The sequence below is a fragment of the Chenopodium quinoa genome, unplaced genomic scaffold, assembly GCF_001683475.1.
Source record: "Chenopodium quinoa cultivar QQ74 unplaced genomic scaffold, ASM168347v1, whole genome shotgun sequence".
NCBI classification, from domain to species: domain Eukaryota; kingdom Viridiplantae; phylum Streptophyta; class Magnoliopsida; order Caryophyllales; family Amaranthaceae; genus Chenopodium; species Chenopodium quinoa.
Window position 1 is genome coordinate 5,603,165 of NW_018744080.1, and position 72,089 is coordinate 5,675,253.

The following is a 72,089-nucleotide window of genomic DNA, read 5'->3' on the forward strand; positions in this document are numbered from 1 at the left end:
TAGCGAGATCAGCCGGTTATTACTGTGTGTAATTAATGTGTTTTTTCCGTTCTCCCCCCTTAATGAGGATTAAGGGAGGTATTTATAACCTTGGGAAACGTGCCCATCCTAGGTTTAGGTTAACCTAGGGCCGGTTGGGCTTCCCTCGGAAATTGGGCCTGGGTGGCCGGTTTCTCCATTAGGCATGGAGTATGCCACATGTCATGACATAACAGGTCCAAGGTGGATGAATAAGCGCGTGCCACGTGGCAAGCCCTGACAGATCCAACTGGGGGACACTTGGCAGGACCTGATTGGTCCACGTGGCGCATTCCGATTGGAGGCGCAAAATCTCCTAATCAGAAAGTATTATTATATTACATAAAATGAGGGCAAGATGGTACAAACATTAGTGTATGTAAGTAATGTAACAGTGGGGCAAGTGGATACATGAAGTGTAAGAAAAATAATAAAGTTGTGTCCTATCCGTAGTTGGAATTAATGCAATTATTAAGAAATGGCTAGGAGGAGAGAGTGAGAGGGAGAGAGAATATAGCCTACTAGTTTCTGATTGGCTGAAGGAGTCCATATATAGATGATTCAAGTTTTGCTCAATCTATTTGATAGTGGTACAATTGTGTAACAGTTTCTAAAATATTTTGTAGTTCCTCTCTATAGTGATTAAATGAAAAAAGGATTGAATAAGAATTTCAACATATGATCACTATGAGTCTGTGATTTCGTGTAGAACAAAGTGGATTCATAAACTACCACTAAACATATCTTCAAGTAAACTTATATAAGGTCCAGTGTTTCTACTACAATGGGCCATATCAACACATACCTAGTAATATGTGAATAATACTTGTAAATGGAATTGAGATTCTTCTGCTGATGTATCAATCTACATATTTCATTACTTTAGACGGTAGACCTTTTGGCTCAGACTTTTACACTCATCTATACTATAGTTTTTTATTACGTATATTAACATGCCTTCAGTCTTGTCTGTATTTTTTTTTACTATACATGCTTTTACGTCTAAACTGATGTAACATTGACAATATAGTTGTTACTTTATCATTCATATATTGCAAAATATATTGTGGTGTTGTTGCTGTGAAGCACATATGATTGTTGTCCATGAATTTTCTAGACTCTTCCTTGTGTGAAGTCATTACAAGTTGTACTTACATTCAATGTTGACTTGTTTACAATGTGTTGGTGACAGATGAGATGGAAGAACGAATTATTGTATCATGAGAAGACAATTGGTTCTCTTTTGGGTTGGTGCTTGTAACCCGAGCAAAAAGGATTTCTTATTATCTCAGTCCTGAGACTAACTGGATTTCGTTGTTTGTGGAATGTGCAGGTATTAATGTGGGGCATCAGTTTTATTCTCGAGCTGAGATGACTACAGAAGGATTTCATAGTCATTGGCTGAATGGGATTGATTATATTGGACAATCTAAAGGAAAAAAGGTGAGTTAGTTAAGATGAGATTTAATGGATAGATTGGTCATAATTTTATTGAATCTGTTCATTTGCAGCTGCTGTTTTCAGCTGTATTTTGCTTTGATGGATTGTCATGGTTTGTATTTAAGTCTTACTTTAAATAAGAAGTGGAAAATTTCACTAAATTGTGACTAAAAATGCTTATTACTTTCTCTAATTTGTAATATTTCAGGAAATTGAATTTATTTCCTAGAGGAGAGGCTAAAGATAGTAAATGCCTCTCATTATTTCTGCACCAAGACAATAGTTTTGGGCTAACTGATGGTAACAAACTGTATGTTGAATTTATTCTTTACTTGAAGAATCAACGCCAAGGAAAAGACGACTATCACAGTAAGATAACTTCTAAGTTTTAACACGTGACATCTTATTTCTTATTTTTAAAAATTAGCTAGTGTCCTATGGAATTTATAATTTTATTTATTTATTCAAGCTCAAACGATTGGGGCGGGCTACCCATTCTTTCATTCTCTCAGTGACCTACATGATACTTCAAAAAACTACCTAGTAGACGATACCATAATTATTAAAGTTCGTATTCAGAAGATGATTTTGGTGAAAGATAATATGGCTTCTGTCTAGCAGAATTGATGTATGTCCAATAAAAAACAATTATGTGATTCAATGTACAAAGAAATTGATGCAAGCATGTCACATGTACAACATTCCAGGCCATGAAACTTGACGTATGCATTTAGATTATTGTTTTGAATTCATTCATATAAAGTTAATCTTCTCGTACTAGCTAAGTAGTTTCAACATTTTCGGGTTTATTGTTGATGAGGTGCATCAAGACGTGAACATGATGACCTATGATCACTTTATTTATTTCAAGCTAATATATCGTATACTTCCTTGTTAATACTAGAAATATCCAAAAACGAGTGGTTGCTTTCATTAACCAAAACAACCTGTTTTAATTTTAAATAGTGTGCCTCATGTCCACTCTTTGCATCTAGACTCGAGCTCCCCAATCGCCTTATTGTGCCATGTGTATGTCTTTTCAAACAAGGCCATAGCATGCAAAGATTGGCATTGATATGATTGCCAAATTAGCTGATCGTGCCAAAGTTGTTGATACTCTCAAAGACCTTGCATATAAGGTTATGCTCAATTTGTACTTTCTTCCTATTTGATAAGAGAATGATCTGTGTTTTTGTTTACAGGTGGTTCTTATCTGGACCTTGGCCACTTTCTCTTCTGCATCAATTTTGTGATTGAATTGTTTTCCTCATGCATTTTAGGTAGTGTAAAAGAGTTCTTCATGATATAGCTTAAACATGTATACATGTGCATTGCTATGATTTGGGCAAATATATTATGTTGGGCTGGTTAAAAATTGCAGAAAATGGTTAAGTGGTCTGGCACTGCTTGTTGGCATATTTGCATAACTATAAAGTTATGCAGTTACAAGCATTTGGCATAATACCTTGACTGTTTTTATTTAATACTGTTTGTCCTCTAGCTAAATTACCATATTAGTGAATTTAATAAAAAGTAGCCTGCAATTTCCCCAAGACCGTTGCTGCTAATGGTAATGTTTGTGTGTTGCCATGTGTTGTTTGTTGTTTCTGTCCTCTTCTCCTGCGGTATGTCAGAATGTGTGGAGGCGGTGGTGAGTGTATTGCAGAATTAAGATCTAAAGTTCAGAACTGAAAATTAGATGTAAAATAATAGCTGAAATTTAAAATGCTTGTGTGTGTGTGTGAAATTAGAGCTTGTGTGTATGTGTATAAGCGTCGATTATCCTTTTTATTAGCTTTTTCGTTGTTTATCTTTACTTATATACTTGTTGAACCTCATTTAAATTGTTTTATCTTATTCTTTGATATTTATCATGGTATAATCATGGTGCTTCATTATACTTGGTTTATACAAAGACTTTTTTTAGTTTCTATTGTGGACTAGTTCTTAATATGCTCTAAATGTTATAGTTTACTCAGCATGGTTTAAATACATTGGTCTTTTCATTGTTGTTTAAATACAACATGTTGAATGTTGAGCCTATATTGTGTAATCTGTGAGGCCGAGGAGGAATCTGTGATCCACGCAGCTTTTGATTGCTCTACAGCAAAGGATATTTGGGTAGCCAGTCCTTTTTTTGCTCAAATTCAGTAGGTCCTGGCTTTCAGCTTTATTGAGAGGCTGCTATGGCTCTTAGAAAATGTTTCAAGACCTTAACTAGTTACGATTGCCACGCTAGCTTGGCTTAATATGTCCACCTTTGAGTAGAATTCATTTATTGACGTTGAGGTTGCCAGGAGGTTCGTGAGTATGGTGCGTGAAAGTAATGAGTATGCTAGAAATGTTGCTAGCAGACCCAGCCAAATCTGCCCACCAGTCAGTTCGTGGAGCTGCCCAATTCAGGGAAGGGTTAAGGTAAATTGTGATGCCCTTTGGGTGTTAAAACTGTCTTGGGGGCTGTGATCAGAAATGATCAAGAGACTATTGTTGTGCTGCAGTGAGGCAGGAGGGTGGGAGGGATGTAGAGTGTGCAAAAGCTGCCTGTCAATATGGTCTGCTTGTGGCGAAGAGGTTGGGATACTCTGATGTTCATCTTGAAAGTGATGCCTTGAATGTGGTGAATGTTGTCCGAAACAATGCCAAAGGATTTTCCCTTGTGTTTCTCCTATATGATGATATTTGAAGGTGTTGACACCCATTTGTGTCTCCCCAAAACCAAACCCGGTGATGAGTACCTTTCACGTCGAATCGTAATCGAATAAAGTGAAAGTGTGGAAAGTCTAGTGTTGTAGATAGTGTGAATAAAAGATTGTTTTTGAGGAAAATACAATTTTATCCTCCTCTACGGCTAAATTTTATCTGAATTTAGAAAACGCGTAAGAAAACTTATTAGCGCTTAACGCCAGCATTAGCGCCAGGCGCTAAGCGGTAGCATTAGCGTCTGGCGCTAATTTCGTTTTTTCACGTCAGAACTTTGGTTTATTTTTCTATCTTTTTTGCTGATTTTCTCTATAAATAGCCTCTTAAAATCTCCGTTTTCAACCATCTACAATCTACAATCATCAACTCTCTAGTTTTCTAATTCACTCTAAGGCTAAAGCTTTCTTTCTCACTTTTTTAAACCAACCTTCATACAAAATTCCGCATTCACAAGACCTGGAAACACCTAACATAGTTCGAAGTTGCCTTCGACCTAGACGTGAAAGGTTTTAATTTCAGAGGGTTTTGTCCCAAATCTCTATTTCAATTATTTAATTTAATTGTTTGATTATTATTTTTCTTGAAGTTACTAACGTGTGTATTTTGTTATTAGAAAAAGGTACGAGACATCTAAGTAAGTGTTTTAATTGATTTTATTGTTATTATGATGTAGAAATCATGCTTAGGTTGTTATTATGATTCCAAGCGTCATGTTAGGGCATTTTGATCTTCATAGTATCATGTTTAGGGTAACAACTAAAAAATCCTAATATCAAGTATGATTAAAAGTAAGATGCATTTTATATTCTTCCAAATATTTATGATTGTTAGTATCATGTTAGGGTTAAAACTTTGATTTTAAATGTTTAGTGACATGCTAGGGTTTGTTATTAATCTTGTTAGTATCATGCCCTAATATCTTGCTATTATTATTATGCTTTAACATGATTATGATTATTTTTATGATTTATGATTATAATTGTCATAATTATTGTTATGATGATTATTATACTTATTATTATTATTATTATTATTATTATTATTATTATTATTATTATTTTAATTATTATGATTATGATTATGGTTATTTTTATTATTATGATTATTATGTTGCTTGATATTTATTGTTATTGCTTGATCATATCTTTTATGAATATTTAAAGGGATTTGGTACTTGTAATCACGCTTAATAAGATAATTAATAATTTTATTTAGGGTTAATACGATTATAATTCAAGTTATCGCCAATAATAGTTTTTCTGCGCATTAATATTAAACCAACATAGAAAAATAGGTTTAGGGGTAATCCTATTGATTGTATGTTAGTCAGAAAGCGCTCATGAATACGATCTAAATAAAGTAGAGGCCTATTATTAGGGCATGTTCAATATCTTTTAGGTTGGATTTGTACCTTCATCCCCGAACTACCAGTCATGGTTCCAGACCTATTGGAGTTGACGATCTCCTGGAACGTTAAGGGGTGTAACCTTCACCCTGTGAACGGTTTACAAGTTCCTAAAACTTTTTGGCGACTCTTTTGCTCTATCTTCCTTCACTTTGGACGCCACCGTACTTTAGTGTATGATCACAGTGGGGTTCAAGCTAGGTATAATGTTTGAAATATTCCCTACAGTTATTGGCGACTCCGCTGGGGACGATTTCTATATTAATTCCTAAAATTTATTTTGGCAATGATTTAAAATGAGTGGATGAGACTCGAAAAGTTATAAGTATTTCATGTGCGTAATTTTGATTAACATTATTGTCATATGCATAAAAAAAAAGATCTTATTGAAAAGACCATCCGTATTGAGTTAAAACATAGGATTTTTACACGTAGGAAATTTGAGGAATATCTTTCACAACTAGGATCGAAATAATGCTGCGCAAAACTAGAAAATTTTATCGAGCACAGAAAGCTACTGAGGCATGTAGGAACTAGCGTCAGCGAACAAAGATTAGCGCCAACATTTTGACGTTAGCGCAAGGCGACAGCTTCTGTCGCTAGGAGCTAAAGCCAAAAGAAGGCACTGGACTCTGTTTGCTGGCGCCAAGTTCTTCCAATACCGAGCCAGAAATATGCGTTATAATTTTGACCAATTTTTAGCACTATTTGCTCGATCCTACTTCCTGATTGAGTTTTTCTCACTTTTCTGAAACCCATATGTGTTCTATATATGGACATAACCCTCTGGGAATTCATGCTCCATCTACCTGATTGAACGCTCTGAGCAACAAAGGGTACATCCGAGAATGTTGAATTTACCAAACCATAGAAGCGAGTTTTTCTAAACTCGCGGTGTCCCAACCACTCGCGCCAACCCTTCACGGTTGGGCTTCTGCGCGGTGCATCGGACACCATGGACCCTTTATTAACTAACCCATATCCCAAATTTTAGAGAACTAGGGCCATGGTTAGGTTGAAAACTCATTGCATCATGTTGTGCCTACTTGACTAATTGTGTATTATTTGTTGTGCATACTTTATGTGCTTTTCTCAACCGTTTGCTTGACTTGTGCTAAGATTAAATAAACTGATTTATGACTAAAAATAACTTTGCCTAACTAATTAATTAATTTATTTGACTAAATAAAGTTTAATATTTAATCAGAGTTGACTTAGTACGACTTTAGGCATACACTGTAAAGTAATTATACCGGAAATAGTTTTAGATTGACGCTCCAGCAATGGCCCCAAAATTTGAACTGTAGCGCCACTCTGTGGAGTGTAGCGCCTGGCGACAGTCCTGTCGTCTGGCGCTACACTACAAAGGAGGCGCCAGTCCTGTTGTTTTGGCGACAGTTCAGTTTATCGCTCGAGTCATAAATTTATGTCTAATTGAGCAGTTTTCTAGTCGATTCGGTTAATTTTTATTGATAATTATACCTTGTTAAGTCATTAATCGAGTCTAAGAATTATGTCCCATGGTCTTACACAAGAGTCAAAGCTTGTCACTTACATTCACCATATAAAGCACACACTAATGTACACTTTGACCATGTCTAAGGGAGTCTTGTATGCGCATATTTCCCGTCATTTTTTTAGAAGGTTAAGTCGGATATTAATCCTCCAAATATATAACTTTTTTGAACCCTATACTTAACTCCCAAAAATATATACCTTATTCTCTGCCAAAAATATGCACTTATTTTTTGCTTTTTCTCTTTCAAACCGTAAAGTCAAGGTCAATTTGAGTCAAATAATTAAAACAAAAATGGTTTAATTTACAGCGCGTGGTCAAGAAAGGAAGGGCGTTTAATCAAAGACAACCTCTTTATCCAAGTCCAACTTTTCGACAAACCCATCGATCGTAAGAGGAAATCTAAGACAATAATGGCAACTCAAGAGGAAGTCAATGAGCTCAGGAACCAACTGATTACTGTTACTGAGGCGTTAAAGGTTCTGACCCTCAAGATTGATGATCCTGTGAAACAAGAACAGATGGACCTCATGCAAGAGAGTCTGAGCAAACTGTCTAGTGACTACAAGTTTCAAGGGATTAGCTCACAAGGGGTCTCGGTGGACAAGGATCTTCTTCCACAGAAGTTCAATGATAACGACATCGCGAAATTCAAAGCAACTGACAACCCTTACTTTCATTTAAGAGCTTTCGAAACAATAATGAGTATTAAGGGTATTGACAAGAAGGTGTTTCCCTCTCTGTTCTCACTATCTCTCGAAACCATTTGTCAGCAAAGGTTCTTTTTTCTTGAGAAAGAAAGAACCTCTACTTGTGAGTCCATAGTAAAAGCTTTCATTGATAGATAAAAATGCAATATTCAAGTTGAGACTGACTATAAGGAACTTGAAATCCTCAAGCAAAAAGAGAATGAAGGTTTCACCTCTTTCTTTAACAAATGGAGTGAAACCTCAGCTAAGATAATTGAGGTGCCAAGTGAAAAGAGTCTGTAATTTTATTCATTAAAAACCTTCAATAGAAGTACTCCAAGCATCTCAAATACCAGAATAATCTCCATACCTTCAAGGTTGTCTACGACATTGGAATTAATATTGAAGACGACCTGGCTAAGTTGAAAGCTTCTAATAATAACTCCAACAATTGCTGGAAAGGCAAGAAGAACGACAATCCTTCTTCTTCTAAAACCACCCACTCAAATAATGTTGGTACCTTTGACTTAAGTGAAGTCCTTGCTATGAATAATCAAGGACAAAAGAAACCATTTAGGAGGAACTTTACACTTATTGGTATGAGTTATGACACCACATTTGACCGATTAAATGCAAAAGGTCTTATAACTCCTATTGAACCATTTGGGGACCCACCAGTCGAAAATAGAATGGCTAATTGGAACCCCAATGCACAATGGAAGTATCACCAAGGTAGGGGCCATCTTACCGAGAACAGTTGGAAGCTTAAGGAAGCTAGCCAAGACTTAATCGACAATAAGAAGCTACCATTGCCCCCTGCTAGTAAGAAGCCAAGTATTGATAATTCACCTCTTGCTCACTCCTTGGCCATCTCTATGAGGAAAATGATGTTGATCCCTCATCTCTCATCAAACCTGTCAAAGAAATCTATGCTATCGAAGAAGAGGAGGAGATCTTTTTCGATGCCATGGATAACCTTCCAAAATTAGCAAGTAAAGAGGACATACAATTGCTTACACTGTCCATGTTGGAAGGATCAAACTTGCTACGTGAAGCCCTCGAAGTTGTGAAGGAACTTCAGAAGATATATGACGAGGTTCCACCATCGAAAAATAAACCTAGGAAAGAGTTCACACCCATGGGAATGACCTATGAAGCGAAACACTTTCCTTTGCAAGTAATCGATAAACCCAAGAAGAGTAATACACTCCACACTCCAATTGGGATTCCATATGCACAAATGTTCAAAATGCTCTCCGAGAGTGACGAGATCAAACCTCTCGAACCGAGACCATTTGAATCGTTAAAAAGGACAGATAGATTTTATTGTCAATATCATCAATCAGGGGGTCACACTATTGAAAACTGTTTTAAATTTAAGGATTTAATTCAGAAAATGATTGATGATAAGAGGCTAGTTCAAGTTCCACAAGAAGAAGACATAAATATTAATGGAGTTTGGGACACCGACGAAGAAGACGTTTACTTGAAAGACATGGTAGGACCTCCACCTTCGGTGTCATATGCCATGGATGACTTCTGGGGATTCATCCATAGACGTCCTCACAAGATCCGGGAGGATGCAACCTCCTGTTTCGACACAACCTATGCCATCCACACAACAAGTTCCCATAGCTATCATAGAAGACAATGAAATTGTCAAACAGTTCAAGAAAACAAAGGTTGAAATGAACGTATGGAAGCTTTTGGCAACATCTCTAGAGCATAGGTTGGTTGTAATGAATGCCTTAGATAAGATAGGGATAGATTCTAACACCACTCCTGAGGGGTTGGCTAACTTCCTTACGAGTGATCTCCCTAGTCCTATCAACTAGATCACCTTTTCCGACAAGGATTTACCTCCAGATGGTGACAAGCATTAGAAGGCGTTAAACCTCACAGTGGTTTGCAAGAGAATGAATGTCCCTATGACTCTTGTAGACAACGGATCGACCATTAATGTATGTCCACATAGAACTACGAGAATGCTAGGCATAAGGGATGAAGACCTAACCCCGTCAACGCAAGGAAATTACTATGAACATAACGGAGGGAGCAATAGAACACGCTACTACGTTCCAAGTAGTAGATATTAAGGCTTCCTTCAATCTATTGTTGGGACGCCCTTGGCTTCATGACCTAAAGGTCGTCCTTTCATCACTCCACCAGCAGGTAAAAGACATAGTAGGAGGAATTCCCATTACAATCGATGCTTCACCCATGAGGATTAAAGATATAGAGAATCCAATAATTAATGTGGAGCACGATGAAGACGATGAAGATTTGTGGGGCTTTAACAAAGAGGTTTCCTTAATCGAGGAGGATGAAAGGACCCCTCTTTGCCACGACCCCCACTCCAATATGATCGTGAACGCTATTCTAAAGAAGCAAGGACATTTTCCTGGGATGACCCTAGGAAACAAGAAAGGAATAGCATAACCACTGGAATCACCTAGCCTTCCTAAATTAGACACTTTCGGACTTGGTTTCGAACCAACTCGGGAAGATCAGAAGCGAGCCCAGGGAAAGTCAAAGGCACGTAGGGACGCTCGCATAAAAAAGAAAGCAATCCCAATGGATCAGTATCCTCTTACCCTCAATGGAAAATTTATAAAAGAAGGAGAGGACTATCCATGCTATGAATTTCCCAAACCATGTGTCGTAAATGGCATAAGGCAACCGGGACTCGAGATTTTCTTAGATTGCTACTTCATAGAAGAAATCCCAACTCCTGTCCACAAGGAGAAAGCACCCCCATGCTTTGACTTTAATGTCATGGGACTACAATTCGGGCAAGAAAAAATGAGCCAACATACAAAGAGGATAACTCCTCGCTCATCCAAACAGTCCTACAAAGCGAAAGCTTTGATCTCTCAAAGCTCATCACTCCAGCGGAAGGATCACTACAAGGGTGGCACAAGACCGTCAAGGTGACTACTCCAAGCGGAAGGAAAATCTCCATTTCAACGGGGCAAGGACCGATGTTCGAAGAGTCGTCTGAGTCAGAGCCAGAGTCAGAGTCAGAGTCTCCCTATAAAGTCATCTAAGTCTTTAGTTGTAGCGCCCCCTCCTTCTACCTCTTCCCCTAGGATAGTTAGTGATCAAGTCCCTGAGGACATATCCCTCTTTGATGTAATGATCTCAGAATTTAATAATATGTCTTCTTCCCCTTACTCCTTATGTTCTTCTTTAACCAAAGATGATGAGCATTGCTTAACTAACAATGAAAATGACAAAGAACTTATTAAAGCAATGGAAACACTTGAAAAGAAAACACCGATAATTGAGGAAACTGAGACAGTTGACAGCTCAAATGATTCAACCAATAAAAGTGAAGTTGCAATACATAAGCAAATTCATATCAAAATTGACAACAATATGTGAACCAATTTTCAAGAAGCTTAAAAAGAATGTACCAGTGATATTGGATGACGGGTGTCAAAAAGCCTTCGAAAAGATCAAATCCCATCTCGCAAATCCTCCCGTATTAGCACCAGCACTTCCAGGAATACCTCTTAGACTGTATTTAACAGTCACCAAAGAGACAATGGGAGCCATGCTAGCGCAAGAAGTAGAAGGCAAAGAAAATGCGATCCACTACCTAAGCAAAAAGATGCTCGAGTATGAAGCATGCTATACATCATTTGAGAAATTGTGCCTCGCATTTGTGTGGGCCACAACCAAGTTAAGACATTACATGCTCGTACACACAGTCTTTGTAGTTTCCCGATTAGATCCACTCAAGTATCTATTCGAGAAATCTACACTCAATGGGCGAATATCGAGATGGATAGTCAACTTAGCCCAGTTCTATGTAAGGTTCATGCCACACAAAGCTATCAAAGGATCTGTGGTTTCGGATTTTCTAGCGGACTTTCCAATAGAAGACTTGACGCCAGTACACGACAATGAATTTCAAGACGAAGATTTGATGGTCACGGAAGACGATAATTGGACCTTGTACTTCGATGGAGCCTTAAACCAAAAGGGATGTGGTGTTGGAGTGTTACTAGTATCACCTAAAGAAGAGCATGTTCCAATCGCCATAAAGCTTGATTTCGACGTTACCAACAACGCTGCTGAATACGAAGCATGCGTGGTAAGCCTTGAAACAGCTTTGGCATTGGGAGTGAAAAAGTTACGGATATTCGGAGACTCTTCATTGATCATCAATAAAATCTCCAAAAGATGGAAAGTAAGGAGCGAAAGCCTAGCCCCTGACCAAACTTATTTGGAAACCCTCACTAATTAGTTAGAGAAGGTGGAATACACATATCTATCTAGAGAAGAAAATCAATTTGCTGATGCCTTGGCAGGACTAGCCTCAATGGTTAGGATTCCTACGAAAATCAAGCAAATGCCTCCAACTATAGAAAAAAGGCATAAACCGGCTTACATTCAAGTTATAGAAGATGATGAAGTGACCCATGAAGAAGAAGAAGAAGAACCATGGTATACGGATATGCTCAACTATGTCACCAAAGGAGAATACCCTCCCCACACTGACAAAATAGTAAAACGAGCATTAGGCATCTTGGCTTCCTAATACGTACTCATAGACAACGAGTTACACAAAAGGGTACCTAAGGGTAGAGCTCTCTTATGTGTAGGAAAAAAGGATAATATTGGACTATAGTGAATAGGGATTGCCATCAATACGTAAAAAGATGCCCTAAGTGCCAAATCTACGCTAATTTACAACATGTTCCTCCATCTTTACTCTACACCTACACGTCGCTATGGCCATTCTCTACCTGGGGAATTGACATCATCGGCAAAATACTCCCCCAGGAACAGGAGGTCACGAATATATCTTAGTGGCAATTGATTACTTCACAAAGTGTGTCAAAGCACAATCATACGCCAAACTCACTGCAAAACATGTAGCACTCTTTATCAGAAGAAATATTATTTGTCGATATGGAGTCCCACATGATATGATAAGTGACAATGGAACTAACTTTCAAGCCGAGTGTGAAGAATTGCTACAAAAATATGGTATTCAACATAATCATTCTTCTCCTTATAGATCTCGGGCAAATGGAGCAGTCGAAGCAGCTAATAAAAATTTAAAGACTATCATCGAGAAAATGACGGAAAATTACAAGGATTGGCCTGATAAACTTCACTTTGCATTGTGGGTTTATCGCACGTCAATTCGCACGTCAACAGGAAATACGCCATTTTCCTTGGTTTATGGAATGGATGTCGTACAACCTGTAGAGCTAGAGATTCCATCTCTACGCATCACATTAGAGAGTAGACTCAATGAAGTTGAATGGACTAGGGCAAGATATGAGGAGCTAATTCTACTTGATGAAAAACGACTAGAAGCTCTACATCACACTCAATGTAACCAAACTCGTATGGCTTGACATTTTAATTAGAAGGTCAAGACAAGAAACATCAAGGTAGGAGATTTGGTGTTAAAAGCATTAAGGAAAAATGTTTTAGATCCAAGGGGAAAATTTAGACCTAATTGGTCTGGACCCTACATTGTCAAAACAATCCTGTCAAGAGGTGCAGCAAAATTAACTGACATGGATGGCAATGAGTTCTCGAACATGACAAATCTTGACCAACTTAAAAAATACTACCCATAATCACTTGAGTAGGACACTCAAGAGAGCTACGTTTGGCCTGATTCCTTAAGAAATGATACGTAGGCAACCCTTTACGGGTGCGGCCACTTTATTTTTTTGAAACCTCGCATCTTAGACCTAATAAAAAATTCAACAGAAGATCGACGAAACATCGGCGTCATAAAAAAATTCTAGCGCCAGCCGATGAATCTTAGAGCCAGACGACAGCCTCTGCCGCAGTTGGCGTTAGTCGTAAAATCGCGGCGCCAAATTTTTGTAAAATACCTGGGAATATTTCGGTGTTTTTTGGAAATTTTTTTACTTCCGTACTCGGAAAAATTTCTGGAAAATTAAATTTTCGGTTTTCATTGCTTTAATAAATTAAATTTAAAGGAGATAATTTAATTAAAAAGCTGGAATCTCATTAATAAAATATGTTACATTATTAATGGAATCTAAATAAAGCTTAATAAATTAACTTTGAATTTAAAAGCAATGCTTTTAATCTTTTTTCTCGTTCTTTGCCCTCTCCAATTCTTATCTGCGTCTTCTTCCTCATCCATAACTTTAGCTAGTAGGCATCCTTTAGAGAACCTACATTCAATTTTGGTGTAAATAGTTTCTCCTTTAGCTAGGACCCCATATTTCTTTTCTACCCAAGCCTTTTTTTCTGTAGTGTCATCTTTCCTTTTTCCTTTATCCTTCGCAGAGCTTTTCTTCTTAGGCATTGTAGGTGTTTTGAACTCAACTCTTTCACCCAAGCGTTCCTTAACAAGAATCACTTTGTCACCTAGACGACTCTTCACATCAGTTTTACTCTGATTTTTCTTTATGTCCTTTAAAGTTTTCCTCAAAAGCCACTCGTAGAGCGAGACTGTAAAAATGCATGGCCGTGCTCGGATGGATTTTAGAAATCATCTGTTTATTGACAGTCGGACTCGGAATCGAGAAACACTTCTGGACGTAATAAGGATGACTAAATAATCTTACCTTATAATTCATGAAGAGACATGAAGAGACATAGGAAAGGGGCTATACACTAAATGCTCACTTGTCCGGAAGGACAAGTAGGAGATTGAAAGGAATGGTGTCCTTTGAACAAGTGTATTATTTTGATAGCGGGTTCAGAATTATTAGAAAGCTAACATATTTAGTAAGGTCAAGTGATCGGAATGTCTGGGTGGAGGCCGCTTCCGATCAGTAATATTAATGTATAATTAATATTACATCTTAATTTTGACTGAACCCTTCGGGTCACACCCTAGCAAATATATGAACCGACTCAACGAATTAACTCGGAAAAAATAAATTCGTCGCCCGAGTGTTAAATATTTAGACCTCGGAAATTCGAGCATAGAGCATCGAAACCGAGCGTCGGAAGTCGAGTCAAAAATAGTAAAAGACGAGACGGCAAAATTAGTAATAAATCAACAATGACTAAAATACCCCTAACATCGAAATCCCGAGTGCTAGGGGATTAGGCAAGCTAGCAGCCCGCACCATGTGCGAGGCTTGCTAGCGAGCCACGGCCAGCTGCCCGCAAGCATTGCGTGGCTTGCTGGCGCGCGCCACTGCTAGCAGCCCGCACATGTGCGTGGCTTGCTAGCAGCTCCCATCGGCAACATAACCCACTACTAGAAAATTGTCTTTTTTGTAGCGATTATTTTGTAGCGATTATACATTCGCTACAATATGCAAGTATGTTTTTGAAATAATTAAGGAAATCATATCATTTTACAATCGCCACGGTTTTCCCATATAAAGTCGATACGGAAAACATAATAATACATATCCACACTATTTTTGCACATTTATAAAATGATGAGAAATCGTATCATTTACAATCGCCACTAAATCCCAAAAATCGATACAAAAAGCCTTTTCTACGCTAGATCTATAGACATTGTTTGACAGAGAATACATAAATATGTCATAGTTTATTGGTGAAACATTTAATATAAAAGTGTGAGGTTGCATGTTCGAATTTTGTAAAGATCATATGTATGTTTTATTTGGAAGAAAACAGTTCAACATTTATAGCGATTATAATCGCTACAATAATCACCGCGATTGGATGTAGTTTTTCGTATCGATTATTGAGTTCAACCCCAGCAATGTTGAAAACAAGTACTAAAGGCTAAGGCAACGAGGGATATTGTATCGAATGACTATTCGTTGGGAAAGCTTTTTGTTGCAACTACAATCGATACTAAAGGTTAAAATAATCGCTATGAAAAGGTTATTTTCTTGTAGTGACCCCATACATATGTGCGTGGGCGTGCTGGGCCGAGAAGGCTGCAGCTAGCAGCCCGCGTGTGCGGGGCTAGGCTGGGTCGAGTGTTAGGGAGGTTCATTGGGAAAGCATGTAAAGGGAGTGTGTTTGTGTGAGGACAAGTGGCACAGGGAGAGAAAGGAGTGAGGAGCAAGTATGGCCCCCTCCTCTCCAAGTGGTCTTCACTTCTCTTTACATACAACAAAGAAACTTGTTGATTTATTACTTGCTTGCCTATTTAATTTATTTTAGCTTTAAATTAAATTGTGTAATTTCATGATCCCACATTGATAGGATTGAAATTCTCACTCCCACTTTTCTCTATAAATACCCAAGTTGGGTTTTGGAGAAAAGTGCTTGAGTGGGAGTTAAAAAGAGCATTGCATTTTGGCAAAAACTCTTAAACTCCATTAACACTTATGTTTTGGTCGGACCTTGCTAACTCCAAGGTAGTGGACCTAAAAAGTCGGTGTTCGTCCTTTGTGGGTGGATACCTTTGGAGGATCGATATTTTCGGAGCTAAAGCTTTCAAGTAAGAGCCCATTAGGTCGGGCGAACCACGCGTCAAAGGTAAATTTCGATTTTATCCTTTTATGTTTATTTGTTATGCTTTATGATTTTATTAATTGCGAGTGGTTCTTTGGGTCAGGGACGTTTCCGCAGTAAGTTGGACTTACCAAAACCCAACACATATTGCTGACGCGCTAGAGGGTTTCGGACAGGCACATGAGTCTCTACTTGATATGTTTGAGCCAGTAAGCTTTTTGAGACAGTATTCATCTTTATTAATACCGCTTGTTACTGATTTTTCTTTGCTTTTTTATCAGCCTATGCACCCGAAGATGATGGGATTCATGAATTTTCGTTACACTTTGAAGTACTGCATCATCAAGCTTCGACGTGGTGCGAGTTGTCTGGGCGGTTCTAGCGATGTTCTCGAGGTATATTAACTTTTTTTTTAATATTTACCATTTGTTCTATCTTAAACTATTGACATCTTTTCATTTTGTGTCTTTTAAGAGTGACGGAGGTCTCGCTCGCGCTCGAGGCACAGAGGCTCGGACGAGGGAGAGCCTAGTTGCGGCAGACGATATCCTGAGGTTCGTCGGCATTCTCAGTCTTAGCGGAAGCCTCAGACTTCTCAACCGTTTCATGAGGCTCAGTGGCAGCAGCCTCAGTCTTCTCAGCCATTCCAGAACTTTCAGGGCCATTGACAGCGGCCTGCATCTTCCCAGGCTTTACAGCATGAGTTCAGGCTAGTCATTACTCCTGCGGACCAGAGTTTTATACTCAATTCCATTGTCTGGGGCGCTTCCCCCACCGGTGTAGGGCTTATTTTCAGTTCCATTGTCTAAGACGGTGCCTCCATCGACGCTTCCTACCTCTGTGAGTCAGTCTACACCGTTTGCCAGTTGGATAGGTCCTGCTTTGAGTTTGTGTTCTACTGGAGCTATAGGGACTAGGAGGGATACTACTCTTCATACCCAGATGATGGAGGGACTCTTTGGTCCACCGTTCCCGTATTCAGAGGCTGGAGATGACTCTGATCCTCACACTTCTAGTTCTATAGATTTTTTACCGAGGGTTTTTATTATGTACTTTGGTTGATGACACTTGACACTGTTTATGCATCATAATTCACTTTGTGTATTTTATTCACAGTTTATGCATTTATTAGTGTATATTAGTGTGTGCTTGAGACCTATTGTGTGTGATTGTGTATTTTATTCACTTTGTGGACGGTACTGTAGGCGTCGTTCGAAGTGTGCCTACGTTAAAGCATGTATGAATATGCTTGGCACTCTTAGGAAGTGGAAACTGACGTATACGATTAGGGACAAGGAAAGTAAGGAGCCGCCAACAAGTTTTTAAGGAACTTGTAAACCGTTCACGGATCATAAAAGGCAACCACGAATAAAGGGAGAGCGATAGGCAACAACGATTGAATGTTACACCCCATTCATAATCCATGAGATTACTAACTCCATATGGTTCGGAACCATGAAAGGAGGATCGGGGATGATGGTACAAAGTGAGTCATGGAGTCACATTCTCCCGTATTGGCTTCTACTCGATTCTTATTGTGAAAAGTGATTCCTGCTATCTCAAAGGCATACAAACAAAATATTCAATTTGCTCCAAACTATTATTAGGCTAAATTGGTTGAATATTAATGCAACATATAATTCTAAAATATCGTGATCACTTGATTAAACAATAAGATTAAAAAGGAACCTAAATCGGTTGTCCAAATTATCTTATTAGGCGTGATTTTCAATTACATATTCCCTTTAACATGCAATATGGTGATCAGAAAAATAATAGGATAAACATTAATATTGGAAGAAATTTAACAATAATTCCAACAATATTAAATCGTTACAAAAATAATAGAAATAAAAGGAACATAATTCTTACTTTGATTTTGTTTGCTTGCAACTATAAAATAAGAAACGAGTTAGTCACTTCAAGGAAATAATAATAAAACAATAATTAAATTAAATTTAATAGAATTTATTTGGGGCAAAACCCTCAAGCAGTTCTATATTTCACGCCTTGGCTTAAGGACAGAAACACGAGTAAAGTATGGACTCCTTGGAGTGCTTGAAGAAGAAATTTTGAAAGAAGAAGAGTAGGCTAGTGTTTAGGCTAGAGCATAGAAGAGAGAAAAATAGAGAATTAATTGATGCCCCGTACATCATAAATGAGGGGGGTATTAATATAAAAAATGTGCTGAGGGAACACACGAAACCCTAAAAAGAGAAAAACCCTAAAAATGTATACCGCGACACGACAAAGCGTACCTTGACATGGGAAATCCCACCGTCAGACGGGAAACATTCCCGTGACACGGTGTACAGCTGTGTGACGCGGGAAACAATTAGTGAACGGGGAGAAAACTCGTTAAGGGTTTACGCGGAAAGGATACGGTGCACAAATGCCGTGGCGCGGGAGTCCTGGTCAATTTTTCCATCTAAATTCATTTTTAACCCTAATTTCGTTAAGCATTTTAAGTGCCGATTGATAATTTCAGGCCATTTCTGATTTACTATTATTATTTGGGCTAAAATAAGAAAATAAGTAAATAAAATAAAATGTTTGGGCCAAAATAAAAAATAAAACAATAAAGTAAAAACAAAGGTTTGGGCTGAAATGAAAAAAAAAAACTATGCTTTGACTAAACATCAAGACTGATCCATGGATTATTAAAAAATTGATTTTGATTAAATACGATTTTTTAAGCAATCTCGGGTTTAAATACTGAACTCGACCAATAGTGACGGTGAAAGGTTGTTCATCATCGGGTTTGGTTTTGGGGAGACATTTTTAGGTGTCAAAAGAAGCCCCCACTTTGACTGAGTTTGTAGAAACGTTAGTTTCGAAAACGATAGTCAAAGTAGTCGATAGGGACCGAGAATGATTTGATCCTAAATCACCCTGTATACGCCGATACCTGCAGAAAAATGTTAATTCCTCAGATAAAAGAGCAAAAGGATAGAACATGTATCTGACACCAGTGTATCGGTGACAAATGAGTTTGGCAGCTTCCTATGCTTGAAGGAATCCACCGGATAACGTTCGTTGAAACGCTTTCCATGCCTGAGGAAAGCCGACTGAGGAATTTGGTAGCTTTCTAAGCCTGAAGTAACCTACCGGATGATACTTTCCATGCCTGAGAAATGTCGACGTATGAATTTAGTGTCATTCTATGCTTGAAGAATTCCACCGATAATGCCTTCCATGCTTGAGGAAAGCCGACTTGGCGGTTTTCTATACGTGAAGAAAAATCCACCGATAACACTTTCCCTGCTTGAGGAAAGCCGACTTGGCGGTTTTCTATACTTGAAGAAAAATCCACCGATAACGCTTTCTCTGCTTGAGGAAAGCCGACTTGGCGGTTTTCTATACTTGAAGAAAAAATCCACCGATAACGTTTTCCATTCTTGAGGAAAACCGACAACTGATGTAATCGCTGAAATTTGCAAGTGTATGATGGTTCGATTATCCCCGAACGTGGGCCGCAGATGATTCACACCTTCAAATCGACTATCCGACCATATTAGGTGTTTAAAACGTCGACAAATTGACTTTGATGCTTGCTAGGTGCAAAATAGTAGTTTTGATACCTTTTAAATGTCAGTTAGAATTTTCCGCGTAATTTTACTGAAAAACTAACTGTTTAATTTGTGTGGAAAATCATGCAATTTTGGTCAAAATGCCAGGAATATTCGCTGACAGCTTCAAAGAATGTGCAGGACACGCGCGAGACCACCGTGTCACGAAGAAAAACTCCCGTGAGACGGCAGGTTGTCCCGTCATGCGGAATAAAATCCTGTGACGCGGGATTTTTGTGACTGCAGAAATGGTCAAACGCTCAATTTCAGCGTTTTTGGCCAACTAAAGTACAGCGCGCCACGTCAGAATTTTACCGTTACATGGTAACGGACTCTAAGGCACAGGAAACGGGGATGTAACGGGATGCTTTTGTCTTTAAATTTGAGCTGCTCTTCACCATTTTTGCCATTTCCTTTCTTCTTCTGCTCTTTCTCCTCTCCATTTTGTTTTATTTTATGTTTCTCAGAGTATCGTGCCACGGTTTTGCTGCACCGGCGGATGCCCGTGTTCGCCGTGTCATGATTTTGTTCACCGTGACACGGCGGTTTTGCTGCCCCCTTTTGTTTTTTTTTCTTTCCTCCGCTACTGCTCCTTGCTGCAATTGTTCTCGTGCTAGCCGCTGCTGGCCAGAGCTCCGCTGTTTCCTAGATTCACCGTGATACGGGACCTGAACACCGTGTCACGGCTTTGGCTAATCGTGTCGCGGTGCCCGTTACTGTTGTTTTCACGGGTTTTCGAGCTTTGTAGCTCAAATCCTCATCAATTTTGCTCTAATTTTTTGCTATTTTCTTCATTTTCGATTCTCCACAAGGATCCATGTAAGTTCCTTTGATTTTTGTCTCGAATTTTGCTTTAAGTAAGTAATTTCATGTAAAAACCTTTGAATAATCAATTGAGGGATTTCTGATTTTGAGGTTTTATGTTGAAATTTTTGGCATGAATTAGCTTGTATATGTATTTATGTGTGTCTGTGAGCGATTTGAGACAAAAATTGCGTGATTTGGTGAAGAATTAAGTAAATCACCATTTTTTGGTACTACTTTTGTGAAATGGTGTTCTTGTTGTTCATGTTGTTCATTTGCATTTGAAATGCTGATATATTGTTTTCGTGCAATTTTGAAACATGTTTTGTTTTGCGTATGTACTATATTGTCATGGAGAATATAGTATCACGCAATTTTGAAACATGTTTTGTTTTGTGTATGTACTACATTGTCATGGAGAACATAGTATCATGCAATTAGGAGAACATAGTATTAGTTTGTCATGGAGAAACTAAATACTAGAAATAATTCCATTATTTTGCTAATTTTTAGCTTGAGGTAAAAATTTAGCGTATAATAGAAAATGCAACTTGAAATAACCGTTAAGCTGTTTGGAATAAATAACTAAATAACTTAGGATATGATGCTAAGCATTTAGATTTTTATTTTTGTAATAGCATGCCTAGACAACGGGATCGCGATATTTCCACTCGTGGCCGACGTCAGGCTTTTCGCGAGGACACTCCTACAGTTCCTGAGGGCATGGGCGATGATGCCCAAAAGACGGAGGCTCTTCCTTATTCGAGTAGGGGCAGGTGGGTTCCACCTCAGTGGTCGTCAGATGAGTTGGTGTTCTGCCGTGAGAACCACGTTTCTCACTGTCCACTTTTCGACATAGTCTATGGCACGCTTCGCCATCGCGGTTCTGGAGCTGGAGATTTGTTTCCTCGACTTCATGGGATTATCACGAGGGATCAAGTTACGAACGCCTTGTGGGAATCTGTTGGTTTAGTAGATTTTTATTCGGCGATCGTAGGGTTTCGCAGCCCCCATGGTTATGGCGCGACAGTCGTTCGCGCGTTGTTGGAGTATTTTTGGGATACTACCAACACTTTTCACTTTTCTTGGGGGAGATGACAGTGACCCCTCTGGATTTTAGCATGATCAGTGGTCTACGCTTCACCGACCGGGTTGTACAACAGATGTCTGATCTTTCTTAAGGGGCGGCCGAGGTAGCCGATTTGTTAGTCCGGTTGTTCAGCACATCAGGACTCGGCCGGTGTCTCGAGGTGATCCTAGGAGCGGGCGATCAGAGTTGGCTTCTGTTCTGGCCCTTGGTTTTGACATGGAGGAGAATCACCTGAGCAGCGAGTGCGAATCTTCATTTTGATTCTCATTTCCATGACTCTTTCTCCTGATAGGAGTTCACGTGCGCTTGTTTGCTACCTTCCTTCTTTGCTTAGGATTAGTGAGATAGGATCCTTTAGCTGGGCTTGCCTTGGATATGCCGATCTTCTCTTGTCGTTACGTCATGGTTGTAGGCAGCTGAACGACCAGGCCCCTGTCACTGTCTACGGTTTATGGAGAGTCGTAGAGGTGACGACCTTTCCTCTTCTTGTTTTGTTTTAATTTGTTCAACTCATGTGCTCAAAGATTACTTCTCATTACACCTATGGTTCTATGAGTACTTTCTGGGATTGGCCCCTCGACGGCGTCGTGGAGCGGTCCATGACTTCCCCATCGGAGCATGTTGGCGTGACCGAGGTACCTCTTTTGTTGGTGTAAGAATTACTTTTGTAGCCCGTTATTTTCTACCTTGACGTTATTTTCACCGTTTCATTGCAACTCTTTGTGATTTTCAGGTTGCTGTTGATATCAAGTATCGTCCTTGGGCTAGGATGACTAATCTTCTCGAGGCTTTGAAGCTTTCGGCGAACCGCACTGTTTTTGTTGGTACTGGACGCTTTGTCTAGTATCTGGGGGAGCGTATCGTTTGTCAGCACAGTAGTGATCACTTTGTGGTGCCCTTGTCTCCACCGGAGTCGATGCTGGACTCACGCTTGTTTAGGGAGTTGATACACAGGGGAGAGTGCTACACTTTTCCTTAGCAGGAGCTTGTGCGTATGGAGGGAGATTATGCGCAGGACATGCTTCCCTCCTTGGCTCCTCCACCCCGTCTTCCCGAGGTATGATTTCTTTTGATAAGTTTGTTGCTAGTCTCTATTTAAGCCGTCGAATAATCTGATTATTCAATCGTATTTTCAAACGACTGTTCGCCGTGTGGGGAGGATTGAGATCCCGCCTCAATCCGTCCACTACCTGGGGCTTATCGGTATTACTAAGGACCATAATGCTGAAGCGCCAGAGGGTTTCAGACAGGCGCAGGATTCTTTACCTGATGTTTTTGAGCCGATAATCTTTTGATACATTAATTATCCCTTTTAATACCGCTTGTTACTGATTTTTTCTTTGCTTTGTTCTTAGCCTACCCGCTCGGATATGATGGGATTCATGAAGCTGGTTGACGCTTTGAATTACTGCATCATCAAGCTTCGGCGTGGTGCGAGTTGTCGAGGCTGTTCTGGCGATGTTCTTGAGGTATGTTGACTTTTTTCTCATTTTTACCATTTGTTCTATTTCGCACTGCTCACATCTTTTGATTTTATGTCCTTAAGGAGCGACGGAGGTCCCGCTCGCGCTCGAGGCATAGAGGCTCGGATGAGGGAGAGCCTATTCGTGGCAGACGATCTCCTGAGGTTTATCGGCATTCTTAGTCTCAGCGGCAGCCTCAACTTTCTCATCTCTTTTAGAAGGCTCAGTGGCAGCAGCCTCAGTCTTCCCAGTCGTTCCAACACTTTTAGGGCCAGGGTCAGTGGCAGCAACATTCGTTTTCACAGTCTTCACAGCCTGAGTTCAGGCCAGTTATCACTCCTGTGGATCATGGCTTATACTCAGCTCCATCGTCTTGGGGGGGGGGGGCTTTCTCCAACGATGTCAGGCTTGTTTTCAGTTGCAGTGTATGGGACAATGCCTCCACCGACGCTTCCTACCTCTTGGAGTCCGTCTACACCGTTTGCTAGTTGGACGGGTCCTACTTTGAGTTTGACTGCTACTGGGGTTCTAGGGACTAGTAGGGATACTACTCCTCGTACCCGGATGATGGTGGGACTCTTTGGCTCACCGCTCCCATATTCACAGGCTGGAGAGGACACTGATCCTCACTCTTCTAGTTCTATAGATTTTTGACCGAGGGTCCTTATTTGTACTTTAGTTGGTGACACTTGACACTGCTTATGCGTCACGACTCATTTTGCACATTATTCACAGTTTATGTATTTATTAGTGTGTGTAAGTGCTTGAGACTCATCGTGTGTGATTGTGTATTTATGAATGACGCGAAAAAAAAATACGTAAGTGGAGTAAGTGGAGGGTACTGACTTTTTCCAAAAGAAAAAAGAAATAAAAAGAAAAGAAAAAAGGGAAAAGTTTTGCAACTCCTCCAAAATAAATAAGTATGGAAACGGGACAAGTTTACAACTTCCCCAAAGAAAGAAAACAATAATAATAATAGAAATATGAGTAAATAATAAACTAAAATAATAAATAATGAAGATAAATAGAAACAAGAATAATATAATAAAATAAAATAATAAAGATAAAAATAACATAAAAAATAATAATATAAAAAAATGAGAATTTTATTAGGAATTAAACTCTCGAAAAACAGAATTACAAGATAAAGGGTGAAGATAAAACAATTAAAATCCGGATAAAAATAGGAAAAGGATTTAAAAAGAAAACGCGTGGGCACCGCGACACGACACTATACACCGTGTCACGGCAAAAGCTACTGTGTCGCGGCAAAAATTCCCGTGACACGGTGGTAAATCCCGTGTCACGGTGCGCGTATTCTGCAACGGTGTGGTTTAAGCGTAAAGAAAGATAAATTCTGAGTATTTCCGAGCGTTTTAGATATAAAATAGGACCAGTATAATCGTGATATGCATAATTACGAAACATAAAATAATTAGAATTTCATATTTCAATATGGTGATCAGAAAAATAATAGAATAAACATTAATATTGGAAGCAATTTAACAATAATTCCAACAATATAAAATCGTTAGAAAAATAATAGAAATAAAAGGAACATAATTATTATTTTGATTCTGTTTGCTTGCAACTATAAAATAATAAACGAGTTAGTAACTTCAAGGAAATAATAATAGAAAAATAATTAAATTAAATTAAATAGAATTGATTTGGGGCCAAACCCTCGAACAGTTCTACCTTTCACGCCTTGGCTTAAGGATAGAACCACGAGTAAAGTATGGACTCCTTGGAGTGCTGAAGAAGGAATTTTGAAAGAAGAAGGGTAGGCTAGTGTTTAGGCTGGAGCGTAGAAGAGAGAAAAATAGAGAAATAATTGATGCCCCGTACATAAGAAATGAGGGGGTATTTATAGAAAAAATGTGCTGAGGGAACACACGGAACCCTAAAAAGATAAAAACCCTAAAAAGGAATACCGCGACACGGCAAAGTGTATCGTGACACGGGAAATCCCACTTTCAGACGGAAAACATTCCCGTGACACGATGTCAGCTGTGTGACGCGGGAAATATTTAGTGAATGGGGAGAAAATACGTTAAGGCACTACTACAAAATGAGTGTTTTCTCGGCGCTTTAGCCTCGACGCTTAGTCTAGGGCGTCAGGTGGTAAATACAATATGTGTGTTTTCTCGACGCCTAGATTGATTTTCGACATAAATAAGCGTCGAGAACAACACGTGCAGGGCTCGTGAGTTTAATTGGCTCTACCCACGTACGGTTTTAAAATTTTGGAAATAACAAAACTGCCCACAGTACTAAACTTGAAAACCCTTCTCACTTCTCTGAGCTCTCACTTCTTAACCCTAACTATTCATCTCTCCTATATCTTACGAAATTCTGCAAAGTGATTAAGAAAATCATGGATTTTAATGTCAGATCTTCAATTCGTTCCCTTTGCACTGCTCATTAATAATTTTGCTTGCCTAATTTTCTCTTCCCGCTGGCCTTCAATGGTATTTAATTTCGTCCTCTCTTTGCCGATAAAATTGAGGTACATCCTTTCCTTTTGGTCTTCAGTTTTTCTTTGATTTGAGTCCTATAGCTTGTTTATAGAGTATATTTTACAATAATTTCACGAAAATTTTGTCTGAAATGGGTTTGATTCATGAGAAATTGATATTTTAGGGTTTTTCTATACATATCATTGAGTTCAATTTTGTGCTACTGTTCTGATAAAATTCTGGAAAAATTAGCCTTCTTTTATTTTATGTTTGAGCGAAGCACCATTTTGAGTTGGCTACTCACCTTCTATTACTTAAGAACAATCTGTTTTTTTTTTCTGTTTTTTTTTTTTTTTTAATTTTTTATTGTGCTAAAATATTTTGAGGTTCTTTTTTACAGTTTTAAGGTAAAAATGTAATTTAAAATCTTTTTTCTTTCTAAATTCTAAAAGTCTGCAAATTTATATGAATTTGCATTAATTTTTTCCGATAATAATTTGAAACCAAATCGACAATAATAAAAGGTTTTTAGTATGTTTTTGAATCCTCAGAGGTTAGGGGATGACTTTGAAACAAATGGAAAATATTGCTTAGAAGTTATTTAAGCCGAGTTAGCGGATTATGTTCAAAGTATTATCTTGCTAGAATGCTATGTAGATGTGATGAACAAGGACTCAAGGAAGAAGAATATCATAATTTCAGGCTAGTTTACTGAACCTTTTTAAGTGGAAGTCTTTTTGGTTGAAAAACTTGAGCTTACCGTTTCTTACAAGCCAACCCAAAATTGCAACATATATTGTGAGCCTTCTATTACATTACAGAGTATAAGATAAGGGATTCAAATGTTCTTTCTCGATTAATGTAAGATGGTCTTCTCTTTGACCAGTAAGTGGATTAAGAATTATTAAATATATTTGCAAAGAGACGCATTAGCTTTGTTCTTAACTAGCTCTATGTCTCTTTCTTTCCCTTTTTCTTATTTTATTATCTCAATTCTTAAATTGATGTTGTGTGATTTATGTGTGGGCTACATTGAGGCAACTTTTAAGTAGTATGCAGTTTCTTTGTTATGATAGTTGATGTAATGTTTTAGATTTTTCATTGTGCTATATTGATGTACACTTTCTCTCATAGGTGATGATACCAAGGGGCTGCACCTTAGGTGTCGTTACAGATTTGAAGGTATATAGCTCTGCATTACTCTTTATTTTCCTTGAAATTTGAATTTTCTTTTTTTGTGAAAATTTTGAGTAACAATATTGATAAAGGATAGATGGAAGATATTGTTTATACATTTTTTCCCCTAAAAGTTACATTGTATAGCCTCTGTATCTTAGCTTAGCTTGCATTATTAAACTTTCGTTTATTGGACTTTTGTTTTAGCTAGTTAATATTTTAATAATGTAGCAACTCTATGTAACATTTTATGTAGAATACTATGAGAGGTGATTACTAGTCGGACACAATAATTTTCTTCTTAACGCACTTGTTGGACAGTTTTCTGAGATTGTAGGTGTAGTTCGTCACGGGAATAGATCTCCAATTCTTCTAAAGAAAACACATGAATTCTTAGAAATGTCAAACCATTAGGTAACAAAGTTGCATTTCTCTTTATAACATGTGTTGTTCTTAGATGCTAGAGTCCCTATTTATATTTGATGAAGTATTTCTTTGCATGGTAAGTATTGAATTGTGTAATTGCTTTATTAGTCTGATGAAAAATAGATTGACCTAGAACTAGATTGACTTGGTTTTCTGAAATCTTTGTGGGTTTGCTAAAGTCATAATGAGACATGATATCTTTATAAACATGAGTAATCTCAAACTTGCTTAAGAGACATGATATCTTTGTTCATTGGTAATTTTTTTTTCCGCGTTATAATTTCCTCCACATTCGTTAGAAGCTGGTTTGAGTTGTGTCCTTTTATATATAGACATTTGCTTGTTTTTCTCTTTGGTTGTAAATGTTATTGTAGACTAAAACTGTTATAATTGCATGGCTCATATTGATGGTTCTACTCATTCATTAGAAGCTGGTTTGAGCTGTTTAATTTTATAAACATTTGCTTGCTTTGCTCTATGGTTGAAAACATTATGGAGGACCAAAAGTCTTATAATTGCATGGCTCATACTGATGGTTATATTATCTTGGCCCAAAAGGCTTATTGCTTATGAATTACTTAGGGGGTTTATAATTAATTAATATTGGCTCCATCTTGTTGCCATAGCTTAAGCCGAGTGTAGTGCCTTTATTTTCTAAGCTTTGGACTGAGGTAAGCAGAGGAACCCATGCTTGCCTCGGCTCATTATCTACGTTACCCTTAAACTGAATACTAAGATAAAATCTAGAACTGAATCCAGCTCTGAATTTCGGAACTGAATTAGAGCTGAATTTAAGAACTGAATTCAGATCTGAATTTCAGAACTGAATTCAGAGCTGAATTTCAGAACTGAATTATGAGCTGAATTTTAGAACTGAATTCAGAGCTGAATTTCAGAACTGAATTCAGAGCTGAATTTCAGATCTGAAGTTCAGAACTAAATTTCAAATCTGAAAATCAGATTTGATACATTTATACTTAACTATTAAGTTGTTGCTTATTAGACTAATCTGATTTTAATATGTGTTTGGTCTTTCATGCAATCAAGTTCACTCTTGAGTTCTTGTATGCTTAAAGCTTATTTACAATTGGTGAATGAAATGGCTATTTTAATTTGTTAATAATCTTATAGGATTATTGTGCTTGAAAACAAATTATATCTGATGTGTTAGTATCAGTCATTCTGGTATTAATTCAATTCATGTTGTTAATCAAATTGGTAGAATTTTTGTTCTATCTGATGGGTTTTTGTATCTAGTTGATCTGCAATTGTTATAACCTGTGAAAAAGTTAGGGATTCTGAAGAGTGTTAATGTTGTTGCTAGAAGGGTTTGTAGTACTGAATCTAGAAATTCTAATTGGATTAATGAACAGGGAGTTCGTAGTAGTGGTAGTAGTATAGGTGGGAGGCTTATGAAAAAGTTAGGTGGCGGGGTTAGATCGAATGGGGCGAGGGTTAAGGAATTCAGTTCTAGGGGAGTGGATAATAATGGTGCCTACCTTTTTGTGGTGGCGATGGGGAACAAAGTGGTGTTCATTGAGCTGAATTCAGGCAGTAGTAAGCATGATCGAGAGGTCGATGGGAAACGTGGGTTGTTCGTGGTTTTGAAGGAAATGTCCTGTATTGATGGTGTGAAGAGTATGGCGTGGCTTGATGATTCATTGATTTTAAGGACTGATAATGCTTATAGTTTGATGTCCTGTATTACAGGGCATGTTGATTTGATATTTTCACAGGCGGTAACAATTGCAGATCCATGCTGATCAGTTGCTGAGTTGGTGGTACACTGGTATTTGGTAATTCTGGTATTTGATTGCAGATCAACTAGATACAAAAACCCATCTGGTAATTCTGGTATTTACAATTCATGTTGTTTTGCCTAACACAGCCGCTATTCCTTGTCTCAAATTGTTGTCAAAAAATAAGAAGGTGCTTCTACTAGTTGATAATTCGGGCATTGTAGTGGATAATCATGGACAGCCCGTTAGTGGTACCCTAGTATTTGGTTGTGCTCCTCATTTGATTGCTGATTTATGTTCGTATGTGGTGGTTGCTAGCAATGGAAAGATGGAATTATAAGCTTGTGTGTGTGTGTGTGTGTGTGTGAATAAGTTTATATTGTGTATTGTACTAATTTATACTTTGTATTTTTGTTTTTTGAAGATTGGAAAAGGCAATGTAGGTGCAACAAGAGAATAGGCCAGAACACTTGAGCATCAAAACAAGCGACTACATCTTCTATAACGCCATCATCTATCTATTTTGGTTTTGTCTTAATTATATTAGTGATGTATTTATTTAGGGAGAAGCTACTATAATATGCGACCTTTTATTTTTTATAATTAATTGTGTTGATGTTTTCGTTTATAAATTTGGTAATTTAATTAACTATGTACTATTATTATTGTTGATTAATTATTATTATTATTTTTTTTTTTGTAATCTGATCTAGTTATATAGAATATTTGTTTACTTTAAATTTAATATTCTTAATTTAACTTATGATAAATTTAAATAACTATTGTATGTATGATGGTAATAATTTAATACAAGGAAAAAAAATAAAAAAAAAAAGCTTAAAAATAATTTTGGACATGTAAAAGCGTCACTAAAAAAACTATACAAAGTTGTGAAAATGCGCGAAATTAGTATTTTCTGACACTTCGTATATTAGTTTGTACACAAAAAAGCGTCGAAATTCTCGACGCTTTTTTGTGTCCCTCAAAATTCTCGACTCACGGATTCTGGACGCTTTTTTAGTAGCGTCGAGAAATTTTTTTTCGACGCTTTTTTGCGTCGAAAAAAGACTTAAAAAGCGTCCAAAAAACACGCTTTTTGTAGTATTGAGGGTTTACGCGGAAAGCACACGGAAACCCCCGTGTCACAGCAGGTGGCCCGTGTCATGGGGAATCCCATCGTCAGACGGGACAGTTTCCCGTGACTCGGTGCACAAATGCCATGGTGCGGGAGTCCTGGTCCGTTTTTCTGTCTAAATTCATTTTTAACCCTAATTTCGTTCAGCATTTTAAGTGCCGATTGATAATTTCGGGCCATTTCTGATTTATTATTAGCATTTAGGCTAAAATAAGAAAATAAGTAAATAATATAAAATGTTTGGGCCAAAATAAGTAATAAAACAATAAAACAAAAAAAAGGTTTGGGCTGAAATTAAAAAAAAAAACTATGCTTTGACTAAACATCAAGACTGATCCATGGATTATTTAAATACGATTTTTTAAGCACTCTCGGGATTATATACTGAATCCGGCCAATAGTGACGGTGAAAGGTTGTTCATCATCGGGTTTGGTTTTTGGGAGACAATTTTAGGTGTCTGCAGGTAACGACCTTCCCCAAAAGAAAAAAGAAAATGAAAAATGGGACAAATTTTACGATTTTCCCAAAAGAAAATAGAAATATAAAAGAAAATAAAACAAGTTTTACAAATCCCCAAAATAAAAAGAAAAATAAAAATAAAAATAAACATGAAAATGGGATAAGTTTTATAACTTCCCAAAAAAAAAATAGAAATAAAAAATAAAATAATAATAAAGAATAAAATAAAAAAAAATAAAATAAAACAAAATAAAATAAAAGGAGAATTTATCAGGAATTAAACTCTTGAAAAACAGATAAACGGTGAAGGCAAAAACATAAAAATCCGGAAAAAAATAGGTAAAGGATAAAAATATGAAGACGCGTGGGCACCGCGACACGGCAGTGTACAAAGTGTCACGGCAAAGCATGCCGTGTCGCGGCACTGATTCCCGTGACACGGTGGAATTTCCCGTGCCATGGTCCGCGTATTCTGCAGCGGTGTAGTTTGCGCGCATAGAAAGATAGATTTTGAGTATTTCCAAGCGTTTTGGCTATAAAAGAGGACTAGTTTATTTGTGATATGCATAATTACGTAACATAAAATAATTAGAATTTCATATTTCAATAATAATGTCTCAGAATTTTGATCATACATTGCGCGACTGGTCTTATTCTTTGTCATAATGATGACAAAAGAGAGCTGGAATTGTTTCATGTCAGTGGCTTATTAGCCTTGAGGCATGTAGCAATTGAACATGATTATCTTAGGGCAGTTTTAGATTATTGGAGTCCAGAAAGACATTGTTTCAAATTTAATTATGATAAAATCTGTCCCGGAGGAATTTGGTGCCATATTTGGTTTTCCTGCCAGAAATCTCATTGCAATGCCTACCCTGCGTGAGTATTATTACCAAGACTTCGAACGCCATCAGAATCTGACAGATCCAAATTTAAATAAAATTGTGTGTGGTAATGAAGTAGATTTAGAAAATCTTGCAAACTTGTATTTCAACCGTCCTATCTCTGAGTCTTATCATGTATACCGTAGAAGGGCTTATATTTATTGCATGTTTAGCAAGCTTTTATTTGCAAACGGTAGGGTAGTACATGCTTGTTTAGCGTCAGTGCTTGAACATGTTGAATCAGGGAGATCTCCTACGCCTACTTGCCATGGAGAAACTTTGCGCGGCCTTGACAAAGCAAAAGCTAACCGGAAAGCCATCAGGAAGGGCTCTCTAGTACTGTTACAGGTAAAAATGCGCTCCAATTAGCCCCCGTGACACATTGAAGTCACCGTCTCACGATGTATGTCTATTGTGACACGATGCATTCTGTCGTGTCACGGTGGTTTTCTGCAATTTGTTTTTCGACTGATTTTATATATTTTTTTGCAGATTTGGTTGATGGAGCGTTTAGAACTTTTTGAAGCCCCCGGCGATATTGAAAAATATGGCCCCAATGATCTGGTCCGTAGGAAGAAGAATTACTCTGCAAACATGTCATATGATGATTGGAAGGTCTTCTTTGCAAAGAGAGAATTTTTCATTCGGTGGGTGGTGCCATGGTGGAGGCTTACTACGATGGTCGGCACAAATGATACCCCCGTATTGTCGCGTTCCTAGCATTTCAAAGTTGACTTTTTATTGCCCTTCTCGATTAATGCGACAACATGGACTTGAACAAGTAGTTCCACGCTATAACGATAGTCCTCGTGAAGTACCATTGCATGAAAATAACGTTCATAAGTACGAGACTTATTGGATTAGAAGACCTTAGTTGACCGATTTTGCGAGTAACCAAGCTCCTTCTCCCTTGTCTAGTGCATACAAGGCATGGTTGAATTCTAGAAGTAGAAGGGATCAAGTCAAATCACACACTTTTGATGTGAAGGGACGTCTTGGAAGTAAGAAGGCACCTCCTAAAGAACGTCTAGGTCCAAGAACACAAGGAATTGAGTTTAAGACTTTTATAATGCCTAAAAAGAAGAATTATGTGAAAGGAAAGGGTAAGGAAAAGATGGTTTATAGAGAGAAGCAATCGAAGAATTCTAAGAAAGGTGAAAGGAGTGAAAGCTCAACTAGGGGTGTGATGGTTCGGGCTACAAAAGACACATTAATGGTGAAGGTCGACCTAGTTGAAAAGAGAGGGAGGTTCCTAAAGTGAAGAAGGATTAGATCAATATTGCTTTGCTTTATAATTTTTAATTTTAAAATAAGGCGCATGATGCCAATAACTATAGTCACATTTATTTCAATAATAGTAGCATATTTATTTTCGCCTTAAAATTACAATGACTTTTTATTTTATGTTTTTATTTTATTTTTTATATATTTGAGTCAAGAAGTCAGACACAATGGAAGAATAAAAACTATCGTCGAACAAGTAATAATAACAGAATTCGCAAAGTCCGGTTTTGCCGTGCCACGGAAAAATCCGCCGCGTCATGCTGGAAAATACCGTGACGCAAGGTTTGTTTTTTGTTTTTTTTTTTGCTGGAAATCCACCGTGCCACGATAAAAACTACTGTGACACGATAAACATTCCCGCGGCACGGTGGATGCTGACGTGGCACGACATCAATTTTATTTTTATTTATTTATTTTTTTCCGTGTCACGGGGTGTTTTGCCGTGCAACAGTGGCGGCTGCCGTGGCGTGGTGGATGCTGAACTGGCGCAATGTATGATTTTCTTGATTTAGTTCCATTTTGCTGTTTTGTGTGTTGTATTTGATCGACGGAGAAAAGATTTTATTTTTTTAAAGTGGCCAGGCCCCCTTGAGGGGTTGCCTACGTATCCTTGAAAAGGAATCAGGTTAAACGTAGCTCTATCGGGTGATGAACCCCAACTAGGCATAAAATTTCTTGAGTTGATCAAGTTGGTTAAATTGTGGAAACCGTTGCCATCCATGTTTACCAATTGTGCCGCTCCGCCAGATAAAATGGATTTAAAAATCTACGGACCTGACTAGTTTGGTCTAAATTTTCCTCTTGGATCCAACACATTTTTGCGAAGTGCCTTAAACACCAAGTCACCTTCCTTGATGTTCCTAGTCTTGACTTATTTATTGAAATGTTGCGCCATACGTTGTTGGTAGGTTTGGACATTATGCAAAGCTGCCAAGCGTTTTTCGTCAAGCAAGACTAGTTCATCATATCTTACTCTAATCTAGTCGACTTCATCTAGTTGGCTTTCTAACGCAATTCAGAGAGAAGGGATTTTGAGCTCTATTGGTTGTACAGCTTCAACTTCATAGACCAAAGAGAAAGGGGTATCCCCCATTGATGTACGAATAGAGGTTCGATAACCCCAAAGGGCGAAATGTAGCTTACTTGGCCAATCCTTGTAATTTTCCGTCATCTTTTCGATGATATTTTATACATTCTTGTTGGCCGGTTCGACCGCTCCATTTTTTTTGTTGCCTGTAAGGTGATGATCTGTGATGCTTGATATAATATATCTTTAATAGTTCTGCGCACTCGGCTTGGAAATGCGTCCCATTATTATTGATCATCTCATGAGGTACCCTATAGCGGCATATGATACTTTTCTCAATCAATTGAGCTACATGTTTTGCTATGAGCTTAGCATATGAGGCAGCTTTGACCCATTTAGTGAAGAAGTCGATTGCTACAAGGATGAACTCATGTCCCCCCATGTCCTGGTGGTGTTATCTTTCTAATGATGTCGATACCCCAAGTAGAGAAAGGCCATGAGAAAGTGTATGTGTAGAGAAGCGAAAGTGGAACGTGTTGCAAATATGCGTAGACTTGAAACTTCATACATTTCTTGACGTATTCGTGACAATCTATCTCCATAGTATTTAATTAATAACCTTGTCGTTGAATCTTTTTGACTAACATCGTAGCATTCATATGCATTCCACATATACCGACATAAAGGTCTTCCATGGTTTTGTGTGCTTCTTTCTTAGCTATGCATGAAAGGAATGGTTTCCTTCTAACAAGTGTATTATTCTGATAGCGGGTTCAGAAGTATTAGAAAGCTAATATATTCAGTAAGGTCAAATGATCGGAATGCCTGGGTGGAGGCCGCTTCCGATTAGTAATATTAACGTATAATTAATATTACAGCTTAATCTTTACTGAACCCTTCGGGTCACACCCTAGAAAATATACGAACCGACTCGACGAATTAATTCGGAAGATGAGACGGCAAAATTAGTAATAAATCAACAATGACTAAAATACCCCTAGTATCGAAATCCCGAGTGCTAGGGGATTAGGCAAGCTAGCAGCCCGCTCCATGTGCGAGGGTTGCTAGCGAGCCACGGCCAGCAGCCCGCAAGCATTGCGTGGCTTGCTGGCGCGCGCCGCTGGTAGCAGCCCGAACATGTGCCTGGCTTGCTAGAAGTGCCCATCGGCAGCAGCAACCCGCACATATGTGATGGGCGTGCTGGGCCGAGAAGGCTGTAGCTAGCAACCCGCGTGTGCGGGGCTAGGCTAGGTCGAGTGTTAGGGCGGGTCATTTGGGAAGCATGTGAAGGGAGTTTATTTGTGTGAGGACAAGTTGCACAAGGAGAGGATGGAGTGGGGAGCAAGTATGTTCCCCTCCTCTCCAAGTGGTCCTCACTTCTCTTTACATACAACAAAGACACTTGTTGATTTATTACTTTCTTGCCTATTGAATTTATTCTAGCTTTAAACTAAATTGTGGAATTTAATGATCCGACATTGATGGGATTGAAATTCTCACTCCCACTTTTCTCTATAAATACCCAAGTTGGGTTTACGAGAAAAGTGCTTGAGTGGGAGTTAAAAAGAGCATTGCATTTTGGCAAAAACTCTTAAACTCCATTAACACTGGGTTTTGGTCGGACCTTGCTAACTTCAAGGTAGCGGACCTAAAAATTCGGTGTTCGTCCTTAATGGGTGAATACCGTTGGAGTCTTGGTATTTTCGGAGCTAAAGCTTTCAAGTAAGAGTCCATTAGGTCGGGCAAAGCACGCTTCAAAGATAAATTCCGATTTTATCCTTTTATGTTTATTTGTTATGCTTTGTGGTTTTATTAATTGCAAGTGGTTCTTTGGGTCGGGGTCGTTTTCGCGGTAAGTTGGACTTACCAAACCCCAACAATGCATAAGACATTTCTCCCTAATGCAGTCCTTTTCTGGAGTTCTCCCCTAATTAGCACATACTGTGATTCCAGGAGCCTCAAAGCACGGCGTGCCCTTTTATCAGTGTTAGGAGGATATTCTCCCTTGGTCACATAATTAAGGCTATATGTTTACCATGGCTCTTCATCTTCTTCTTGTGTTTCTTGTTCATCATCAAGTGCGTGCTCATAAGCCGGCTCATAAATTCTTTCTATGGTCAATGGCATTCTAATTGTGTCCGTTGAAATCTGCACCATTGATGCTAATTTAGCCAGTGCGTCGGAAAACTGGTTTTCTTATCTAGGAAAGTACGTATATTCTACTTCATCTAGTTACCCCGTGAGAGTTTCCAGATGAGCTTGATATGTAGCGAGACTTTCACTTCTCACCTTCCATCTCTTTGAGATCTGGTTAATGATTAGTGATGAATCACCGTAGATTCTAAGCTTCTTAATTTCCAAGGCCACAACTCTTTCTAATCCCATGATGCGTACTCTGTGGCACTGTTGGTGGCATCAAAGTCGAGCTTCATGAAAATTGGGATATGCTCTTTATTGGGTGATACGAACAAGACTCCTACACCACAACCCTTTTAGTTTAAAGCTCCGTCGAAATAGAGCGTCCAGCTATTATCTTCGGTCATGAGTAAATCTTGTCAGGGAAATCATACTCATCTTCTTCTTTCTCAACTTCTTCTAGTGGAAAAGCTACTAAGAATTCAGAAACTGCAGAACCTTTGATAGCCTTTTTGTGGTAGAAATTTCAAGTCACACTGAGCAAGTTTAACTATCCACCTTGATAATCTTCCATTGAGTGTTACTTTTTTCGAACAAGTACTTGAGAGGATCCATCTTGGACACGACATGCACTTTGTGAGTGAGCATGTAATGTCTTAATTTCTACGCGGCCCACATGAGTGCAAGACACAACTTTTCAAGTGGTGTGTATTGCGTCTCATATCCTTGTAGCTTCATGCTCAAATAGTAAATTGCATTCTCCTTGATTTCGATCTCTTGTGCTAGCATTGCCCCCATCGTTTCTCTTGTGACCGTAAGATAGAGTCGAAGAGGAAAGTCAGGCATTGTTAGCCCTAGCACGAGTGGGTTTTCAAGGTACTCTTTGATTTTTTCGAAAGCTTTTTGGCAATCATCATCCCATGTGACAGGAAAATTTTTCTTAAGCTTCTTGAATATAGGTTCACATATCGCCGTGAGTTTTGATATGAACCTACTTATATATTGTAGCCTTCCAATGAAGTCTCGAATTTCTTTCTCAGTTTTGGGTGGTGGCTTTTCCATAATTGCTTTGACTTCTGTGGGATCTATTTCAATCCCCCGAGAACTGATCACATATCCAAGTAGTTTGCCTGAGGTAACTCCGAATGCACACTTTGCTGGATTTAATCTCATGTTGTACTTGCGAAGTCTTTCAAGGAACTTCCGAAGTGCAATGATGTGACCTGGGTGATCCTTTGACTTGACGATCATATCATAAACATAGACCTCCACCTCTTTGTGCATCATATCATGTAACAATGATGTGGCTATTCTTTGGTAGGTAGCACCCGCGTTTTTTTAACCCGAATGGCATTACCGTATAGCAATATGTACCCTATTGTGTGCTGAATGTGGTTTTCTCCACGTCTTCCTCGGACATTAATACTTGATTATATCCGGCGTAGCCGTCCATGAATGATAGGAGTGCATGGTTTGCTGTGTTATCAACCAGAATGTTAATGTGATGTAGAGGGAATCCGTCTTTCGGGGTTGCCATATTGAGGTCCCTGTAATCAACACACATTCTGACCCTTCCATCCTTCTTCAAAACTAGAATCACATTAGATATCCATTTTGGATACTTGGATACTTTGATGAAACCTGCAGCCAATTGCTTTATGATTTCTTCCTTGATTTTGAGAGCCACATCGGGTTTTATACGGCGTAGCTTTTGTTTGATAGGCTTCATACCTGGAATGAGTGATATTGTATGCTGAGCTATATCCCTGTCAATTCCTGGCATATCTTGGTATGACCAAGCAAATACATTAACAAATTCACTAAGCAAGTTAACTAGCTCTTTGCGTTCATCTTGACTTGGTGTCAATCCAATTTTTACTTCTTTCATAGTCGTATCATTGGAAATATTAACTGTTTCTGTATCTTTGATGATTGCTGTTTTATTTTCGTGATATTTCATTGCTTTTATTATTTATTTGTCATTTTTATCATTAACAAAGCAATATTGATCAAGGTTAGGGGAATGACACACATCGTAAGCAATGGTACTCATTACATTGAATTCATTGGTCATTACATGAAGGAGGGCAAGGTTAGCTGCGACCTCGCAGGAATTATTTGAGATAGAAAGAGGAGACTTAACAAGATACTCAGCATTAAGGGGAACTACATTAGACTCTATAGCAGAAAGGGGGTCAGCCTCAGATCCTAAAGACTCGTCTATAGACTTAGACTCAGACTCAGAATTAGACGACTCAGACTCATCAAACACAGGACCTTTGCCAGCGGTCACTTCCAACTTCTCTCCACATGGTGTATAGATCTTCACCGTCTTGCGCCATCCTTATGACACATTATCAACCGGGACAATTAACATAGAGGGGTTAAAATCTTTTCTTGATATGACAGCTTAAATGAGCTTAGAATCATCATTGCAGATAGGCTTGGGTTCATTCTTTTCTAGTGAAAAAAGAAGATTAATGTTCATATCATTAGAGCTTGGACTAGCTTGGACTCATCACCTTCATCGACGAATTCACAGGGTCGATGGGATCAACTATTGGTTGTGATTGTGGTGGAGGTGGAGGTGGACTAGGCTGTTGCAACTGTCCATTTCTGGTGAGAACCTTAACCTCTAGGTCTACCCAAATATCTTTACTAGTGCCAAGAGATGAACAAGCTATATCTTTGAGATAGACAGATACAAATACATTCACAGGTTCATTCACAGGTTGAGTGAGTATTGACGGATCAATGGAGACTTCATCTCTCATGATAGCCAAAGCATAAGAAAGGGGACATGTTTGAATATTGGGCTTTTTTCTCCCTGGAGGGACAAAAATTTGATTAGCGTCAATCAGGTCTTGGATTGCATCCTTCAACCTCCAACACTTCTTAGTAGTATGACCTTTGCCTTGATGAAACTTGCAATGAGCATTGGGATCATAGCTAGTAGTTCTATTCTCTAGTCGAGGTTCTGGAAAAGGTCCAATTGGCATAATCAGTCCTTGACTATGCAAGTGATCAAAAGCAGCATCATAAGTCATTCCCAAAGGCGTGTAAACCCTCCTTTGCCTTTGGAATCTCTGAGGGGGGGCATTAAGAGCTAGCACATCATTGACATTGAAATTATTGGTAGCATTATTGAGTTTGGAAGATGAAGAAGAAGGAGTGTCATTCTTCTTGTTTTTCCAAGTGTAGTTATTATTGTTGCACTAGCAGTCTTCATCAGTTCATCTTCGATATTGATCCCTATATCGTACACAGCTTCGAAGGTATTCAAAGGCAGAAACTTCAAGTGTTGCTTGTACTTATAAGTCAGATTTGCAATAAACAGGCGAACCATCTCTTTCTCCTTGGGAGGATCCACTAAGAGTGCAGCTGTTTTCTCCACCTGCTTAGATAAGTAGTGAAGCCTTCATTCTCCTTCTGTTTGAGAATGTAGAGTTCACGTTCAGAAGTCTTGGCTTGGATGTTACACTTGTAGCGGTTCATGAAGATTTAAGTAACATCCTCCCAGGTCACAACATGTTTAGATTCTAGAGTAGACAGGCATGCTCCAAGAAAAGAGGGAACACAGTAGGGAAGAATGTCACATCTAATTCTTTAAGAGCTATCTTCGCAGAAAAAGCCTTCAAGTGGAACAACGGATTATTAATAGGCTTGAACTTGGGAATGTCAGCAGTGGAAAACTTTTCAGGAAGTTTTTCCTTTATGGACGAAGAGGTGATAGGTTGCTCTACATAAGTGAACTCTTCAGAGGTCTTACTCATCTGTTCTTTGATCTTGTCCATAGCAGCGGCAGTGACATTGTTTTGATTGTCTTGCTCTACTGTGTTGACTCTGGTGGTGAGTATTTGCATCATGTTAGAAAACATCTCAATGGTCCTGTTGATGTTCTCAATATCCTCCTTAGCAGCCATTGGTTGAAAGTAGACTGGAGATGGACTTTGAGAAGATGATTGAGGTGGTTTCCTTGTACGCCTCTTTGGTATAAGAGGTTGTTAAAGTATTGACTCGAACCGTAACAATCTACCCCTGCTTCTTGATGACCAAGTTATGTGACATCGAAACAAGAACACCTTTAATGACTAAACTTAACCTTGACCTGTCATAAAAAGAGAGAAAAAAAATCAAAATATGCTTTATTTTCTAAAAATATGTATGGAAGGATACCATCCGACTTACTCCGAAAAAAAAAACGAAAAAAAAAGACGAGACAAGACCACCCTAAAGTACGATCATGAAATGGTGCACGACTAACGGAAAAGTGTGTGAATTTGACACAACATGTGAGTGATAGAGTGAGGTTATGGACACGTGTTATGACTATACAACTAGACATGACATCAAACCAGACATACGGACTACAGAAGCACGCACAAAGACCAAAAAAAGACTGACTGAACAAAACCCTTGGCACCGTGTTACGGTGATGACTGTTGTGACATGGTACAGTGCACTGTCAAATGGCAAACTGCACCGTGTCACGACATTGCACACCGTGGCGCGGCAGATCAGCCGTGACACGATGTACAATTCCACGCCTAAACTTTGCGTAACTTCCAGGTTTTGATCAATTTGTAGTGGAGTCGCCAAATTTTAGGCGTCGCTCAAAGTGCGCCTTCGTTTAAGTATGTTTTAATATGCTTGGAAATCATAGGAAGTGGGAATTGACATAATACAATTAGGAACAAGGAAACTAGGGATCCTCCAACAAGTTTTTAAGGAACTTATAAATCGTTCACGGATTATAAAAGCAAACCTCGAATAAGGGGACAACGATAGGCAACAACGATTGACCCGTGAAGGTTACACCCCATTCATAATCCATGAGATTACTAACTCCATATGGTTTGGAACCACGAAAGGAGGATCGGGCATGATGGTACGAAGTGAGTCATGGAGTTAAATTCGCCCGTATTGGCCTCTACTCGATTCTAATAGTGAAACGTGATTTCTGCAATCTCAAAGGCATGCAAACAAAGATTAAATTTGCTCCAAACTATTATTAAGCTAAATTGGTTTAATATTAATGCAACACATTATTCTAAAATATTAGTGATCAGTTCATTAAACAACAAGATTAAAAAGGAACCTAAACTGGTTGTCCAAATTATCTTATTAGGCGTGATTTTCAATTACATATTCCCTTTGAACATGCAATATGGTGATCAATAATAAAAATTATAGTAAACATTAATATTGGTAGCAATTTAATAATAAATCCAACAATATAAAATCGTTAGAAAAATAATAGAAACAAAAGGAACATAATTCTTACTTTGATTCTGTTTGCTTGCAACTATAAAATAATAAACGAGTTAGTAACTTCAACGAAAAATGATAAACATAATAATTAAATTAAATTAAATTAAATAGAGTTGATTTGGGGCAAAACCCTCAAACAATTCTACCTTTCACGCCTTGGCTTAAGGACAGAACCACGAGTAAAGTATGGACTCCTTTCAGTGCTTGAAGATGGAATTTTGAAAGAAAAAGGGTAGGCTAGTGTTTAGGCTAGAGCATTGAAGAGATAAAAAGAGATTAATTGATGCCCCGTACATCATAAATGAGGGGGTATTTATAGAAAAAATGAATAAAGGGAAAACACGGAACCCTAAAAATGTTAAACCCTAAAAAATAACATCGTGACACGGCAGTGCACACCGTGACATGGTGCCAGGCACAGTCAGATGGGGCACACTCCCGTGACACGGTGGAAAACAGTGTGACACGGAAAAAAAAATCAGGTAACGGGAGATAAAACGCTTGAAGGGTTTACGCGGAAAGGAAACAGAGATGCCCCGTGTCATAGTACAGGCATCGTGTCACGCGAAAGCACACTGTGGCGCGACATTATGCCCCGTGATACGGTGCTTACTTCCGTGCGTGAATCTGTAGTCCATTTTTCCTTCTAAATTCATTTTTGCCCTAATTTCGTTCAGCCTTTTTAAGTGTCGATTGACAATTTTCGGCCATTTCTGATTTATTATTAATTGGGATAAAATAATAAAATAAATAACAAAAATAAATAAAAAGTTTGGGAAAAAATAATAAATAAATAGAAAAAGGTTTCGGCTGAAATTAAAAATGAACTATGCTTTGACTAAACATCAAGACTGATCCATTTACTATTTAAAAACTGAATTTTATTAAATACGATTTTTAAGCACTCTCGAGATTAAATACTAAAACCGTGGTGAAATATTGTTCATCATCGGGTTTGGATTTGGGGAGACATTTTTAGATGTCTACAAAGCTGTAATATTAATTACACATTAATGTTACTGATCGGAAGTGGCCTCCACCCAGGCATTCCAATCACTTAACCTCACTAAATAATTAGCTTTATAATAATTCCAAACCCTCTATCGAAATAATACACTTGTTCGAAGGACACCATTCCTTCAAGTTGAAGAAGACAAGGGTATTGGGGAAGAAAAAAATTTTGAGAAGAAGATTTGCATATGGAAATGAGAGACAAAAGAGGGTGACGGATCATTTGTCTAGGCTTTATTTTGAGAACAAAGATGATGTACAAATCAATGAGGAAATGGGATTTTAAACTCTTACGGCTTTGGCTTCAACATCTAGCCCTTGGTATGCGGATATCGCAAATTATCTTGCTTGTGGAGTTATTCACAAGGGTTTCACTTCTCAACAAAACAAAATGTTTTTCAAAGAAGTAAGAAGGTACTTTTGGAATGACCCAAACTTATTCAAGCAATGTAGAAATGGCCTTTTCCGAAAATGTGTTCTGGATCATGAAATTGAAGGAGTTCTTGAGCATTGCCATTCATTACCATGTAGAGGACATGGGGGAGTTAACAAGACGGTGACAAAGATTTCTCAATCTCTATTGTGGTGGCCGAATATGCATAAGGATGCCCACAAGTTTGTTTCAAGATGTGATAGGTGTCAAAGGAGTTATGGCATAACCAAGAAAGATGAAATGACTCAACAAAGCATTTTAGAGGTTGAACCTTTTTATGTATGGGGGGTTGACCTCATGGGGTCGTTTGTCTATTCTTGTGGGAACTTGTATATCTTGGTAGGGATCGATTATTAGACTAAGTGGATTGAGGATATACCTTCCCCTACCAATGATCATAACGTTTTGCTTAAGCTTCTCAAGAAGATAATCTTTCTTCGATTTGGGGTTCCTAAGGTGCTTATTAGTGATGGAGTCTCTCATTTTTCCAAGAAGCAACTCAAAGCCCTTCTTAAGAAGTATGGATTTTACCACAAGGTTGGCCTACCCTACCATCCTCAAACTCAAGGAAAAGTGGAGGTGTCTAATAGAGAAATCAATAATCTTCATTAGAGAATGGTGAACAAGTCAAGGAAGGATTGGTCTCTCAATCTTGAAGACACGTTATGGGCTCTAAGGACGACATACAAGACTCCATTTGGTACGATCCCCTATAGGTTTGTCTAAAAGAAGGCTTGTCACTTGCCGGTGGAATTGGAACACAAAGCTTGGTGTGCTATCGGAACACGATATGGAATTATCATTGTCGGTGAGAAGAGATAGTTGAAGCTCAATGAACCTAAAGAGCTTATAGATGATGCTTATGAGAGCTCGAGGTTATATAAGGAGAAGACAAAGAAGTGGCACGACCAACAAATTCTAAACAAGAGCTTTAAGGTTGAAGACAAGGTTTTATTATTCAAATCAAGGCTTCGTTTGTTTTCCTAAAAACTTAAGTCCAAGTGGTAGCGGTATTTTGTAATTTCAAAGAATACTCCTTACTCATCATTTAAGTTGGATGCAGGCGATCAAAAGTTTATGGTTAATGGTCATCGTCTGAAACACTATTTCTGCAAAGATGAAATTGGTTTTATTAGGTGTTTAATGCTTGGTCCTTTAATTCCCAAGCCCCCTCCATGATGAATTTTTCTCATGTAAAGATAGTGACCACATAAAGAACCGCTTCTCGAGAGGCAACCTAACTAAGGGAGGAGACTAGGTCATTGGACTAATCTTCCCTAGGCCAAACAAAATTTGTAATCACTCAACACACCCTTATAACTAGCATAAGCGTAAGTCGAGGGTCGAACAATTAGGAATGGGAGGTGAATGCTAATTGTTTCGGGGTTTTTTGATGTCCTGTGGGAGAGTTACAATTCCGAGACTAGAACCGGACGCCTGTACCTGCAAAACAAACGGATGCTCCGGATGATTGGAGATCCGCCTCCGACGGTCAAGTTAGTACTTGATTAAGGAGTAAAAATGCGGAAATTAAAGTGATTGGGTCTCTCTAGGTGAGAGAGTTTAATGTGTGTAATCTGCGTAATCTTCCTTAATGAGGATTAAGGGAGGTATTTATAACCTCGGGAAACGTGCCAATCTAGGTTTAGGTTAACCTTGGGCTGATTGGGCTTCCCTCGGAAGTTGGGCCTGGGTGGCCGAGTTCTCCATTAGGCATGGAGTATGCCACGTGTCATGACATAATAGGTCCAAGGCGGACGAATAAGCGTGTGCCACGTGGCAAGCCCTGAGAGGTCCAACTGGGGAAAACTTGGCAGGACCTGATTGGCCCACGTGGCGCATTCCGATTGGTGGGAGCAAAATCCCCTAATCATTTGCCCCTCACAGGTGGCACGTGACTGTTCACGTGTTACCTGTGAAAGGTATCTCCCTGTAACAGGCGACGGCCTGCTACAGGTGTCACTCGGCGAGAGGCCGAGAGATTCTCCCGCCAAAATTTTGAATTCTGGAAGTGACCCTTCGCCTTCTCACTTTTCCTATATAAAGGAGTGTTGACTTCGGTCATTTTCACACTTGAAAACTTTGTGAGAGAACATTCGGACCCCTGAACTTGCTCTGACATTTTGGACCCTTTCTGCCTACCGCCTGCTCTGACAAGCCGACTGCAAAGGATTTTCAGAACTTCATCAATCGTCACTCGTTCAGGTAACCGTCGGTTCTCTTACTATTAATTTTCTTTTTACTTTATTCTTTTTTGAAATGGCACCACGGAAGCACACGACACGACCTAGGTTAGTGATCAGCCGGTCACCGGGGACGGCTGAATCTAGGACTAGGAGTGCCGCCTGCCCTTTTCTGGACCCATCTTTGCCCTTTATACAAAGTCCGACTGTATTTGTGTCTATGCAGAGCATGATGGCCAGAACAAAAAAGACTGCCAAGATCTCAAACTCAGACGACTCCTCCCACAGGGTGCCGATTAGTGAAACATCTGACCAGGCGCCAGATGTGGAAGTGAAACAAAGCGGCTTGAAAGCCGGCAGTTCTGAGGGAGGAGTCAAAGTGACCCCTTCCCATTTTACAGTTGACAATTCTACATTCTCTCCTGCTCCTTTTAAAGGAGAGGAGGCGGGCCCCTCCGGGAGAGGGGAGGAGTCGTCCTCTTCGGACTCGTTAGAGGACGATTCCGAGTCTAGCTCTTCTTGCCATGCTTCTCTGGACACAGAAGAGAAAAACAGTCGCCTACAAGAGGCGAGGCTTTCTCACGCAGTTGAGAAGAGGGACGATTGGGCGGAGCCATCCGCCTCTCACCGAGAGCAAAATACCCCCTACTACTGCACAGTACCTCGGGGCCGGATCACGGCCATGAAAGAGAAAGTGGAGAGCTTTATCGCAAACCACACAATGGGCCCCGACTTTTTAGTGTTCGTGCCGGATCCAGAAGACACAGTCGTCTGGCCGGCTGGTACCAGTTATGATGGCGCCTGCTTTGGCTGCTACGAGGCGGCCATCAAGGCTGGGTTGCGCTTCCCACTACATCTGGCTGTTCAGCGGATCTTGGATGGGTATGAGTTGGGGTTATGGCAGTTAGCCCAGAACTCCTGGGTCAACGTACTCGGCTATGTGGCCGGGTGCGAACTGCACGGGGTGGAGCCGAACTTCGAGGCTTTCGCCCACATGAACTACCTCAGCCGGACCCCTAAGGCAGGCGGTACCGGCTGGTATCATTTGACGAGCCACAGGTGCTACCTCATGACGAGAGGTAAAGCAAACAAATGGAAGGACTGGCGGAGCACCTTCCTTATCATTGAGAGTTCAGACACAGAGCTGAACAAGCGCTTCAACAGGTGGAACAGGAATCCGCCCCTTCTTGCAGGCAGCCGCATCATGCCGCCTGTTCCCCCCAAGGCTAAGAAAGAGATCCTAGATAAAGGACTCTTCAAAGTAGAGTCAAAGGTGAACTCTACTTCAGGGGTACGAGAGCAAGTACCCCTGCACTGCGTCCCGAGCTTCAAATGGCTCTACGACGAGTACTTTTTGGCCGCCTGTGGCCTCAGCAGTCGGTGCTCAAGAGGTAGCTGGCTTGTGGAATACTCTGTTGTTCCATGCATTTCTTGTTATGACTTTTATTAACTTTGCTATTTGTTTTTGCAGTGGACGCCATGAGCAAAATTACCGCATCCAAGACTGCGGCGGCCATGTTGCGGGCCTCCATCATGCAACAGTCTTCAACCGACTCCCCCAACAAGGGGGCACCCTTGGTGGGATTCAAAACTTTCACCCTCTTTTTGGAGTTGTGTTTATGCATATACTGACTCTTTTCTTCTTTTTTTAGACGGGCGCTCCAAGAGCTTCTTCTTCCCAACAGCCGGACCCCAAGGCCCGGAGGACGACTGTTGCGAGCTCTCCTGGTTCTGCCAGGAAACATGCGGCGGCTGAGAAACAACCGGCCACTTCTTCTAAAACTCCAGCTAGGCCACCTAGAAGTATGAAATTGTCCTTGTAAATTTTAGACTTGCTCCCTCCTTTACTAGGTCTAATCCGCTTGTTTATGCTTGATACAGCCGGCCCTCAGGAGCCTGACTTGGTCGAAGTGGACAAGTCTATGATCAAAGCCGTTCCTCCAGCTGAAAGGGAGGCGGTCAGGGGTGTCGGCACCCTTGACCTAGATGGGATTGCAGGGGTCCTTGCTGAGGTATACTTAGCATATTTTTGAGTATTTGAATTCCAGGACGCCTGTTTTCTTTTTTGTTTGGAAACTGACGCCTGTTCCCCTTTTTACTTAGGCCTTGCTCTGAGTGAACGACCTTCGCAAGCCGCTTGACCGGAAGAACAAAGAGGTAAAGGCTGCAAAAGCTATGGCCGCCTCTGACTGTGATAAGGAAATGTTTCGAATTCCCAAAATGAAGTTCTGACCATTGATATTCTTTATTATCAGGCGCAGGCTACCGCCGCTATCCGGGCTTAGTTAGAGGCGGCCCAGAAGAGGAATAGCGAGCTGGAGGCGACCATCAACAACCTCAAGGCTGAGCTGAGACCTCTTCGCCAAAAGATGTCCTCATACGAAACCTTGGAGAAATCCTTGGCGAGCGTAAAGGTACGCCTGGTGACCTAGGAGAAGAGTCTTACTCAGGAGCTCTCGGAAAAGGCCGAGCAAGAAAAGAAAGAGCTGGTCCGGGAGATGATGGAAGACTCTGCTCAAATCCAGCGCATGACTTGGGGCCGCCTCTTCCCCAATGCCGACTTTGCCTCATGGGAAAAAACGTACCGCCAGTGTTCTGATAGATATAATTAAGAGATCCTGGCGGCTGCTGAGGAAGAGGCGTTGGAGGAGGAGGAGAAGCCGGTAGTGGCGCTTGTGCCGCTTGGGGGTAATGCATCAAAGAAGGATGCAGCTGAAGCCGAGTCCAGCAAGAAGAGTGCTGACCAGGCGGCAGCTGCTAATATTGAAGATCTGCCCCCTTCTTAAGCTTTATGTCTTCTTTCCACGGCCTGCGTGCTGTTTGTTTGTATTTACCCGACCAGGGGGCCGGGGCTCTGAATATTTTGCCGGTCTTTAATGACCGACTTCCTTTTAATGAATATTTTTGTTTTGCTTCAAATTTGTTTAAGTATTGAATATTCTGATATCCAATTGTACACTATACCGACTGTTTTACATGGCCGATAGTTGCATATAGGTACGGATAGTTAGTCACGCCGCCTATGCCCCTGGACGACTGGTTGTCTGTTTCCAGGCTAGACGATCAGTCGGCCATTTATCCAATCGGTATTCGAACCAATTTAAAGACTGGATCCCCTTTAGGCAGGCGGTCCTGTCATTTGTAAAATTAACCAAGAAGGAAAGTTGTTTCCTACTTGTCATGCTTTTAGGCTAGAGACTTTAGGTCGTCTAGGCCAACTGTTTCCCGCCATATTTAATCTAGTGTGAACAGGTGCTGTATGAACACCTTTTTAGTTTCATACTAAATTTTTAAGGAGTGACCAAGTAAACATGATTGTTACCTAGTCGCCAAGTAACTGAGTAGTAGAGGTATCAAGCGGTGGGTACCGGTTGTTCCCCTTTATTCGCCAATGTTTGTTGGCTTTTAACTCATAGGTTGTTAACCTAGCAGGAGTAGTGGTTGAGAGCCCCTGTTTGCTAAAAACAGGCGGACGACTCATACCTTTTAGGCTCCATACTAAGTTTGAGAGAGTGACTACGAGTTAACTTTGGTGTTACTCAGTCGCCGTCACTCCTGCTTGAGTAGTAAAGGTACCAGGCGGCGGGGGCCGGCTGAACTTTTTGATTCTCCAATGTTTGTTGGCTCTTAACTCAAGAGGTACCCCCTGCATTTATCCCAAGTAATACAGGCGGTCATCTGACTCAGATGTCAACTGCTACCACTGGTTTGGTTAGTGATAGAGTTATCCTTGTCTCAAAAACGGCTACGTGGTTGCCCTTGGGGACAGTCGTATAGGTGCCGTGTAATTAGTTTATAAAGCAATGTTCCACCCAAAAGGGAGCCGCTCTCTGCGACGAATTTCATCCGGAGGGATGCCGCCGGACGCCTGCTATGATGTTGGGATAGGTCGTATTAGTTTAAAGATTGGATCAGTTGGCTTGGCGCCTGGACTGATCATTCGGCTTGTGGCCTTGGTTAGTTCTTGGTGAACGTAGGTGCTAAGTAAGAGGAGGGTAGCCGCCTGTTAAGGCACAGGGTCAGCCAGGCCCTGATCATTTTTAGCTAAGTATAAGGGGGGTGGCTGTGTGCTTTGGAACCAGTCGGCCCTCTTCTATGGAGAGTAGCCGACTATATATCCAGACGGCATGCCCCTACGGTGATAGAGTAAAATATTCAATGGAGAGTAGCCGACTGTAAAGGTACAGGCGGCATGCCCCTCTGAAGATAGAGAAAAATACTCAATGGAGAGTAGCCGACTGTAAAGGTACAGACGGCATGCCCCTCTGATGATAAAGTGAAATACTCAATGGAGAGTAGGCGACTGTAAATGTATAGGTGGCCTGCCCCTCTTAAGTAAGAATAAAAATTAAACATGGAGAGTAGCCGACTGTTTGTCAGTAGGCATGCCCCTCTTAAGTAAAAATGAAAACTATGGAGAGTAGCCGACTGTTTGTTAGTAGGCGTGCCCCTCTTAGTAAAAAATTGAATATTAAGTATGCAAACTTTTATTAAGTAGCCCTTGACTATTTATATCATTCAAAAGAAATATTTCTTAAGATTATCTGCATTCCAAGTTCGAGGCAACGGTTGGCCGTCTGGTGTTTCAGACGGTAGGTACCGTCCCTGACCTCTTCACAGATTCGGTAGGGTCCTTCCCAGTTGGGAGTTAGTTTGCTAGACTCATTAGCCCTTCCAACCGCTTCCATTTTTCTAAGTACAAAGTCCCCCACTTTGAGTGGACGCCTGTGTACTTTTTTGTTGTATGATCTAGTCATTCTCAGGCGGTAAATTTCATGGCGCAAGACAACATTGCCCCTTCTTTCAGGAAGTGAGTCTAATGCAAGGCGCATGGCTTCCCAGTTTGCCTCTTCGTCATATAGCATCACTCGAAGAGTCGGCTCGTAGTGTTCTATTGGAAGAACAGCTTCCGTACCATAAGTTAGGAGGAATGGAGTTTCTCCAGTCGCCCCTTTTTCAGTCGTCCTAATGGCCCAGAGAACATGTGGTAATTCATCCGCCCATAGGCCGCCTGCTCGTTCAATCTTTTTCTTGAGACCGTCTGAGATGATTTTATTAAAGGCTTCTACCTGGCCGTTTGCTTGTGGACGGCCGACTGATGCAAAGTGGTGTGCAATTCCTTGGTCACCCAACTAGCTTTTGAGAACAGGCGTCTCAAATTGGGGACCATTATCAAAAACCATAGACATGGGAACCCCGAACCGAGTGATGAATTTTTTCCAGATGAATGAAATTACATCCTTGGTCTTGATTCCCTTTACAGCCTCCGCCTCCACCCATTTAGTGAAGTAGTCGACTGCAACAAGTATGTACCTCCTTCCGCCTGTAGCAGGTGTATAGGGACCCAGAATATCCATGCCCCACTTAGCAAACGGTAGTGGGCTATGAATGGTAGTGAGGTCAGTAGCCGGACGGTGAATTAGTTTGCCAAACCTTTGGCACTTGTCACATTTTTTCACCATCTCCATTGCATCTGCTTCTAAAGTAGGCCAAAAGTAGCCCTGCCGCCTTGTTCGTTGAGCAAGTGACCTACCGCCTATATGGGAAGCGCAGTAACCAGAGTGAAGATCGCCTAGTATCTCTCGTCCCTTTTCTGGAGTAACACACTTTAAGTAGGGTTGAAGGTACCCTGTTTTGTGAAGTTCTCCCTTTATTATTTCAAAACTGGCTGCCCGTTTTTTCAGCGCTGCCGCCTGTTGATGATCATCCGGCAGGGTACCATTTGTCAGATATGCCCTGATTGGATCCATCTAGGTTGAGCTTCTGTCTAAGATTCCAATAGGATCTTCCTCAATGCTTCTCCTCTCCATTACTTCTCAAAAAACAGTTCGAGGAGTATCACAGGAGGCGGATGATGCTAATTTTTAAAGTGCATCCGCCTGGTTGTTTTCTGATCTCGGCACTTGGGTTAGATGGAAATCCTCAAGGGAGCCGACTGCTTGTCGGACCGCCTGTAAATACTTGATCATGGCCGGATGGGTTGCTTTGTATTCGCCATTGTACTGACTCACTATCAATTGTGAATCGGATTAGGCGTCTATTTTTCTTGCCCCTGCCGCCTTGCACATGCGGATTCCGGCTAGTAAAGCTTCATATTCTGCCTCATTGTTTGAGGCTTGAAAACTGAAGCGTAGAGCATATTCGTACCTGTCGCCCTCTGGCGACTGACATATGACGCCTGCTCCACAACCATTTGAAGTAGAGCTTCCATCCACATATACCTTCCAGACTTGGTCTGGAACTTGAGAGTCAGGAGGACGAGTCATCTCAACAATAAAGTCAGCAAAGGCTTGCCCCTTCACTGCTTTTCTAGGCTCGAAGGTAACTTCGAGGCTCTTTATTTCTATGGCCCATTTGATCATTCGGCCTGACGATTCCATGATGGTCAGTGGCCGCTTGATAGGTTGGTCTGTATACATGACGACTGCATGTGCCAAAAAGTAGGGCTTCAATTTTTTAACAGCCATGAAGAGTGAAAGACCAAATTTCTCCACTAAGGGATACCTCAACTCGGCATTTTTCAGTACGTGACTGACAAAGTAGACCGGGAGCTGACAACCGTCTCTTTCAGCAAGGAGAACAGCACTTAACGCATGATCAGAGACGGCCAGGTACATGTAGAGTACTTCTTTGGGCAAAGGGCTGGCCAGCCTCGGCAAGGAATGCAAGTGAACTTTCAATTTCTGGAAGGCCGCCTCAGCATCCGGCCCCCATTCAAACCTTGCCTTTTTCTTAATTGCCTGGAAAAAGTATAGGCATTTGTCGCCTGATCGGCTTAGAAATCTTCCCAAGGCCGCCAGACAACCTGTTAACTTCTGAACCTCTCGGATGGTACGAGGTGACTGCATGTCGATGACCGCCTGCACCTTCTCAGGGTTCGCCTTTATTCCTCTCTGATTGATAAGGAATCTGAGAAATTTCCCAGACTCAACTCCAAAGAAACATTTCCTTGGATTGAGCATGACATGGTGCCGCCTGAGTGTGGCGAAAGTTTCTCGGAGGTCCGACAGATGATCTTTCTGAAGTTTAGACTTGACAATCATATCATCAATATATGCCTCGACATTTCTCCCAATCTGATCAAAGAACACAGTGTTTATCATTCGCTGGAAAGTGGCCGGGGCATTCTTAAGACCAAACGACATGACCGTGTAACATTATAACCCCTGATCAGTGACGAAGGTTGCTTCTCCTGATCATTCTTCCATAAAGGGATTTTATGGAAACCAGAGTAGGCGTCAATAAAGCTCATCAAAGCATGGCTGGCTGTTAAGTCGACCAGGTTATCAATTTTAGGCAGAGGGTAACTGTCTTAGGGGCACGCCTTGTTTAAGTCTGTGTAGTCTACACACATTCGCTAGGTGTCATTCGGCTTTTTAAAAAGCACCACATTTGCAACCCAGTCTGGGAAGTAACATTGCCGAATGAACCCTGCATCAAGTAATTTTTTAACTTCGGTGGCTGCCGCCTTACTTCTTTCTTCACCATGGTCCCGCTTCTTCTGCCGTACCGACTTCTTTTTTGGATCCACGGCCAGTTTATGTACCGCCAGATCAGGACTAATGCCTGGCATTTCACGGACTTCGAATGCAAAGATGTCCTTGTATTCTTTCAATAGTTTGTGCAAGTCGTCACCTAGGCCCCTTAGAGCAGTCGTCCCAACCTTGATTGTTCTGTCAGGACGCGAGTCATCTAAGATCAGGTCCGTATGCTCACCAACTAGCTGAGGGCGGAATTTATCCGACCGCTCCTCTGCCAATGATTGCTATTTTCTGTCTTTTCTTGCGGCCCCTGTCTGGGATGCCTTTCTCTTCTTGCCGCCTGCTTCTTGAACAGGCGCACTCTCCTTGACATTGTCAAGGTCTATTTTTCCACCGCTCAACCCAGTGGCCATAACAATGGGCTTGACATCTGAGAGATAACACTCTCGGGCCATCCTCTGATCTCCCCTTAGGGACCCGACTGTTCCATTATCCCTCTCAAACTTGAGCAACATAAGAGATGGGATTATAACAACCTTGGAATTATTCAGGGTTGGTCGTCCCAGAATCATGTTGTAGGCCGAGAGTTCTTCTACTACCAGGAACCGGACTACCATGTGTCGTCCTTCCCCTTTTTTGCCCAGGCGGATGGGTAAATCCACTCGTCCCACTAGGTGGACGACTCCTCCTCCAAACCCTACTAAAGGGTGGGATGCCGGATGTATGTAATCAGTCTGATATTTTAGTTTCGACAGACATTTGCTACTGATGAGATCTGAGGAGCTTCCGGTATCTATGAGGATTCGGCCAACTCTCTGGTTGGCCACTTTACATTCAATAACAATAGGGTCGTCATGCGGCCCTCTTACCCCTCCTAGATCTTCTTCAGTGATGACAATCTCAGGAAATGAATATTTGGAGGGCCGTTCTTGGTGAACGTAATTTACATCTAACCGTCTGATATTGTCTTTGTTGCCCCTAATAGTGGGGCCGCCTCCTGAGAAGCCTCCTGCAATGGCGTAGACGACTGCATCATCTGTATCGGAGCTGTCGGCCAGTTGATTCTTTTTCGCCGACTGCTTTTTTGAGGAAGTGTTCCCCGTAGATTTCTTGACATAAGTGTCAAGATCACCTTGCTCAGCCAGGCGTAGACTGATGCATTCATTGGTGTGATGACCAACATCTTCATGATAATCACATAATTTTTCTTGGTTCCGGTTGTTTGCAGAACCCTTCATGGGGACCGAATTCTCAATTGAGATCCGTCCCTTGATTTCCTTTAGGATAAATTGGCTATCCTTGTTAAACGCATACTTTGGGGAGTATGGTTTGAATTCTTTTTTCTTCTTCTGGGCCGGCTGTTTAGAGGAATCAGCCGCCCAGACCTCTTTTCTCTTCTCTTCTTTGTTTGACGACTGTTTCTGTCGTCCTTCTCTTTTTTCGGACCTTCTCCCGTCTGACTGTTTTACCGTACTACAAAGATCAGTCGCCTGTATATAAGCTTCCGCTTCAATCAAGGCCTCTTGAAGAGTCGCCACCCTCTTTCGGACCAAATCAAATTTGAAGGTCGACCCGTCTTTGAGACCGCTGAAAAAGTCAGTATAGGCTACTTCATCCGGTAACCCTTGAATCTGTATTCTCATCAGGTTAAACCGCCTGATGTAAGAACGAAGCCCCTCCTTCTCGCCCTGCTGAATTGTTCCTAAATCAAGGGTCGTCTTCTTTGCAGGGATGTTCATGGCGAAGTTGGAGGTGAATAAGTAAGCAAGCGTCTTGAAGTTATTTACACAACCAGTCGGCAGGTTGCCGAACCATTGTTGTGCGATTCCTTTGAGAGTTGCTGGGAAACACTTGCACCAAGTGGGATCATCCAACCCTTGAAGGTACATCAGGTTGGTGAATGCCATCAGATGGTCTTCTGGGTTAGTAGTGCCGTCATAGGCGCCTACTAATACATTTTTCACTTTGGCCGGCTGAGCGGCTTCAGTAATTTCCTTGGAGAAGGCCGACGGCTGTTCACCAAGTCTAAGCAACCGTAGCTGCCAGTCCATAGGTTGGACATTTTTTGCTGCATGTCCACCAAACGGAGGTGGCTGTAAAAAATACTGTTGTTGCGGTACAAACGGTAAGTTTGGTACCTCCTAGTCGCTATGAAAGCCGGACTGACGGGAGGTGCCGCCTGACTGACTCTCATGGTACGACTGAGTATGCCTCATCGAGGTATTTCGCAGACTGTCTTGGAAGTTTGAAGTAGAGGTCGACTCTGACAATCGGTCACTCTTCTTCTGCTCTAGCAGTAGCCGAGCGTCTGTGTATGTTTTCCTCGACCCGTCCGCCTGAATATGACGAACAGGTTTCCTATTTCCTGGAGTAGGAAAACGGTATTTTTTGAAATCAAGGGCAGGTGGCTCCCACTTCCTAGATTTAGGATGAGGGGTCGCCTCTCGCCCTTGAACTGGCTTCCTCTTCCGTGAAGTGGAGGGTTTCTTAGCCGACTGCTCCTTGTCCAGAGCAGGCGGCTTCTTGTTGATCAACTCTTGAATTTCTCCCTTGAAGTCCCTCATGAAGGTCATGAGTTCGTTCCTTGTGATGGGAGCAGACCCATTAGTCGGCTGCTGCCGAACAGGCAGTGCGCCTGCTGGCTCGCTTCCAGTTTGAAGATGTTCCTGTTCCCTCCTTTCGGTATGACGGGTACGTCGGGCCCTTAGGGTCCCGTCTGAAGCTGTGTGAGCTTCATTTTCAAATTCATTCTCAGTATCGTGGTCCGATTGAACTAGAGGGTCGTCCAGGGGACGTCTCTCTTCAGGAGCCGGTACAAACGTGGATGCCATCTCAGAAGTACTCTCCCCACAGACGGCGCCAAAATGTTTCGGGGTTTTCTGATGTCCTGCGGGAGAGTTACAATTCCGAGACTGGAACCGGACGCCTGTACCTGCAAAACAAACGGATGCTCCGGATGATTGGAGATCCGCCTCCGACGGTCAAGTTAGTACTTGATTAAGGAGTAATTAATGCGGAAATTAAAGTGATTGGGTCTCTCTAGGTGAGAGAGTTTAATGTGTGTAATATGCGTAATCTCCCTTAATGAAGATTAAGGGAGGTATTTATAACCTCGGGAAACGTGCCAATCTAGGTTTAGGTTAACCTTGGGCTGATTGGGCTTCCCTCGGAAGTTGGGCCTGGGTGGCCGACTTCTCCATTAGGCATGGAGTATGCCACGTGTCATGACATAATAGGTCCAAGGCAGACGAATAAGCGTGTGCCACGTGGCAAGCCCTGAGAGGTCCAACTGGGGAACACTTGGCAGGACCTGATTGGCCCACGTGGCGCATTCCGATTGGTGGGAGCAAAATCCCCTAATCACTAATGCTAAAGCTAAGTTATTTGACAAGGGTTGAAACTAGCTAGGTCGTCATCTAGTTCTACCTAAGTCAAACTAATTGTAAACGCTTAACAAACCTTATACGAGTATAGAGGCAAGCTAAGGGTTGAACCCAAAGGAATGAATCAAAACCATGTTAGAGTCTAACGTTAAGCTATTTCGGAGAGTAGTTAATGGTTTAGTGTGATAACTATGATAACAAGAATCAAGAATTCAATCAAATTGCTAAACACTAGGGATATAGGTTCCACATGCGAGCTTAACAATCAAACTAATTGATATATAAACTAATTGATTCATACATTGCAAAGGAAAAAAGATAGTTGCAATAAAAGGAATTCAAAGGTCACCTCCTATAAACCAAACTAGGGTTCACTATGAATGATTAACAAGGAGAATGTCAATCAAAATCAATCAATTAAAGCAATTCCTAGATTAAATGTTCGTGCCATTGGAATTCGCAATGAAATCTAGATTAATCTTATAGGTTGATCACTCCTAGTCTAATTAATCACATGTACAACTGTGTCAAAAAATTTAATTGCAACAATAAATCAATCAAGGATCATCAATTAACAATAAATCAATTAATTTCCCTAGCAACTAATCTACTCACTAATCATAGTGAATTCTAAAGCTTAAACAAATTAAATCACAAAAATATTTATTTCAAGCTAAATCAAAAGTAAACTCAATCAATCAACAAATTCTCAAATCTTAACCAGATATTCAAGCATAAAAGTAAATTTCAATTGAAGTAAATTCAAAGGAAAAAAATATTACTAAGTTTGATTGATATTGAAGAAGAATCAAAAACTTGATTGAAGAAACAATGTTGAATTACAATTCAAATCAAAAGATTACAATATCTACTTTCTCTCTAACTTCACCGTAATTTCTCTCTCAAAAAACTAAGCAAAATGAAATATTATCTAAAAGTTAGCCTTCAAAACGATTTACAAGAGTATATATAGGCAAAGATCAAAAGCTGATCGGTTGCGCCCTCTCCTCGAAGACCCCGCAGGCGCAAAAAAATGAGTACGGAACCCATAACTACCTCCGCGGGCAGTTAGGGCAAAACCCTCGCCCGCGGGTACTATAGCCTACGCCCGTGGCATAGCCACCCGCTCCCGCGGCACAGGGCGCGACAAAATGCACTGTTCCAAGAGAAGCAGGGAGTCGCGGACTCTCTGATCAAGAACGCCCTCTCCAACATCTCCGCGCCCGCGGGTAGACTGCGGCTAAGGCGCAGAGAGTTCCTGCCAAAATTCCCTAAAATTGCACCAAAACCCGCACCCGCGACCCATGGATCCCGCGTCCGCGACTTTAAGAAGAAGAGGAGATCCCTCTCTGAGCCCTCTCCAAGCCCTCTCCATGAGACTTGAAAATCCTTTGCTTGGCTCTTTTTTTTCTCCTCTTGAATCTTTTGCAAAGCTAAGTCTTTAGGCACCTACAGAAGAAACCAAGGAGAGAAAATAGAAGAGAGCAATATAAAAGGAAAACACGAACAAAATGCACATAAAGGAAATTAAAACACGAGAGAAGAAGAAATAGAGAAACTAGAGAAGAAATGATCAAAATGGTAAAACAAAAGCATGCAAAGCAGAAAGAAAATATCCTAAAACACTAGCCGATGAGGACGAGTGAGGTCTCGTAAGGGTTTCCTAAGAGCTTGACCCACAACTCTTTGAAACAAAATGAGGCAAAATCATTTAAAAAGAAAAGAAAGTAAAACAAAAGTTCAAATAAATAGCTCTTTACATAAACTTTCACAAATAGTCAAATTCAAATGCATGAACACTTTTCTTAAGGAAAGGGTATGCATACTTCAATATATTCACGGTTGATTGAAACATAAGGTATGCTAAGCGTAGAGAACTAATGAGGCGCAATCCACTTTCATCCCAACAAATCTAGCCGCGTTCTTCCTGTGGCTTCAAATCTTCCCTAAGTGAGCGTCCCTATGGTCCCTCGAAGGAACCGGAAAAAGAGAAGAATTTTTAGGGTTTCCCGACATCTTGACCTTGCATCCATTTTTCTTAGGCTTTAACTCATAATGCCCTCCCTCAATATATGACTCAACCACTAGGTCGAAAGGACTTTCCCAAAGGTTGTAACGTAAGGGGAAATGGTTAGGGGTAGGCTAAAATTTTAAATATTTGGTGGTTTCCCTAAAAGTGAAGCAAAGAATGGCGCTTTTCTTAGAATCACAATCAAGAAATCGCCAAACAAAAACAAAATAACACCGCCAAGCTTATCCAAAGCTATATACACAAGTAAATACAAAAAGCGTAAACGCTTCTCCCCCAAGCTAAATGGAAGCATTGTCCTCAATGCTTGAAAAGGGAAAAGAAATTACATCAAAATATTTTTGAGTTTTTCTCATTTTCACTTTTTTTTTTCTTTTTTTTAATTTGATATATTTTGTATTTTCATTCATAACAAAACAATTGTACACGCCTCCTACACTTAGCAACCAAGAAAGAAAAAGAAGAGATATAGAAAGATCTCACCGAGCGCCAAAGCAATGCTACAAAATCGAGGTGAAAGAGCACCTTACGCATCGTTGAAATCCAAAGCATAAACAATAGAGAAAGGTGAGAATATAAGAACTATAGACAAAGAAAATTGTTAGTAACTTCCAAAAAAAATCAAACAAAAGAAAAGGAAGAAAATAAAGAAAAATCAAATAGCAACAGGAGTAGTATCCAATTATATGTCAGACCGAACTAGTAGTAGAAAGCAAGATAGCAAGTAATCATCATCAGGAATCGTATAATAGAGATACAGAGAAACGCATTAGACAGCGATCAGCGAATCAAATAACAAATCCAAAAAGCTGGGCAGAGAAATCAATAAAAGCATAGCATCATCAAAAATCCAAAGGACTCAAAGATCGATACCTGAAGTAGATGAGACCAAGAATGAACTACAAAAGCAAGGGGAAAAAACAGCGAAAGTCAATCAACAAACGACATATAATACCCCCATGCTTAAAATGGGCCACCCCCCGAACTCTAAACCTAAAGACAAATAGGCAAAAAAGAAATATCATTTATAAAGCACAAAAGAAAGAGGGGGGACCAAGGTAGAATCATTCCTCACTATGGTAACGGGTAGAATGAGAACTCCCCTCACCGGTCTCCATCAAATGACTAAAGATTGCCATCTCGTTCACTTCCATGGGAGCATTACCCCTCAACCGACTTTGCTTCCTTGAATTATCAAAGATATGAAACTAATATAAAGAAAACCCATGAGAAAGAAAATAGCCAACAATTATTGTTCAAGAATTTAATCAAAGTTCACTCGTTATTTATCATGAGGAAACTACAATTCAACATCCAACGATGTCATTCAACATAAATTCCAAGTGAAAAGTACTAACCATAGAGTATCACCATGAAAGCATAAAGGTTCAAGCTTAAATCAAAGAGGAAAATGATGAATATATAATAAGAAACCATACCTCAATGAAGCCTTGAAATGCTTGAAAAATGCTCAAAATGAAGACGTAAGAACAAATAAAACTCCACAAACAACCTCCAAACCTCAACACAAAATTTCAAAATTTTGAAAAAGACCCAATTTTTTTTGCCTGAATTGGGTAAATAAATCTGAATTTTTTTATTTTTATTTATTTTTATTTTATTATTTTTTTTGTTTTAAATTTGAAAACTTGATTTTGGCAATTGTAATTAATGTTGAAATGATAGCAAAAGAGGTGAAGTTGGCTTGGTATTGCAAGAGAGGGTATAGAGTTTTAGGAGGGAAAATTGAAAGAATTGAAAGAGATGGTGCGTTTTGGGGTTATAGGGGCTGCCAGCAGGTGTCGCGCCCACAGGTAAATGCCTGCACCCGCGGGTAGATACCCGCGCCCGCGAATAGCCTGCGGCCAGCCCGCGGGAAGTTCCTTGTCGTATTTTGGCATTTTCGGTGCACATGTATCCACGCCCACGAGAAAATACCCGCGCCCGCGGGTGACCTTTGAGATGGGCGTGTGTGCAGCTTGGTGCGTGCGCACCCTACACATCTCGGGATGGAATTAAAAAGAGAAATACCCCTTAAAAATTCTTTCGTGTTTGCATTCTCACCGTCCCTACCAAATGTCATGATCAAGGACTCCAAAATTTCATTAGAAAGAATCCAAAATATGTTTGAACATGAATAAAAATCGATGGGAATGCAAACACAAGAACATATAACCTCAACGAACCCTTTCTTCTAAGCATAACTAAACCTCACGAAGTCTTGAAGTAGCACCAAATTTGTTGGAAGTTTTCTCTGATTCAATTCCCATGGTACCTAAGATCAAAAGAACAAACATAAATAGAGAGAAATAAGAAAATTTCTCAAAGGAGGAAATAAAGAAAAATATTAGATCAATGAAAAAGGTTAGAAAACCGGGTTGCCTCCCGGGTAGCGCTTTTGGTTAACGTCGTAAGCTCGACGTCCTCCACCAATTAAGGTGGTTTGTGGAGAAACAATGAGTCAACCAAACCAACAAAAGCATTGTCGAAATACTTCATTAGACGATTGCCTTTAGCCTTGAACAGAGAAAGAAAATCTTTCATTGAGACTTCCACAAAAACATTTGGAAAACCACTCTTGACTGAATTGGGAACGCTCCATCTTGATCCCTTGATGATAAAGTGTAATGGAAAAGGTTTGACCTCAACCATTGATACACCTTCACCTTCCTTTGAAGTGGCCGCTTGCAAAGCTTCTTAGCTTGAGATATTCATGTATATATGCTCATGCACTTCCTCAATGCCTCCATTAAGCAAATCCTCATACATTGTCACTTCCTTGATAGGAGCACCTATCTTATCTTTATTCAACAAGACATTCTCAAGAGGATTGTTAGAAGTGATAAAGTGCTCATGCATGGAAGATACAACAAGATCAAGATAATCGATCAACATGCAATTTTCTAAAGATGAACATGTATATTTCATGCTTTCATTCAAGTCAAATTCAATAACCTCTTCTCCTAACTTGAGTGAAATTTTTTCACTCTTAACATCAGTCATAGCACTCGAGGTAGCAAGAAAGGTCTTCTAAAAATATTGGGAATGGTAGCATCTTCATCCATTTCAAGCACCACAAAATCTACCGTAATTACAAACTTCCCTACTCTCAAAGGAACATCCTGAACCTTCCCCTTCGGAATCTTAATTGACCTATCGGCCAATTGCAAGGTAATTTAATCTTAGAAGGCATAAGTTCTCCTAACTCAAGTCTTTGATAAACCGAATATAGAATTAAGCTAACACTAGCTCCTAAGTCACATAAGGCATTATCAATTTGCATCTTGTTATTGGTACAAGGGATAGAGATGTTTTCGGGATCTTTAAACTTTGGTGGCATCTTGTTCATTATGATTGCACTACAATTCTCGGTCAAGTTGACCGTCTCCTCCACATCACAAGACATCCTACCACTCAAAATGTCTTTGAGGAATTTTGCATAGTTGGGCATTTGGGTAACAACTTCGGTAAAAGGTAGAGAAAGATGAAGTTGCTTAAGCATGTCAATAAATCTTCCAAATTGTTCATCCAACTTATGTCTCATGAATTTTTGTGGATATGGAAGCTTGGGTTTCACAATCTCTTTCTCCACTCTTACGTCTCTAGGTGTCTCAATCACAACCTCACTTAAAGATGCACCATTTCTCTCATCCCCTACCAAGACCTCCGTAGGACCCTCCTTAGTTCCACTCTTCCTAGGCAAATTCTCCTCTAGAACCTTACCACCTTGTAAAAATAGTATTCACGGGTCTTTTTGGATCTAAGCCTTGGGAATATAAAGAAGAAGGACTAGCATGGTCTTTCAAAGCATTAGCAAGTTGAGAAATTTGGTATTCAAGCATCTTATTATGAGTCATCACTTCATTGAATTTCTTGTCACTTACGGCCATGTAAGTGCTCAACAACTTTGTTTGATTTTCAACGATTTCCTCAAAATTAGTCCTACAAGAAGAGGATTGTGAATATGAATTATAGACTTGAGGCTTTGGAGCAAATCCGGGTGGAGGGCCTCTTTGAGCATTATTTTGAAAATTGCCTCTCCCTTGATTGTTCCAATTACCCCTATTTTGATTTTGACCATAACCTTGATTATAGTTACCACCACCTTGATTATGATTTGCATAACCTTGGTTTTGATTACCATAATTTTGGTTTTGATTTTGGCCACTATAACCTTGATTGTTATAGTTCCCTCGAAAACCTTGGTTCCCTTGGTTCCTATAACCACCACCTTGGTTATAATTGTCAAAATTACCATGGTTTTGGTAATTCCTATTCCATTGACCCCTTTGGTTATCAAACTTTTGCACATTATTTTTTTTGACACAAAGTTCTCATGTTCACTCTCATTATTGTTAAAATCATCATTACTCTCCGGAAAAGCATGAGGGCAATTACTAGAATCATGATCATATGAACCACACACATCACAAAACAAACAACCACTAGGCATGTTACTAGAAGAAAGAGGGGGATGAGAGTTAGAAGGAGTACCTCTCCCATTAAATTGGGAGGGAAGACTTGGAGCTCGGGAAGAAGAACTCTCCAATTTTTCCTAGATTGCACTTACTTCCTTCCCCAAGTTTTCCATTTGTGAAGAGAGATTGTTAATTGCATTCAAATTATCAACCGAGTACACCGAATAACTACCCTTCCTAGTTTATTATCTCTCACCATCTTGCTAATCTCTATAATACTTCACAACATCCTCAATGATTTCCACAACTTCTTCTTCCGTCCTATTCATGATGGGACCCCCGGCTCCTCCATCTAGGCATTACTTGCCTTGGGAACTTAGTCCTCCATAGAAAATTTGAATAATTTGATAGGTTGGAATCCCGTGGTGAAGACAATCCCTTTCATACTCCTTATACGTCTTCCATGCTTCATAGAGGCTCTCACTTGGCTTTTGTTTGCATCCTTGAATATAAGCTCTTGCCTCTGCCATTTTCTTTTGTGGATAGAAACTGATTATGGGATTTTGCTCCCACCAATCGGAATGCGCCACGTGGGCCAATCAGGTCCTGCCAAGTGTCCCCCAGTTGGAACTGTCAGGGCTTGCCACGTGGCACACGCTTATTCGTCCACCTTGGACCTATTATGTCATGACACGTGGCATACTCCATGCCTAATGGAGAAACCGGCCACCCAGGCCCAACTTCCGAGGGAAGCCCAATCAGCCCTAGGTTAACCTAAACCTAGGATTGGCACGTTTCCCAAGGTTATAAATACCTCCCTTAATCCTCATTAGGAGAGAACATGCTAAAAAGCGCAGATAACACGCTAAAAACGCAGATTACACACATTAAACACTCTCACCTAGAGAGACCCAATCACTTTAATTTCCGCATTAATTACTCCTTAATCAAGTACTAACTTGACCGTCGGAGGCGGAGCTCCCACCACCAGGAGTCTCCGTTGTTTTGCAGGTACAGGCGTCCGGTTTCAGTCTCGGAATTGTAACTCTCCCGCAGGACATCAGAAAACCCCGAAACATTTAGCGCCGTCTGTGGGGAGAGTACTTCTGAGATGGCATCCACGTTTGTACCGGCTCCTGAAGAGAGACGTCCCCTGGACGACCCTCTAGTTCAGTAGAACCACGATACTGAGAATGAGTTTGAAGTTGAAGCTCACACAGCTTCAGACGGGACCCTAAGGGCCCGACGTACCCGTCATACTGAAAGGAGGGAATGGGAACATCTTCATACAGGAAGCGAGCCAGCAGGCGCACCGCCTGTTCGGCAACAGCCGACTGATGGGTCTGCTCCCATCACAAGGAGTGAACTCATGACCTTCAGGAGGGACTTCAAGGGAGAAATTCAAGAGTTGATCAACAAGAAGCCGCCTGCTCTGGACAAGGAGCAGTCGGCTAAGAAACCCTCCACTTCACAGAAGAGGAAGCCAGTTCAAGGGCGAGAGGCGACTCCTCATCCTAAATCTAGGAAGCGGGAGCCGACTGCCCTTGATTTCACAAAATACCGTTTTCCTACTCCAGGAAATAGGAAACCTGTTCGTCACATTCAGGCAGACGGGTCGAGGAAAACATACACATACGCTCGGCTACTGCTAGAGCAGAAGAAGAGTGACCGATTGTCAGAGTCAGCCTCTACTTCAAACTTCAAAGACAGTCTGCGAAATACCTCGATGAGGCATACTCAGTCGTATCATGAGAGTCAGTCAGGCGGCACCTCCCGTCAGTCCGGCTTTCATAGCGACCAGGCGGTACCAAACTTACCGTTTGTACCGCAACAACAGTATTTTTTACAGCCACCTCCGTTGGGTGGACATGCAGCAAAAAATGTCCAACCTATGGACTGGCAGCTACGGTTGCTTAGACTTGGCGAACAGCCGTCGACCTTCTCCAAGGAAATTACTGAAGCCGCTCAGCCGGCCAAAGTGAAAATTGTATTAGTAGGCGCCTATGACGGCACTACTAACCCAAAAGACCATCTGATGGCATTCACCAACCTTATGTACCTTCAAGGGTTGGATGATCCCACTTGGTGCAAGTGTTTCCCAGCGACTCTCAAAGGAATCGCACAACAATGGTTCGGCAACCTGCCGACTGGTTGTGTAAATAGCTTCAAGACGCTTGCTTACTTATTCACCTCCAACTTCGCCATGAACATCCCTGCGAAGAAGACGACCCTTGATTTAGGAACAATTCAGCAGGGCGAGAAGGAGGGGCTTCGTTCTTACATCAAGCGGTTTAACCTGATGAGAATACAAATTCAAGGGTTACCGGATGAAGTAGCCTATACTGACTTTTTCAGAGGTCTCAAGGACGGGTCGATCTTCAAATTTGATTTGGTCCGAAAGAGGGTGGCGACTCTTCAAGAGGCCTTGATTGAAGCGGAAGCCTATATACAAGCGACTGATCTTTGTAGTAAGGTAAAACAGTCAGACGGGAGAAGGTTCGACAAAAGAGAAGGACGACAGAAACAGTCGTCAAATAAAGACGAGAAGAGAAAAGAGGTCTGGGCGACTGATTCCTCTAAACAGCCGGCCCAGAAAAAGAAAAAAAGAATTCAAACCATACTCCCCAAAGTATGCGTTTAACAAGGATAGCCAATTTATCCTAAAGGAAATCAAGGGACGGATCTCAATTGAGAAGCCGGTCCCCATGAAGGGTTCTGCAAACAACCGGAACCAAGAAAAATTCTGTGATTATCATGAAGATGTTGGTCATCACTCCAATGAATGCATCAGTCTCATGCGGTATCTGGACCGCCTGGGTGAGCAAGGTGATCTTGACACTTATGTCAAGAAATCTACGGGGAACACTTCCTCAAAAAAGCAGACGACCAAAAAGATTCAAAAGGCCGACAGCTCCGATACAGATGATGCAGTCGTCTACACCATTGCAGGAGGCTTCTCAGGAGGCGGCCCCACTATTAGGGGCAACAAAGACAATATCAGACGGTTAGATGTAAATTCCGTTCACCAAGAACGGCCCTCCAAATATTCATTTCTTGAGATTGTCATCACTGAAGAAGATCTAGGAGGGGTAAGAGGGCCGCATGACGACCCTATCGTCATTGAATGTAAAGTGGCCAACCAGAGAGTTGGCCGAATCCTCATAGATACCGGAAGCTCCTCAGATCTCATCAGTAGCAAATGTCTGTCGAAACTAAAATATCAGACTGATTGCATACATCCGGCATCCCACCCTTTAGTAGGGTTTGGAGGAGGAGTCGTCCACCCAGTGGGACGAGTGGATTTACCCATCCGCCTGGGCGAAAAAGGGGAAGGACGACACATGGTAGTCCGGTTCCTTGTAGTAGAAGAATTCTCGGCCTACAACATGATTCTGGGACGACCAACCCTGAATAATTCCAAGGCTGTTATAATCCCATCTCTTATGTTGCTCAAGTTTGAGAGGGATAATGGAATAGTCGGGTCCCTAAGGGGAGATCAGAAGATGGCCCGAGAGTGCTATCTCTCGGATGTCAAGCCCACTGTTATGGCCACTGGGTCAAGTGGTGGAAAAACAGACCTTGACAATGTCAAGGAGAGTGCGCCTGTTCAAGAAGCAGGCGGCAAGAAGAGAAAGGCACCCCAGACGGGGGCCGCATGAAAAGACAGAAAATAGCAACTATTGGCAGAGGAGAGGTCGGATGAATTCCGTCCTCAGCCGGCTGGTGAACATACGGACCTGATCTTAGACGATTCGTGTCCTGACCGAACAGTCAAAGTTGGGACGACTGCTCTGAGATACCTGGGTGATGACTTTCACAAACTATTGAAAGAATACAAGGACATCTTTGCATTCGAAGTCCATGAAATGCCAGGCATTAGTCCCGATCTGGCGGTACATAAACTGGTCGTGGATCTGAAAAAGAAGCCGGTACGGCAGAAGAAGCGGAACCATGGCGAAGAAAGAAGTCAGGCGGCAGCCGCCGAAGTTAAAAAATTACTTGATGCAGGGTTCATTCGGCAATGTTACTTCCCAGACTGGGTTGCAAATGTGGTGCTTGTTAAAAAGCCGAATGGCACCTGGCGAATGTGTGTAGACTACACAGACTTAAACAAGGCGTGCCCCAAAGACAGTTACCCTCTGCCTAAAATTGATAACCTGGTCGACTCAACAGCCGGCCATGCTTTGATGAGCTTTATGGACGCCTACTCTGGTTTCCATCAAATTCCTTTATGGAAGAAAGATCAGGAGAAGACGACCTTCGTCACTGATCAGGGGTTATACTGTTACACGGTCATGCCGTTTGGTCTTAAGAATGCCCCGGCCACTTTCCAGCGAATGATAAACACTGTGTTCTTTGATCAAATTGGGAGAAATGTCGAGGCATATATTGATGATATGATTGTCAAGTCTAAACTTCAAAAAGATCATCTGTCGGACCTCCGAGAAACTTTCGCCACACTCAGGCGGCACCATGTCATGCTCAATCCCAAGAAATGTGTCTTTGGAGTTGAGTCTGGGAAATTTCTCGGATTCCTTATCAATCAGAGAGGAATAGAGGCGAACCTTGAGAAGGTGCAGGCGGTCATTGACATGAAGTCGCCTCGTACCATCCGAGAGGTTCAGAAGTTAACAGGTTGTCTGGCGGCCTTGGGAAGATTTCTAAGCCGATCAGGCGACAAGTTCCTATACTTTTTCCAGGAAATTAAGAAAAAGGCAAGGTTTGAATGGGGGCCGGATGCTGAGGCTGCCTTCCAGAAATTGAAAGTTCACTTGCATTCCTTGCCGAGGCTGGTCAGCCCTTTGCCCAAAGAAGTACTCTACATGTACCTGGCCGTCTCTGATCATGCGTTAAGCGCTGTTCTCCTTGCTGAAAGAGACGGCTGTCAGCTCCCGGTCTACTTTGTCAGTCATGTACTGAAAAATGCCGAGTTGAGGTATCCCTTAGTGGAGAAATTTGGTCTTGCACTCTTCATGGCTGTTAAAAAATTGAAGCCCTACTTTTTGGCACATGCAGTCGTCGTGTATACAGACCAACCTATCAAGCGGCCACTGACCATCATGGATTCGTCAGGCCGAATGATCAAATGGGCCATAGAAATACAGAGCCTCAAAGTTACCTTCGAGCCTAGAAAAGCAGTGAAGGGGCAAGCCTTTGCTGACTTTATTGTTGAGATGACTCGTCCTCCTGACTCTCAAGTTCCAGACCAAGTCTGGAAGGTATATGTGGATGGAAGCTCTACTTCAAATGGTTGTGGAGCAGGCGTCATATGTCAGTCGCCAGAGGGCGACAGGTACGAGTATGCTCTACGCTTCAGTTTTCAGGCCTCAAACAATGAGGCAGAATATGAAGCTTTGCTAGCCGAAATCCGCATGTGCAAGGCGGCAGGAGCAAGAAAAATAGACGCCTGTTCCGATTCACAATTGATAGTGAGTCAGTACAATGGCGAATACGAAGCAACCCATCCGGCCATGATCAAGTATTTACAGGCGGTCCGACAAGCCGTCGGCTCCCTTGAGGATTTCCATCTGACCCAAGTGCCGAGATCAGAAAACAACCAGGCGGATGCACTTTCAAAATTAGCATCATCCGCCTCCTGTGATACTCCTCGAACTGTTTTTTGGGAAGTAATGGAGAGGAGAAGCGTTGAGGAAGAACCTATTGGAATCTTAGACAGAAGCTCAACCTGGATGGATCTAATCAGGGCATATCTGACAAATGGTACCCTGCCGGATGATCATCCACAGGCGGCAGCACTGAAAAAACGAGCCACCAGTTTTGAAATAATAAAGGGAGAACTTCACAAAAGGGGGTACCTTCAACCCTTCTTAAAGTGTGTTACTCCAGAAAAGGGACGAGAGATTCTAAAAGATCTTCACTCTAGTTACTGTGCTTCCCATATAGGCGGTAGGACGCTTGCTCAACGGGCAAGGCGGCAGGGCTACTTTTGGCCTACTTTAGAAGCAGATGCAATAGAGATGGTGAAGAAATGTGACAAGTGCCAAAGGTTTGGCAAGCTAATTCACCGTCCGGCTACTGACCTCACTACCATTCATAGCCCACTACCGTTTGCTAAGTGGGGCATGGATATTCTGGGTCCATATACGCCTGCTACAGGCGGAAGGAGGTACATGCTTGTTGCCGTCGACTACTTCACTAAATGGGTAGAGGCGGAGGCTGTAAAGGGAATCAAGACGAAGGATGTAATTTCATTCATTTGGAAAAATGTCATCACTCGGTTCGGGGTTCCCATGTCTATGGTTTTTGATAATGGTCCCCAATTTGAGACGCCTGTTCTCAAAAGCTGGTTGGGTGACCAAGGAATTGCACACTACTTTGCATCTGTCGGCCGTCCACAAGAAAACGGCCAGGTAGAAGCCTTTAATAAAATCATCTCAGACGGTCTCAAGAAAAATATTGAACGAGCAGGCAGCCTATGGGCGGATGAATTACCACATGTTCTCTGGGCCATTAGGACGACTGAAAAAGGGGTGACTGGAGAAACTCCATTCCTCTTAACTTATGGTGCGGAAGCTGTTCTTCCAATAGAACACTACGAGTCGACTCTTCGAGTAATGCTATATGACGAAGAGGCAAACTGGGAAGCCATGCGCCTGGCATTAGACTCACTTCCTGAAAGGAGGGGCAATGCTGTCTTGCGCCATGAAATTTACCGCCTGAGAATGACTAGATCATACAACAAAAAAGTACACAGGCGTCCACTCAAAGTGGGGGACTTTGTACTTAGAAAAATGGAAGCGGTTGGTAGGGCTAATGAGTCTGGCAAACTAACTCCCAACTGGGAAGGACCCTACCGAATCTGTGAAGAGGTCAGGGACGGTACCTACCGTCTTGGAACACCAGACGGACAACCATTACCTCGAACTTGGAATGTAGATAATCTTAAGAAATATTTCTTTTGAATGATGTAATTAGTCAAGGGCTACTTAATAAAAGTTTGCATACTTAATATTCAATTTTGTACTAAGAGGGGCATGCCTGCTGACAAACAGTCGGCTACTCTCCATGTTTAAATTTTATTCTTACTTAAGAGGGGCAGGCCGCCTATACATTTACAGTCGGCTACTCTCCATTAAGTATTTTACTCTATCTTCAGAGGGGCATGCCGTCTGTACCTTTACAGTCGGCTACTCTCCATTGAGTATTTTGCTCTATCTTCAGAGGGGCATGCCGCCTGTACCTTTACAGTCGGCTACTCTCCATTGAGTATTTTACTCTATCTTCAGAGGGGCATGCCGCCTGTACCTTTACAGTCGGCTACTCTCCATTGAATATTTTACTCTATCACCATAGGGGCATGCCGTCTGGACATATAGTCGGCTACTCTCCATAGAAGAGGGCCGACTGGTTCCAAACACACAGCCACCCCCCTTATACTTAACTAAAAATGATCAGGGCCTGGCCGACCCTGTGCCTAAACAGGCGGCTACCCTCCTTTTACTTAGCACTTACGTTCACAAAGAACTAACCAAGGCCATAGGCCGAATGATCAGACCAGGCGCCAAGCCAACTGATCCAATCTTCAAAACTAATACGACCTGTCCCAACATCATAGCAGGCGTCCGGCGGCATCCCTCCGGATGAAATTCGTCGCAGAGAGAAGCTCCCTTTTGGGTGGAACATTTCTCTATAAACTAATTACACAGCACCTATACGACTTTCCCCAAGGGCAACCACGTAGCCGTTTTTGAGACAAGGATAATTCTATCACTAACCAAACCAGTGGTAGCAGTTGACATCTGAGTCAGATGACCGCCTGTATTACTTGGGATAAATTCAGGGGGTACCTCTTGAGTTAATAGCCAACAAACATTGGTGAATCAAAAGGTTCAGCCGGCCTCCGCCGCCTGGTACCTTTACTACTCAAGCAGGAGTGACGGCGACTGAGTAACACCAAAGTTAACTCATAGTCACTCTCTCAAACTTAGTATGGAGCCTAAAAGGTATGAGTCGTCCGCCTGTTTTTAGCAAACAGGGGCTCTCAACCACTACTCCTGCTAGGTTAACAACCTATGAGTTAAAAGCCAACAAACATTGGCGAATAAAGGGGAACAACCGGTACCCACCGCTTGATACCTCTACTACTCAGTTACTTGGCGACTAGGTAACAATCATGTTTACTTGGTCACTCCTTAAAAATTTAGTATGAAACTAAAAAGGTGTTCATACAGCACCGGCTCACAATAGATTAAATATGGCGGGGAACAGTCGGCCTAGACGGCCTAAAGTCTCTAGCCTAAAAACATGACAAGTAGGAAACCACTTTCCTACTTGGTTTATTTTATATGACAGAACCGCCTGCCTAAAGGGGATCCAGTCTTTAAAATGGTTCGAATACCGATTGGATAAATGGCCGACTGATCGTCTAGCCTGGAAACAGACGACCAGTCGTCCAGGGGCATAGGCGGCGTGACTAACTATCTGTACCTGTCTGCAACTATCGGCCATGTAAAATAGTCGGTATAGTGTATAATTGGATATCAGAATATTCAATACTTGAACAAGTTTGAAGCAAAACAAAAATATTCATTAAAAAGAAGCCGGTCATTAAAGACCGGCAAAATATTCAGAGCCCCGGCCCCCTGGCCGGGTAAATACAAACAAACGGCACGCAGGCCGTGGGAAGAAGACATAAAGCTTAAGAAGGGGGCATATCTTCAATATCAGCAGCTGCCGCCTGGTCAGCACTCTTCTTGCTGGACTCGGCTTCAGCTGCATCCTTTTTTGATGCATTACCCCCAAGCGGCACAAGCGCCACTACCGGCTGCTCCTCCTCCTCCAACGCCTCCTCCAACGCCTCTTCCTCAGCAGCCGCAAGGATCTCTTGATTATATCTATCAGAACACTAGCGGTACGTTTTTTTCCCATGAGGCAAAGTCGGCATTGGGGAAGAGGCGGCCCCAAGTCATGGGCTGGATTTGAGCAGAGTCTTCCATCATCTCCCGGACAAGCTCTTTCTTTTCTTGCTCGGCCTTTTCCGAGAGCTCCTGAGTAAGACTCTTCTCCTAGGTCACCAGGCGTACCTTTACGCTCGCCAAGGATTTCTCCAAGGTTTCGTATGAGGACATCTTTTGGCGAAGAGGTCTCAGCTCGGCCTTGAGGTTGTTGATGGTCGCCTCCAGCTCGCTATTCCTCTTCTGGGCCGCCTCTAACTGAGCCCGGATAGCGGCGGTAGCCTGCGCCTGATAATAAAGAATATCAATGGTCAGAACTTCATTTTGGGCAATTTGAAACATTGCCTTATCACAGTCAGAGGCGACCATAGCTTTTGCAGCCTTTACCTCTTTGTTCTTCCGGTCAAGCGGCTTGCGAAGGCCGTTCACTCGTAGCAGGGCCTAAGTAAAAAGGGGAACATGCGTCAGTTTCCAAACAAAAAGAAAACAGGCGTCCTGGAAATCAAATACTCAAAAATATGCTAAGTATACCTCAGCAAGGACCCCTGCAATCCCGTCTAGGTCAAGGGTGCCGACACCCCTGACCGCCTCCCTTTTAGCTGGAGGAACGGCCTTGATCATAGACTTGGCCACCTCGACCAAGTCAGGCTCCTGAGGGCCGGTTGCATCAAGCATAAACAAATAGATCAGACCTAGTAAAGAAGGGAGCAAGTCTAAAATTTACAAGGATAATTTCATACTTCTAGGTGGCCCAGCTGGAGTTTTAGAAGAAGTGGCCGGCTGTTTCTCAACCGCCGCATGTTTCCTGGCAGAACCAGGAGAGCTCGCAACAGTCGTCCTCCGGGCCTTGGGGTCCGGCTGTTGGGAAGAAGAAGCTCTTGGAGCGCCCGTCTAAAAAAGAAGAAAACAGTCAGTATATGCATAAACACAACTCCAAAAAGAGGGTGAAAGGTTCGAAGCCCACCAAGGGTGCCCCCTTGTTGGGGGAGTCGGTTGAAGACTGTTGCATGATGGAGGACCGCAACATGGCCGCCGCAGTCTTAGAGGCGGTAATTTTGCTCATGGCGTCCGCTGTAAAAACAAATAGCAAAGTTAATAAAAGTCATAACAAGAAATGCACGGAACATCAGAGTATTCGACAGGCC

The 72,089-nt window shown here is 41.2% G+C and overlaps 2 protein-coding genes and 1 long non-coding RNA gene across 4 annotated transcripts in view; all 3 read left to right on the forward strand.

Annotated features, from left to right (window-relative positions):
• The window catches only part of LOC110691592, a 6,180-nt gene extending 1,811 nt beyond the window's left edge, over nucleotides 1–4,369 (forward strand). For both annotated transcript variants that reach the window (XM_021868537.1, XM_021868538.1), the window contains exons 3-5: nucleotides 1,211–1,265; nucleotides 1,352–1,461; nucleotides 1,667–4,369. In XM_021868537.1, the coding sequence (XP_021724229.1) occupies nucleotides 1,211–1,265; nucleotides 1,352–1,461; nucleotides 1,667–1,687 (186 nt within the window). In that variant the 3' untranslated portion in view covers nucleotides 1,688–4,369. The remainder of the gene's footprint in view (nucleotides 1–1,210; nucleotides 1,266–1,351; nucleotides 1,462–1,666) is intronic.
• An 11,634-nt stretch (nucleotides 4,370–16,003) lies between these two features.
• On the forward strand, nucleotides 16,004–17,314 carry LOC110691593. The gene is made up of 4 exons (XM_021868539.1): nucleotides 16,004–16,192; nucleotides 16,272–16,377; nucleotides 16,450–16,563; nucleotides 16,643–17,314. Exons 2-4 carry the CDS (start codon nucleotides 16,366–16,368, stop codon nucleotides 16,880–16,882), a joined length of 366 nt encoding a protein of 121 aa, XP_021724231.1. The 5' UTR covers nucleotides 16,004–16,192; nucleotides 16,272–16,365; the 3' UTR covers nucleotides 16,883–17,314.
• Nucleotides 17,315–25,363: 8,049 nt separating this feature from the next.
• On the forward strand, nucleotides 25,364–29,543 carry LOC110691594. The gene is made up of 3 exons (XR_002505323.1): nucleotides 25,364–25,603; nucleotides 26,688–26,735; nucleotides 29,319–29,543. It is a non-coding gene; the product is annotated as an uncharacterized LOC110691594 (long non-coding RNA).
• Nucleotides 29,544–72,089: the final 42,546 nt, after the last annotated feature.

Excerpts from the sequence above, each read along its gene's own strand:
- LOC110691593 (XM_021868539.1), top strand. Across the intron at positions 16,564-16,642 it reads GTTCTAGCGATGTTCTCGAG|AGTGACGGAGGTCTCGCTCG; the intron begins GTATATTAACTT and ends GTGTCTTTTAAG.